Source organism: Eucalyptus grandis, chromosome 6 (assembly GCF_016545825.1).
Source record: "Eucalyptus grandis isolate ANBG69807.140 chromosome 6, ASM1654582v1, whole genome shotgun sequence".
Lineage (NCBI taxonomy): Eukaryota > Viridiplantae > Streptophyta > Magnoliopsida > Myrtales > Myrtaceae > Eucalyptus > Eucalyptus grandis.
In genome coordinates this window covers 38357248-38426269 of record NC_052617.1, presented here as the reverse complement: position 1 = coordinate 38426269, position 69022 = coordinate 38357248, and the positions used below count along the sequence as shown (strand labels likewise).

The window sequence follows — 69022 nt, the reverse complement described above, 5'->3', positions numbered from 1 at the left end:
GTGATATCAGCGACGCGCGGAGGATGTTTGACTTTATGCCCGAGAGAAATGTTGTGACGTGGAACGCTATGCTCGGTGGGTATTTGAGGAATGGAGATACGAAGTCGGCTTCGTGTTTATTTGAACGGATGTCAGCACGAAGCCACGTGACGTGGATCGAGATGATCGATGGGTTTGCCAAGAACGGAGATACGATGACTGCTAGGAGGCTGTTTGATCAGGTTCCCCAGGAGATGAGGAATGTAGTTACATGGACTGTAATGGTGGACGGTTATTCCAGCAATGGAGAGATGGAACTAGCGAGGGAAATGTTTGAAGATATGCCTGAAAGAAATTTCTTCGTGTGGTCATCAATGATTTCTGGGTATTGCAAGAGAGGTGATGTGAAGGAAGCTGAGGCGATTTTTGACAGAATTCCAGTGAAAAACTTGGTGAACTGGAATGCGTTGATTTCTGGATATGCCCAGAATGGATTTTCGGACAAAGCATTGCAAGCATTTAGTGGAATGCAAGCTGAAGGATTAGAGCCTGATGAGGTTACTGTGGTTGGTGCCCTATCAGCCTGTGGTCAGTCTGGATCATTGGATGTTGGTAAGAAAATACATGATATGATAACGAATAAGAGAATTAATCCTAATCAATTTGTCTTGAATGCGCTGGTTGACATGTATGCCAAATGCGGGGATTTAACTAAAGCGAAATTAATTTTTGATGGGATACCCGAGAAAAATTGTGCTTGTTGGAACTCCATGATTTCAGGTTTTGCCATTCATGGACAATGCAAAGAAGCTCTTGAGTTTTTCACGAAAATGGAAGACTCAGGTCAGAAACCGGACGAAGTGACATTTCTCATTGTATTATCGGCATGTGCTCATGGTGGTTTTGTGGATGAAGGTTTGGAAATCTTCTCAAAGATGGATAAATGCAACATCTTAGTCAGGGTCAAGCATTATGGCTGCTTGGTTGATTTATTAGGGAGGACTGGAAGATTGGAAGAAGCTTTTAAGCTAATCAAGGGAATGCCAGTGGAACCAAATGATGCAGTCTGGGGTGCTTTGCTTGGGGCATGCAGAATCCACTCAAATCTGGAGATGGCAGAGGATGTCTTGAAGGATATTAGAACACTTCATCACAATAAAGATTCCCATGATGACTCTCATTATGTGCTACTGTCAAACATTTATGCTGCTTCTGATAAATGGGAGAAGGCTGAGAGGATGAGATTAGTCATGGGATACAAAGGGGTTCAGAAAGTTCCAGGATGCAGTTCCACAATGGCTGCTTGCTGTGAAAGTTGGTGACTGTGAAGGCCAGTTTTCCTCCCATTGAATTTTATTCCATGCTATACCATGTTCAGAGGGCTTAGTGGGGAACCGGCAGTTTTTCATGTTCACAAGGTTTACTCACCTGATTGGCGTGCTTATCGCGGAAAAATATCATGTCATACTGGACAATATGCTGAGACTAAATTTCTATGGTACTGGCCTGTGAAGCCAATTACTACTGTGCTTCCAAGTCAAAGCACCAGCCTCGACTATATGGTAGGAAATATTCATTGGGTTGACACAGAGATGAGAATTGTCGTGTCTTTAGCCATGGGCATGGTGCTAAAGCTATTCTACATCAGCCTTGCAAAAACTTGGAAAAAGGCATGTCTAGTACTAGCATCTTGCTGCCTGATGCTCCTGCAGACGTACATAGGAAAAGAAAAGATCCCCATTGTTCATATGAATGGGGGACATTTACCAAATCTTATATGAAAAGCAATTGAAGCTGGATATTGCTGGAGCTCAAATTAGCCAAGCTCTGGACTATGGAGAAATGAAGTGCAAAGTCTCTAAACATCAGAGTTGTGTTGGTTGATCTGGATATCCTCTAAATTAGAACAGAACTAGTACAGATAACTACTTGAGAGTTTCTTCCTCGAGATGTTTCCGAAAGAAATTTCTATCTCAAATTCATTGGTTTTTTTACCTCTATATAAAAATCACTGTATAGTCACCGCAAGTCTCATACAAAATCATAGAGAAAGGGTAACTTCCACACTATATCCACGAAGAGCACATCCCAGTTATACGACACGAAATGAATCTGCTATCCTTTTCAAATCAGTGTAATGCCTCTTCCACTGAAGACCTGCAAGGGTGAAGATACATTCAAGCAATTAAATTTTTCCCAGTAAAATGCGGCAAGTGATGATATGTGGAATTCCATACCATTTGCAGTCACATTGAACAGGTAAAGGCGATTTCCGGCTGCAGTTGCTGTTATAAGACAATGCGGTGGCTCCAATTCAAATTGGTAATATGTTCTTCCAGAATGTTCTGCCACGCTCATACTCATGACTTTTCCTTCTACGTTCTCTCCAATAACTTCTGGCCCAAATGCACTTATCACTTTGTCTGGAGGTCCAATTAATTCAATTCTCGCATCCTCAGCTATATCTGCGTTGCAAAGATTTTATGTGAGGCCAATTGGTTTAGATACTCTTGGAATAGTCATACGCATCCACAAATCCAGTGTAACGATTCAAGTGGAGTAATCACGTCCTTCCATTGTTCGGGACCCCACGAATACAAGTAAGAAACTACGAGAGGCAGAATGCAACCAGAAACAAGCAAAGTTCTGGGCAACTCACCATCTGCAAATCGGCGAACAGGAGCAACAATAACAAACAGGCGTCCTTCCTTAGGACTGGCAAATCTTAAATCTATCTCTGTGCCACCCAGATCAGCAATTGACACGGGAACCTGTGATATATAGGTTAGTCACTTTCACCAAAGGGAAAGCTTGTTCTTGTTCAGAAAAGCAAATGCATGACAGTAATGTGTTGACTTGAAAAAACAAAGGGAAACTCTAAATTCTCAATGCTAAATCTTGAGTTCGATGGAGAGGTTTTATTCATGTTAATTCTTTCACTCTTTCATTTCTTATCTTCTCTCTCCTGTCCCTCTTTCTCCTCTTTGAGTTTTTTTTTTTTTTTGTTTTGTACCAGAATTATGTTATACAAGCATCTGGAAAGTGAGGATAGTGTTAATTTATGAGCACCTCGTCCCATTCTTCAGGCACTGCAAAGGCATAAGGGATGATAGGACTCCATCCGACACCATGGCCTCCTGATTTGTCCTCTGGTCTGCGGTAGGTCCTCCAACCTGTCTGAGCACAAATTCTCTTATCATAAGTGATTTTCTTGTTCATGTCACAAGAGAAAGTAGAAATTATCAATTGTTAGCGGCACGGGTTGAAGAGTCAAGCCTATAATATTGGCAAGGGTAAGGGACAACAGAGCAGGTAGCATTTCCTTTCTACTTTTAGGAATTCATAGATGGCAATTGTTGGTGACCATCGGAACTATATAGACCTCAAACCCATCTCCAGATATATGTCTTCAATCAATCCATCAAAGATCTGGCTGAAGCAAATCAAAGCTAGTATAATGAGAAAACCAACCTCGTTCATCAGGTTCAGACAATCCCGGTATCCTCCCAGCGAGACTGCCTTGCTTCACCGCCGCCACTCCCTCTCCCGAGAACCCCAACGCACCAGTCGATGAAACCAAACACGCCGCCGAAACTAAAGCCAGCCTCCTTGTCAAACCTCCATTTCCAGCCAACCTATCTTCTTCTTCGCTGGCCAAATCGGTTTCCATCGAATACCCATTAGCTTTTACTCTCGAGCGCCTGTCATCAACCGGAGAATGACAAACAATATGCAGAGGAGTAGTAGTTTGCAGGTTAGATTTCCACGGAAGCCTGCAACTGCTTATCAGGGTCGTTCCCATTTCCTCTGCACAGCTCGAAGAGCGTATAGAGTATGGGAAAATCACTAGCGAGATTACTTGGTTTAAGGTGGATTTGGTGGCTAGAGGCTTGTGAATGTTTGAGTGACAGGTCGAATGTAATGACGAGAGATTGTTCTAGTAATGAAGCTAAGATCTGCCGCTTAAGTGTGGCGCAGAAGGAAGGGACTCGATGCAAGTTTTTCTTTAAGATTTTCTGTGGCCGTGGTCGCAGCTTTCCTGTAAATGCGGATTCTTTACGATTGGTTGTGAGCAGCTGACTTGACACGTGGGTGCTGTCCACTGCCAAATTATTCTTCCATGCATACAATTCCTGTGAGGTCGAAAGTGTTATGGGCCGTCGGATCGTTTGGGTCCATGAAATCCAACGGATCGGTCCATGACGGCTGGGCTTACTCGAGGTTGGCCTAGGGCTGCTATGGCATACACGGTGCCTGCCGTTCAAGAGGGTATCATGTGCATCGGATACATCGTGCGGGAGCGAAATGTGAGGAATAAAGTCCATTGTAAATAAGAATTTTATAAATTTAAACACATGACGATTGGTTATACCACGTAATTTGTATAATCGATAAATTATATGTTTCAGTTAAGCATTTCGGAAGCAAATAAGAAAGGCAACATTTAAAAAGGAAAAGAAACAAAATCAACTTTCACAAGAGAAAATCTGGTTTGCAATTAATATTGCGCTGAACATTAATTTCTATGTTCATCTTTGGTCATCAATTTGAAAAGAAAGGACGATATCTATCTATCCATCTATCTACACATTAAATAAAATATCCCTTTCATCCCTCTTTTATGAGCTTTCAAAATTTTCCTTTGCATTATCTATATATCTATGTTCATTAATTTTGGACAAGAAAATATGAGAAGTGGAGAGGAATGCGAGACTTTGAAGAGCAGTTCACGAGGCAAAGGGCATTTCTTGATGTTCTGCCAGTCGTTTCAAGAGCTCGGAGACATGGTGAGAGGAGGTGTGTGGATTTCGATGAATGTTCCAGTTTGTGGGGATCAAATTTGTATGAGCTCCCCGACCAAAAAAAAATAAATTGTATGAGCTCGATTTTGGATAGGATGAATTAGTGTGGATGAGTGTGGCAAGCAACTCATTGATGAGATTGATTCCCCTTGTAGCATTGGTCGTATTGTAAGAGTTTTTTTAATTGTGGACTACATTAATTGATATTGTAATTTACCGTTTAACGTTTACCGTTTTACGGGATTTGGTCTAAGGTGAGATAGAAGGTTTCTTAATTAATCTAATATGGGCTAGCTAGTGTGGGCCGAGTTTCCAACTAGTCCCCATCATTACGGACCAGGCTCAACTCGGCCCACACTAGTCAGCCCATATTAGACTAATTAAGAAACTTTCTATCTCATCTTAGACTAAACCCCGTAAAACAGTAAACGTTAAATGGTAAATTACAATATCAATTAATGTAGTCCACAATTAGAAAAACTCTTGCATTCTCCCACTTAGACCATATTGATTGAAATCGTACTGTATGTGCGCACATTGATCCAGAGATAATTCTTAATAGTCAATCATATCCCATAAAGTCTTAAACACTGAATCATGGCGGTAACTGCATGTATACACACAGAACCTTCCATAGTCACGAATGTTCTCAACTTTATTAATATGGATTCAATATGGTAGTGTGGCAAATGAATAACATCTCTCATATAGAGAGATCCTATTTGTCAGTCACAATTCTCTTAACTTTAGGCGTCACAAAAACTTGTACTACTAGAGAATACTTTATGGTTCCAATAAACCGACATATGTCTTATCCTTACAGTTAACATTTCTTTATGTATCACAAGACATATGCACAAGGCTAATAACCGGATGCCCGGATGTCCCTAGCTTTCACTCAAGATTTAAGCAATACCTCTGAGACTTTTAACAATATATATATTCAACATAATAACAATCAATTCAAAAATACTTTATTGAATGCAAAAGTTCACACACACACACACATACACACACACATATATATATCAAAGTGTTACTAAATTGTAACAAAACAGATGTAAACTTTATTCAAGGAAAAATAAAACACAGCTCCCACTAAATAACAGCATCCTAAGATGCTCCTAGGCCCATACTAATGACATGTCGATAAAAAACACACGGGCGTAGGCTTTTAGTTAGTGGATCTGCAATCATATCATTTGTAGGAATATAATCTACTGCAACGTCACCATTCTGCACTGATTTCTTTATAGACAAAAACTCGATCTCCATGTGTTTAGACCCATTGAGACTTCTATTGTTATTAATAAACAACACTGCAGAGTTATTGTCACAATATAGCTGTATGAGTCTATCCATAAAATCAAAAACTGGTAACTCCCTAATGAGGTTTCGGAGCCAAATAGCTTGAGTAGCAGTTGAAAAACATGCTACAAACTCCGCTTGCATGGTAGAAGAAGATATGGATTTCTGTTTTTCGCTCTTCCATGATACTGCACCTCCTGCCAACATAAATATGTATCATATCGTTGACTTCTTATCATTTTGACAACCAGCAAAATCTGCATCTGAATAGCCTGCTAGTTGCAAGTCTGGAACATGTTTATACATCGGCATATAACCTTAAAACCTTCTTGACAGCAACCAAGTGATCGTGTCATGAATTTGACTGATATCTGCTTAGAAGCCCTGTTGCAAAAGCAATATCTGACCTAGTGCAAACTTGAGCATACATGATGCTTCCAAGCACATTAGCATAAAGTACATCATTCATTTGAGCTTTCTCAAAATCTGAATTAGGACATTGTGAAAGACTCAATTTATCATCCTTAACAACAGGAGAAATTCCTGATCTGCAATCCTGCATATTGAATCTTTCTAAAACGCGATCAATATACGCCTTCTGAGATAAACCCAATGAACGGCGTGAGCGATCTCTATGGATCTCAATGCCAAGAACAAAAGACGCCTCACCAAGGTCTTTCATATAAAAAAATTTCGATAACATTCGCTTTGTCTCATGTAGTAAACCAATGTCACTACTAGCAAGCAAGATATTATCTACATAAAGTATGAGAAAAATATATTTCTTCCCACTGACCTTGGTGTATATACACTGATCTACTTTGTTCTCAATAAATCCGAATGAAGTAACAACACTATGAAACTTGAAATACCAATGTCTAGAAGCTTGCTTACGGCCATAAATAGACTTTTTCAATCTACAAACAAGCTTACCTTAGTCATCTACTACAAAACCTTCAGGCTGCAACATATAAACCTCCTCATCAAGGTCTCAATTTAGAAAAGCAGTCTTAACATCCATCTGGTGTAACTCCATATCGTAATAAGCTACCAATGCCAAGATCACTCTAAAGGAATCTTTAGAAGAAACTGGAGAAAATGTTGCTTCATAATCTATTCATTTTCTTTGAGTAAAACCCTTAGCTACCAGTCTAGCTTTAAATTTTTCAATCTTTCCTTTGGAATCCCTTTTAGTCTTGAATACCCATTTGCAACCAATAGGTTTACAACCTTCAGGCAATTCAACAAGCTCCCAAACACCATTATGTTTCACGAGATTGCATCTCATCTTTCATCGCATCTAACCACAAATCTGATTGAGGACATGAGATGGCATCAGTATAAGTCACGGGATCAACAACACAGCCTATATCATAATCATGCTCTCCCAGGTAGACTAGATAGTCTGGTGGTATAGCTGAACGTCTTTCTCTAGTTGATCTTCTGAGTGGAGCTACTTCAACCTCATTCTGAATTTGAGGGGCTTGAGGAATTTCATCAGGAACTGTCTCAATAATAGGATCATGTGCTACAACAGGCTCAATTTGTGGCGCAAGAGGCTCCATAATTGTCTGCACAGGATAAGACAGGGATCCAGTAATCCCCACCATACTATCATCTTCGATAGCTTGTGAGCAGCTACCCTTTTCAGCTACATCAAATTCCAGAAATTTTGCAATATGAGATTCCACAATTCTTGTACCTCTATTAGGGTTATAAAATCGATACCCCTTTGAATGATTTAGGTAAGACACGAAGTAACACCGAGTAGTTTTGGAATCCAGCTTACTCAATGTTGAATTATATAACTTCACATCTGCTGGACATCCCCAAACTTTAAGATAATTTAAGTTAGGTTTACGTCCAGTCCACAACTCAAAATGAGTCAATGGAACCACTTTAGTAGGAATGCGATTTAGAATATAAAGAGCTGTTTTCAAAGCTTCTCCCCACAGAAAATTAGGTAAATAAGTTCTACTAATCATACTTCTCATCATGTCTATAAGAGTACGATTCCGCCTTTCAGCTACACCATTTTGTTCAGGACTTCCGGGCATAGTAAACTGACCTATTATTCCAAAATCCTCTAAGTATTTAGCAAACTGCCCTTTAAGTTGGCCAGCATCACCGTGTCTACCAAAATACTCACCACCACGATCAGATCTGATAATCATAATAACTTTTCCCAACTGTTTCTCCACTGCAGTCCGAAAAATCTTGAATTTATCAAGGGACTCGGACTTTTCTTTAATCAAGTATAAGTATCTATATCGGAAATAGTCGTCAATAAATGTGATGAAATAAAAAATTTTGCACAAAGTAGCGGGATAAGTGCACTAATGGTGCCATAAGTTGTGTACGACGCTCACTTTGGTGCCAAAAGTTTCCGCCGAATCACTTAAGTGCCAAATCGAAGAAAAAGTGATCACTTTAGTGCCACCGGCGAGAAATTCCGACCAAAATAATTACGTGGCATTTTTATTTAAAAAAAAAAGTTGCTCGGCTTTTAAACGACGTCATTTTTAATCCTCTTCAAGAAACGACGTCGTTTTTCTCTTATACGTGGACACCCTCGCAAAAATGACGCCATTTAGCTCATACATGGGTTGAAATTAGGGTTAGGGTTTCTCCTCGCCGCTCGGCCACCGTTGTTCGCCCGCCAACACTTGGCCACCGTTGCTTGGCCACCATTGTAGATGCTCGACCAGGTGAATGAGGAGGGAATGAGATTGTTGCTCAAGCAAAAAGTGGCAAAAAGAATAGGAAGCGAGGCGGAGGAGGAGGAGGAAGAAGAGGGGTTGAAGGTGCCACAACCGGTGCCGCCGCCGCGGTCGCTGGTGCCGTTGTTAGTGTTGCTACTGGTGCGCTACAAGTATTGCTGCTGGTGCCGTCCGCTGCTGGTGTCGCTCTTCAAGGAAGAAGATGACGTGCCTCCTCTCTCTCCCTCTCTCTCTCTCTCTCTCTCTCTTTCAATTTGGGGATTTAGAGTTTCGATTTGGGGGAAAGAAGCCAAATGACGTCGTTTTTGTGGTTTAGATGCTGATTGTGCTCTCCGGCAAGCCACGTCAGATTTCTGGCCGATTAGATTGACGTTGGCACCAAAGTGAGCATTTTTCAATTTTTTTGGCACTTAAGTGATCCGACGAAAATTTTTGGCACCAAAGTGAGTGTCGTACACAACTTATGGCACCATTAGTGTACTTATCCCCAAAGTAGTCGTGTGTGGTTCACTAATATCAGTGTGAATAACCTCCAACAAGTCTGAACTTCGTACAACAGATTTCTTCTTTATCTTAGTCATCTTACCTCTGCAACAGTCTACGCAAGTCTCTTGATCATCTTTAAGAGTAAGCAAGATATCGGCCTTTATAAGCCTTTCTACTCTATCTTTAGAGATGTGATCAAGACGTTTATGCCACAATAGGTAGAGGCCTTTTGGAAACAACCTTTTCAGCGGAATAAGCAACGTATATGTCGTTGGGAGATAAGCTCTATCGATATAATCCATCGGATAAATTGCAACATCCAATTTTATTTGAATCATAAAACATGGAAATAGTATTACTCTTTATTTCAAAAGAGTATCCACATATGTCCAAACAAGACACATAAACTAAATTCCGCCTAAAAGAATGTATGTAAAAAAGTGTTTCTTAACACCATTTGAAAACCAGAATCTAAAATCAAAATAACATCTCCTACGAACTCAACGTCAACTCCAACGCTGTTTCCAATAGTGAGCTTTGATTCATTCTGATTTGGCGTCCTTCGGTTTAGGAACCCCTGAATGGTAAATGCAACATGATTAGTTGCACCACTATCTAGCCATCAAGAATTGGTCGGAACTTCAGATAGATTGAATTCATAAACAAAGAATCATTACCTTTAGGCTCTCTCTTATTTTTCTTAGACAACCAAGTCTTAAACTTGCTGCAATGTTTCTTTACATGTCCTATCTCCTTACAAAAGTAGCAAAGAACACCATCCTTCTTGGTGAATGCTTTCTTAGGACCTAGAGTGTTAGAAGGACCTGCACCTTCAGAATTTCCTTTGTTGTTGGAAGGACCAGCAACTTCTGAATTGCCTTTGTGGGTATAGTTCTTCAACTTTTTACCTTTGTCACTAGCAGAACTAGAAGCATAAAGTGCAATATGTCATTTATCTTTCTTCAATTTCTCTTCCTCTGCCACCAACCTTGCAATCAGGTCATTAACAGACTAGGTTTTATCTTGCGAACTATAATTGGTCTTGATAATCCCAAAATCAGGAGAAATAGTATTTAGAACTTGATGGACAATGCAAGCAGTAGGAATTTCAACATTAAGAGCCTGAAACTTTGTCTGTAAATCAATCATTCTTAGAACATAATCTCTAACTCCACTAGAACCATCATACGTCATAGTAAAAAGTGTTTGCATGTGTGTTCTTATCTTAGCATTAGGTGAGACACGGTTTCTAACTATCAAAGCTTCCATCATCCGCCTAGCATGCAGTCTGCAAGCAAACCACTTTTCAAGTGTCCCTGAATGGAACGCTTCATGGACAGCAAGTAAATTCTATTACTCTTTTCCTATGCAACAAAATTTGCTTTTTGAGCCTCTGTACTCTCGGTAGTCAAATCTGCTGATCGATTAGTAGTAAGAGCCATATGAACGTCTGTCAGCTCCATAGCAAACAGAAAATCCTCTCTCATTCTCTTAAAATTCGAACCAGCAAGAACCTCAATGGTGATGGAGTTATCATTTACAGAAAATGTGACTGAAAAACAAGTAGTATATATAATTAACATCATGTGAGCATTGTGTAACTTGACGTATAAGTACACATCCAGAGAGTTACATGCAAAATCACATAATCACATTTGGGCAGAATACATGACATGCAATTGTACACTCCCCACATGATAAGGGTTATGAGAATATATTCTAATTTTCGTGAATTCATCACCTTTGGGCATATGAACCATTATGATCGGTCACTCCTCCACCACACTATCATGTATCCCTCTATGAACTAATACACAATCACCTCCTTTGGGAGTATAACTATACATTAGACCAGGAGACATTCCAATCAATATACGAGATCAAAATTTCTCAAACCCAATCAGGTGTGCCACTTTGACAGTCACAACTCAATTGAATCCTTGAAATTCTCTCATACTAGGGATATAATTTTTACATCTCACATACACCATATACATGTGATTTAACTTTAGTGATAGGGGCATCATATCACTCAAATCACATGCTATGCTAATTACACTACCTTATTTATTAATAAAATACAATAAAATTTAATTTTTATTAATGAATCACACTTTTATAATATTTATGTGATAACATATCAGTAATCTAACACATGTATTTCCAAAAACACAGAGAATACAAGAAAAATACGCAAAAATACACTAAAAATTCACGTATTTAGGGCTTTGCATGTATTTTCACATCCATAAAATCATCAAACATGCAAAATAAATATACCATGATGTAGGGAATAATCATACGAGTCTATCGCCGCCGACCACGCGCGAATCGGAGCCTCCACGCGCCCGCACGCGCTGCCTGAGTGCGCGGCGCGTGTTCGATGTCCAGGCGGCGCATGGGGGCACGTGCGACCTCCTCTGGGACCGCGCCGCCTATGGCTTTCTTCGTCTCGTCGAGCCCAATCCGAATATATAATTTAATTTATTTTTTATTAAACGAAAAATCTCGAAAATCTCAAATTTGGGCAAAATCCTTTGCTTTTGTGTTATAGGGTTATGGAGGCTCTGATACCACATGTTAGACGCAAATTGCGTAACCCCAAGATCTCCATAACTAGAATAAGAACATGTATAATTGAGTAGAAAGATTAACGTACATGTTTTGGGATTCATTGTTCTTGAAGCGGAAGCGGAAACACACGTTCCACGTGTAAGTCCTTCTCCTCTTGCCCCAGTATTCGGCTCAATGGGCGGCCTCCTCATGTGTAGCATTAGGTAAACGCCCCTTAGGTGAGGATACAGGTGAGGAGGCCGCCTCATTGAGCCAGTGATACGGAGGACAATAGAAGAGAATGACTTGTTGTGCGTGGAACATTGTGTTTCCACTTCAAGAACAATGGATCCCAAAATAGGTGCGTTAATCTTTCTACTTAATTATGCATATTATTGTTCTAGTTATGAAGATCTTGGGGTTACACAATTTGCGTCTAACACGTATATCAACATGCTTTATTAGATAATTATTTAAGATAACATATCGATCAAATTACATGTGCAATTTTGAAAGATGCAAAGAATTAATAGAATTTTATATATCTCTAATATAGGAAATTTTCTTAGAGAAATCTTTAATTAACTCCAACATTTTATTTGTAAAATGGTCATTTTATTAGAATGGGGCATACATTTGGAAAAACTCTATTTTGGTTCAACATTTGAAGATAATCATTTAGTTATTGTTTGAGATGGCATAGTCACAGTGTTCGCTAACCTTACCTTTGATCGTAAACACTAGTGTTCTGGATGAAAGGTGCAAAAATTTGACCTAGCGACCCTCTTAATAATTTGATGAAAGGTCGAAAAGAAAGAAACGTAAAATGTTGGTGCACCTGCTTGCCCGATCAATGTACTTGCAAAGACCGCTTTTGTGTTTATTAGAAGGGACTCTTTAACAAAAATCCATCTAATTGCCATTATTATAGACATCTTGAAAAATATCGGCAAGAAATAAGGTGAAAAATTTGTCCATAAAATGAAATGTTTGATAATTCAGAGGTTTAATATTCTAAAAACCCTAAAAAACCATAATTTTTCCATAAGTACCGTGACCTTTAAAATTTATTCAAAGAACCCAACTCCTATATTTAATCACATGTAACCCCCTTTAAAGCATGTTTGTGTACGACTTTAGAAGGAAACAAGAATTCCGTCAAATTTTATAAAAGTTGTCCAATTTAATAAATATACATATACGTATATATAGATTCATGTGTTATTTTTCAGATATTTTGATCGAAAAGTAGAAGTGTGTGAGCCACAATTTTTTTTTTTTTTAAAAGAGAGAGAGAAAGGAAGAAGTCATTCTAGACACACCCGTGAACGACTGACATGACAAAGGCACGACACCTTTTATCATTTGGAAATGGGAAATGAAAGATGGAAATTAATCGTGCCGAAAACCGAAAATGCCCTTCCATGATGTATTACTACTATAAATAGATAAAGCCCAAGACCAAGCCCAAGCCCAAGTGCCTCCTCAGTAAATAGGCCCAATAACAACTCTTCCTAATCGCGAAAAGCCCAGCACCGACTCGATTCCATGATCTTTTCCACCCTTCAACTGAAAACGAAATTACCGATTCTAGGGTTCATAAGAATCCCACAAATCCCCCAACCGAGGGTCACCCCATCTCCTTCAGAGCCTATATATCGATCGAAATCGCTCTCCATTTCTCCCCCTTCCCCCTCGATCGATCGATTCCTTACTTGCTCCGTCGCTAAAATCCGATCCTCCGCCCGGGCCATGGCGCGCCGCAGAGACGAGGAGGAGGACGACATGGAGCCCGACGAGGAGGACGACTACGAGGAGCGGGAGGCCCTGGAGGACGACTACGAGGAGGAGGAGGAGGAGGAAGAGGAGGAGGACTTCGGCAAGACCGGGGCGGCAAGAAGCGGAGGAGATCGGACTTCATAGACGACGTCGCGGAGGAGGACGACGACGACGGAGGAGGACGACGATGACGACGAGGATTTCGGCGGCGGCGGCGGCGGCGGCGGCGGGGGGAAGAGGCAGCGCGTGAAGAGGAGATCGGGGTCGGAGTTCTTCGATCTCGAGGCGCAGGTGGATAGCGATGAGGAAGAGGACGAGGACGACGGCGAGGACGGTAAGTGGAAAAAGCGTTTCTTTTCTTCCTCCGCCAGTGTCTTTGGTGGTATTCTTTTCGTCGTTTGTGCTGGGTATTAGGTTTCCGATGTGTTCAATGGGGAATTTGAGTCGCTCGTTCAATGGGTTAGGGAGACCAGCAGGAAAGTAACGGAATTTCTTGATGCAAATTAGGTTTTTTTTTTTTTTCTTTTATTGAGTCTGAGTAGATTGGGTGCCGATGGTTTTTGTTCGGTTGTTAAACTTGGTGAATGGTGATATTATCCGTGGGGCGTGAGGTGGTAGGTGGTGTTGAGCTTGAAATTTCCCCGCTTCTAGAAAGTTTCAACCTTGCTTACCTGAGCTAAACAATTGCTTATCCAGAATTTTACTTACATCCTATACCTAATGAAGCTATCAGTTGGGGTAATTAAGATTAGTCTTTGCACTACGGCTGTTCCATTTGATGGGGAGACATCTGGCTGACTAATTTGCAGTAGAACGGAGTGTATTAATGTGATCATTAAGTTTGGCTGATTATGAACTGATCAGAATCTGATTTTTAGAATGTGATTATCATGTCCTGTCGCCCACGTTTCTTCTGGGTTAAAAGTGAGCTTCTTCTCAAACTCTATGAACATTGGACATGAAATTAGCTGTTCGGCAATTTAATGTATGTAGATGACTGGAAATACTACTAGGGTTGGAGAAACTTTGTTTTTCTTTACTTGCGCTTTGTCTTGATTCCCTTTCTCAGCACAACTGCTTAAGCATCTTTCCCCTCTCTTGCCCACTGAGGCAATGCATTATTCATGGTGTAAATGACCTTGTAATGCGTGATGGAAGCTGGAACAAGATAACTTAGGGAGGAATATTGGTGAAACTTGTATTAGAGAATTGTGAATGAAGGCACTTTTCAATTAGTGACAGTCAGTAAATTCTTGTCATATAGATTGAGGAGGTTCCTTTTCTTTCAAATGATTTTGATATTGGAGACTTATTTCCAGAACAAATTCTTCATGTAGTCTCAGTTCGGCTTTATTGGTTCTAGAGTACTTCCGGAAAAATATTGGGTCAGTAGGCCATGTTTACCTAAAAGGGCGCTATACTGACTCCTATATTTTCATTTCCAAAATTTGGCTGATAGAAGATAATGGTGCTGAGTGTAGGTCATATGAGGTTGGTTTGTCAACTTACTGCTGCAATGTATGGGGGCTGGATTTTATTGTATGATGGAGGGTGCCTTCTGTGGTCATATTATGCCCCTGTTTGCAGTCAAAGCATTGAAGTAGTGATCTTTTATCAAATGTGTAACAGTTATTTTAAATAAACCTTTTATAGTGGTTTCTGAATTATTCACTTGTGTATGGAAACTCCAAAAGAATTGAGAGTGTTGGGGACACTTCAGATATTTGTCTATCTGTATAATTCTTTTGGAGAGGACATAGTGTTATGCCTATCTATTGTCATTCCCATTTAGTTTTTAAATAAAAGAAGGATAGATAAAGTGTTGAAGACCTTTACGCTATTCTACTACTGAAAATTGATTGTTGCACAAAAGATTTGGGGAACTTATAAAGCTATCACCGCCAAGCTGCTGTTGATCTTGAAGGGGCTTTATTTTTTCCTGTGCAAAACCAAATTCTCATACACCGTCACTATTTGGTGGACCTTTCGTTTGCATTAATGACGGAATTGGCATGAACCTGGCCATGCAGATTTTATCGATAATGGGGCCGACCTACCTGATGATGATGATAATAGACAGATCCATCGGCGACCTTTGCTTCCCCGTGAGGATGATCAGGAGGATGTTGATGATCTTGAAAGAAGGATTCAGGCAAGATATGCTAGGTCTGCTCATACTGAATATGATGAGGAGACAACGGATGTAGACCAGCAGGCTCTCTTGCCTTCTGTCAGGGATCCAAAGCTATGGATGGTGAAATGTGCGGTACGTCCTCTGTTGTTTGTAAATCATAACTAAGCTTTTTTTTTCTCCAATTCCTTATAAGTAGTTGGTATTCTTGATTCTTTGGTGAGCTTGGAATGACATGATTCTTGTGTGGCACTTCATAGATTGGTCGTGAGAGAGAGGCAGCTGTGTGCCTAATGCAGAAAGCCATTGATAGAGGACCTGAATTGCAAATTAGGTCAGTCGTTGCACTTGACCATCTGAAAAATTACATATACATTGAAGCGGACAAAGAGGCCCATGTCAGGGAGGTAAGTTTTCATGAGTATGTTGATTCTGCATGACCAGTTGAATTTCAGATGTGTAGGCCAGTGTCATATGTTGTAAATAACATGGGCACCTTCGTTTTTCCAGGCATGCAAAGGTCTTCGAAATATATTCTCACAAAAAGTAATGCTCGTCCCAATTAGAGAAATGACGGATGTCCTTTCAGTTGAAAGTAAGGCAATCGATCTTTCTAGAGACACATGGGTCCGAATGAAGATAGGGAAGTACAAAGGAGACCTTGCCAAAGTATGTCAGGGTTTCTTTACTAATGTCAATTTACTTATTTTCCTCTATAACTGCCCCTCCTCCTGCACCTCCCCGTCTTCCCCAGCCCTCCCCTCCTTTTGAGGGCAAACAAAGTGTTACAACTGCGTTTTTTGGCTTACTTTACATGCGCCTTTGGAGTCTGCAGGTGGTAGATGTGGATAATGTCCGCCAACGAGTTACAGTGAAATTAATACCAAGGATTGATTTGCAAGCTGTTGCAAATAAGCTGGTAATGGAGTGTTCATTTCTTCTATTACACACTCCAAGTACTATTATATGTGTGTGGATGTAATTGTCCATATCAATTTCAAAATTATAAACAGAGTATTTTGCATCTGTACAAAGTATAGCAATGAAATGGATTGTCTTCTATGAAGGCATTTGCTATTCTCATATCTGTTCTAATTGATTTGTTACTTTCCATGTGAATTTTAATACGTAGCTTCTTTCATCACCAGGAAGGTAGAGAGGTAGTGAAGAAGAAAGCATTTGTTCCTCCTCCACGATTTATGAATGTTGAAGAGGCCAGGTATTCTTTTTTCTGCTTCTCCTTTTTAAGGATAACTTGGGGGTATTTGGCTTACTGACTCTTGGATTGTGCTTTTTTCCAGGGAACTGAATATCCGTGTGGAACGTAGGCGAGATCCAATGACTGGTGATTATTTCGAGAACGTTGCGGGCATGATGTTTAAAGATGGTTTCTTGTTCAAAACTGTATCCATGAAATCAATAAGCTCTAATAATATAAAGCCCACGTTTGATGAACTTGAGAAGTTCAGAAAGCCCGGTGAGAGTGGGGACGGTGATATAGGTAGTCTGTCAACCCTATTTGCGAACAGGAAAAAGGGTCATTTCATGAAGGGTGATGCTGTAATTGTCGTGAAGGGTGATCTTAAAAATTTGAAGGGTTGGGTTGAGAAAGTCGAGGAAGAGAATGTACATATTCGACCAGAAATGAAAGGCCTTCCTGTAAGAAATAACTCGAGGCCTATTGTTTTGAAATCAATTGCTTTTAGCATTATATGCTATCCTGAAGATATCTCTTCACATATATGTTTGCTGATTCATGCAGAAAACACTGGCTGTTAACGAGAAAGAACTTTGCAAGTACTTTGAACCTGGGAATCATGTTAAGGTCGTTTCTGGTACCCAAGAAGGTGCTACTGGTATGGTTGTAAAGGTGGAGCAACATGCGCTGATCATTTTGTCAGATACAACGAAGGAACATGTGAGCCTCACTTCTTCTGTGATTTCTGGGTTCTTATAACACCTCTTTAACTCTACTACTTTGAGTGAAGAAATAACTTCTGCTGTCTTCAGATTACCGTTTTTGCAGATGATGTTGTTGAGAGTTCAGAGGTAACATCTGGAATAACCAGAATTGGAGACTATGAGCTTCACGACCTTGTGCTGCTGGAGTGAGTTCTGCATTTGGTTAAAGACATTCTAGTTTGTAGTTTACTGCTACCATCTGTTGGTCTAACTGCTCTTTTTGCCATCTGCCACAGCAATACCAACTTCGGTGTCATAATTCGTGTTGAAAGTGAAGCTTTTCAGGTAGGTGACATGCACTGAGGCAAGTCTCTTGGACATGCCCTTCAGAAATTTGAGCCTTTGTGGGTTGTTTGATGTAAAAAGTGATTAAATTAGATGATTTTCTCTTTCCATACTGACCGATGTTTCACTTTCTTTCAGGTTCTTAAGGGAGTTCCAGATAGACCTGACGTCATCACTGTTAGATTAAGAGACATAAAGTCCAAGATCGATAAGAAATTTAGTGTCCCAGATCGCAACAAGAACACTATATCCGTGAAGGATGTTGTTAGGATTGTGGAGGGTCCATCCAAAGTGAGATTCAGTTTACTGGATATTTCTTTTTCATAAGCATGAAATCTTGAAATTTGTTAATAACTTTCTCTGCTTTTGGTTCAATAGGGAAAACAAGGACCTGTCGAGCACATATTTAGAGGAGTTGTGTTTATTTATGATCGGCACCATCTTGAGCATGCGGGTTTTATCTGTTGTAAATCTGTTTCATGCACTGTTGTGGGAGGATCACGAACAAATGGTGATAGACATGTAAGTCCTGGTTGTTTCTTGATTTTAGTCAGATGGCAAATGCCCAACTCGTTCTGATTGAAGCTTTGTTTGTTTGTGAGAAACTTTCTAGGGTGATTCATTGTCAAGGTTTTCCAATTTGAGACCATCCCAGATACCCCCATCGCCAAGGAGATTCTCTGGAGGGAGACCTCCAATTAGCTGTATGTTGCTGAGCAGTAAACAATTTATTTTCCTTTGATACCATGCATGGGCTAAGCATTGCTTTTTTGACATCTTCTCTAGCTGGAGGAAGGCATGGTGGTGGGAGGGGCCATGATGCTTTGGCAGGTACTACGGTCAAGATTCGCCAAGGTCCTTATAAGGGATACCGTGGGCGTGTTGTGGAAGTGAAGGGTCAGTCTGTCAGAGTCGAGCTGGAGTCACAAATGAAGGTTGTTACAGGCAAGTTTTGGACAATTGGTGGAACAAACCTTTCTGAGAATTTCTATGGTGTATTTTCTTAATGTAATAGATTGCCTATTTTATGTGCAGTGGACCGCAGTTTGATTTCTGATAATGTTGTTGTTTCAACTCCCTACCGGTAAGGATTGTGTTTGTCGTTCAATGACTTGATCAGTGTAATTCCCTCTTCCCTCCCCCTTGTGAATACCTGAGTTGATAATCTTGGACAATGTATTGCAGAGATTCAAGATATGGTGTGGGTAGTGAGACTCCCATGCATCCTTCTAGAACTCCTTTGCATCCATTTATGACTCCGATGAGAGATCCTGGAGGTTTGATTTTCCTCCATTGATAGCTATTTTTTTTTTTTAATGAACTTTTTCCTGTAATGGAATCATCGCCTTCTTATTTTTGTGACTAATTTTCCTAAGTTCATTACTGATCCAAAAAAAAGGTCTGTTGAATGCCCATTAGACAGCTCTGGACTCGTTCTGTGCTCTGTATCTCTGTCTTTTTTAAGCAATTGATGACAATTTTCTTGCTGCCTTTTGACTTTATATGTGAATAATTTGATGTCAATTTACTTTCAGCAACACCTATTCATGATGGAATGAGAACACCTATGCGTGACAGAGCATGGCTTCCGATGAGTCCACCAAGGTTTGCCTCTGAAACTTGCTTCCTGGACAGCTAGATTTTTAAAGTTATTGAGGACCAAAATGGCCTATCCAGTGTTTATAACTGGAATCTGTATTTCTCAACTTTCAGCTAATACTGCTCCAGCAATGGAGTCTTTTTCTTCTAATTTAGAAGGGTGGATGTTTTGGTGTGCATGCCTCTTTACCTTGTGTTTTTAACTATGAAGTGATCTGATGATATACTGGACATTAGACCACTCGATTCACGGTTCAGATGCTGTTGACATAATCTTTTATGCATTAAGTGTATTATATTACTGAGGATGTACAGCATTATCATGGTTCTAGATGCTGTTTAGTGGTAAGGGATGACAATTTAGTTTGATTTTGAAAGGATTTATAAATTTTAACAGTAGCCACTGATTTTCAAGTTAGAATTCAGTCTGGGGAATATTCTAGTTAAATAGAAATCTGATAACCATTGCAAGTCGTAATGTCGACACTCTGAACATGCAAAATGTTTGGATCTCACGAGTCACATATTCATACGTTTTGCCCCAATTCCTGTTTTCTGCCTTTTGCTCCCAGTGAGTGTATTTCATCCCTGGGATTCGACCAATTGCTCTTCAATTTACCATTTTCTGGTATATAGCTTTGCTAAAGCAGTGTTCCTAATATTTTTCACTCTAAATTAAGGGATGATTATGAAGATGCGAATCCTGCTTCTTGGGGAAGTAGTCCTCGGTATCAGGTGAGGTGGCATCCTTAATTTTGGCTCAAATGGATCTTTTCCTTCATATGGATATTCCCTTACACTTCCTTTTTGGATCCATTATTTCAGCCAGGAAGTCCTCCTTCACGTACATATGATGCACCCACACCAGGTTCAGGTTGGGCAACTACACCTGGTGGCAGTTATAGTGAAGCTGGTACACCAAGGGATAGCAATTCTGCCTACGGTAGTTAACTATATCCAGTGTTGCTTCCGTTTGCTCGTGTTGTTTCCCAAGATTCTAATCTTAATTTTTGTCATCTAATATTTGTCCTTTTTGCAGCAAATGCTCCTAGCCCTTACTTGCCATCCACTCCCGGTCAACCTATGACGCCAAGTTCAGCATCTTATCTGCCTGGCACTCCAGGAGGGCAACCAATGACGCCTGGAACCGGTGGACTAGACGTCATGTCTCCTGTTATAGGTAGGAACTCTCTCTGGTAACATATGATTATGACATGTATGAGAGCTTGAAAGTACTTACGGTCTACTCAGAACTGTCCATCAAAGATTTGGTGCCCGGTGGCCTTTTTCGTATTTAACCCTCTTTTTTTTTATTTTTTTTATTTGGGCATTGAAAGTGGAAAAACGGGAGACTTTACTCTTAGACTCGTGTATTTAAGTATCAGTGGTGTATTGCTGTACGGAAGAGGGTGAAATTTTTTAATATTGTTTTGTTTGTCATACCCCTCATTTAATTACTCCAGTGGTCATCAATTCATTCCTTCTGGAAAGCTGGATGAGCAAGCACAGTTCATCAACGTGTGGTTCTCCGGTTTTGTGGTTGAACAGAGTTGTGGGGATCATCTAAAAATTTAGCTATCTAGTTTTAGGGACCCTTGGGGCAGATTTGCATGCTTTTTATTCATGAAGCTGATCTTAAGATATATTAAAGTTGGATTTTTTATGCTTAAATTTTTTAATGGTCATGATCACTTCCAACATCCTCCTTTTGTTGATGCTTCTAGAGTTCTCATTATTCAGTTATTATCATCACAGGTGGGGAAAATGAAGGACCATGGTTTATGCCCGAAATTCTGGTTAATGTGTCCAGACCAGGAGAAGAGAGTGTTGGAGTTATCAGAGAGGTTCTTCCTGTAAGTTTGTTGCTTTGTTCCCTCTCAATATATGCACTTGTGTGTGTGAACAATGAGATTCATAAAAAGAAACACTGTTGTAGTATGAGCGGAAAAGAAAAGAAAAATCTTGCATACTTCGATGTCTCTCCTTTGCTTTGACCAGTAAGCCAGTATCCAAAAATATGATTCAATGGGCTTTCTTTAGATTACTCGCTAGTTCCTTATCTTGAAACTGTTTCTTCTTTGATCTTTGGGATGTTTGCATGGTTGTCATTTAACGTTGGTGTGCTTGTATGGTGCAACATTTCTGTCTGATCTTTAAGTTTGTTCCGAGTCCTGAAACTCTCAAAACGGTTCTCCAGTTTCGTGTTGTTAACTGTAATTGAAACTGTGCGTGAGGATATACTTGATCAGATGTTTGTAGCAAGCTGGTGCAGTGTGGATTTGTGATTGTATCTTGAATTTTTCATCTGAAGTAATACATCTAAAAGCCTCTGTAATCAAAGCAATTGCAACTCTGTTATTGGAATTATTTGGTCCATTTTGTTAGCGAAGCTTCTCTTTTTAAAACAATGACAGTCGATTTCAGCTTCCCGAAAGCCTATAACAAGTGGGTATGGTGTCAAAACTATTTCGCTTTTTGGAGCATTGACTGACGGTTATACTAATTTCTTTTTCTTGAACCAGGATGGCTCCTGTCGGGTAGCTCTTGGGCCTAGTGGCAACGGGGAGACAGTGACACTTCTTCCTAACGAAATGGAGATGGTGGTACCAAGGAAATCGGATAAGATCAAGATCGTCGGTGGCCAATTACGTGGTCGCAATGGCAAATTGATGGGTGTGGATGGCGATGATGGTATTGTGAAACTGGACAATCTTGATGTCAAGATATTGGATTTGGGAATTCTGGCAAAGTTAGCATAACTGTGATTCCAGTAAGAGTCTAGATCTTTGGGGCTCGCAATGTACATAATTCTTGCTTAATGTTACAGAAATTTTGCAGGAAATTGTTGTTTATGCTTTGTAGAGTTATAGATAAGTCGGGGTCATGGGAGGCGATGCGTGCATCCTGTTAAAGTTTGCGGACCCAATTAGCAAAATGATATGTCCTTGTTCCAAGGTACTTTAATGTTGAAAGGTTGGATGTTCACATTTCTTCCACGACGCAGCTGTGTAGATGTGAAACTTCATCTTCAGATGGATCTTTAGTTTTTGATAAGCCTCATGTTTATTATGGAATGGGCACCTGACTCGGTTTTCGAGTAGAGAAAAATGGAGGACTTCATGCATTTATTATATCAAATTCACGTGAAAGTTACAGGGCAGATGTAATAACGGCGTTATAGATTAAAGAGTTGATTGCGAAGGGTGCCCTTTGGTAACAATTCTATTCCTCTTTGCTAACAATTCTATTTTCGAGAATAATTTTTGAGTATAAGAACGCGCGTGGTAACTGTAAAATTTATATTCTTGGAATAAAAAGATGTTTGGTAGAATTGTATAATTTTATTGCTTATTTTAATTTTTTAATATTTTTATTATATATATTTGTTTTCGTTTCTCTTCTTCTTCCTCCTTTGTGGCCCCGGTGGCAATTGGCGACTAACTAGGCAAGGTTTGATGAGCTTGCCTAGATCTAGCGAGGCCGAGGCCGAGCTCACCAGCCACCGGCGAGGCTCGGCCTCACCGGGCCACCGCTTGGTGACACCGACCTAGTGGTGGCCTAGCAAGGTTGAGCTTCATCGGTGGTTGGGCGAGCTCAACCTTGCCAGAGCTCGCCCAACCACGGTGAGGCTTGGGCTGCCAAGCCTCACCATGGCTTGGCGTCGTTGGGGTCAGCGACGATCTGGTGAGGTCTTCGGTCATGGCCAAAGTCGGTGACCGGCCAAAAGGAAGAAGAAAGAAAGGAGAGAGAAGAGGAGAAAAGAAAAGAAAAGAGAAAAAATTGTTCTCGAGAATAAAAAGTTACTTTTTTTTTTACTTTTTGTTTCTGTTCTAAATTTATTCATCATAATAAAAATTTTACCAAACACGTTTCTATTCTATTTTCGTTCTCCGGAACAAAATAACAGAAATAATTATTTCGGGGAACATAAATAGTTTTTGCCAAACATTAGGAATTTGAGATTAAACATTTTGGTCACTATTGCGTCACAAATCACAATAAATTGCCTTCTGCTTTATAATTTAATTCAGCAAATCTATTATAATATTTTGAATTTCACAATAAATTGTTGTCTGCTCTCTATTTTAATCTAGCATATCTATTATCATATTTCGAATTTCAAGTTGAATGTAGAACATGAAAACTCTATCCTGAGAATCTCATTGATCGCGGTGATGCCATGGAAAAGATTCCTTAATTTGTATATTTTCACGCATTAACCCATACGAATTGCATTTTCAATACTTAATTCTGAGAGAACTCTCTTTGAGAGGGAAAGCGTGCGCATTTATTCGAGGAGGTTTATACCAACTTGGTGAAGGGTTCAACTCTTCATTTAAAGCTATAAAATGAATCACCCTACAGTTTTGGATTCTGAGGATGTTTTGAATCCAATCATCACTTCAGTAAACTGTTGAAGACATCGGATTAAGTCCAAGTATATAATTACGCATTATTTTCAAAGGCTGAAGGATTACAATTTAGATGCAATTATTCCAGGAAATACATGGAAGATAGCAGAAATACAGTCGAATCGAACCGTGAATTGGACCCTCAAGCACGCAATTTCAACGAATCCTCGCACAAGTTGTTTCTCTTTCTCTTCAGTGCTATGGGGTTCTTCATCCGCTTCTTTACTCCTCCATGCGAATGATGCATCGGAGGCCTTCGCCTTTGAGCATGTAGTCAAAGGCCTTGTTGATCTCCGAGAATGGGACCTGATGAGTGATGAACTTCTCCACTTCAAGCTCCTAGAACATTTAAGACAAGGAAATCAATTTCATACCGGACATAAGCAAAGAAGAGAGAGATAAATTGATACTTTTAGTTCAACTGTATTTTACTTTGTTCATGTATTTCTCTACGACGGAGGGAATGTCTGAACGTGGCTTATAGTTTCCGAAGAAGGTGCCCTTCAGAGTCCTCTCGTTCAGCAGATTAATAGGATGAGTCTTGAAGACAGCATCTTTATGGGGCACTCCCACAAGAACAGCAACGCCCCAACCCTGTTAAAGAGTTTCGCACTTCATCAGAATCCGTAATACATAATTAGGTCAGAGTCTGTAGATTTCTCGCGCACGAATTGAATGCACAGCCAAAAGAAAAATGCATACGTCATGTACACATTCGAATGCGGAGATCATGGCGTCGACATTTCCAGTGCACTCGACACTCCTATCAACTCCTCCATTTGTCATCTCAGCAATCACCTGGTTAGCAATCAAATTTTAAGGGGAATCTTAAGAATGAGATAGACCAGAGGAATGGCTTCTATTTCCTTAAAACAGTTCAGTACAAACCTCCTGAACAGGTTTGTTGTGGTCTTTCGGATTCACAAATTCAGTCACACCGAACTTCTTTGCTGTTGAGAGACAATTGAGTAGGAGTCATTGTGAGAGTGCAACACAGGCCCCATTTTTAGCAAATAAGAAAATGAATTCAGCAAGGACTTTGATCACTGATTGAAAGCTGTGACAATTAGACCAATCTCTATTATCTTTGCTCGAAAGCCGTGGGTCAAGTTTCTAGATTCATGGCTTTCCTCATTTTCTGGAAATATTATCTTTGACAAATTTTATGACTGCACTGTCGCTATCCTCGCAAGACTCGTTGATTTGGACTAGAGTTTGTGTCGAATAAGGACTTCAGTATAATGTTGGGAAAGATCTGTAAAAATGATCAGTATAGTCTCAAGCAGTGAGAGGTCGTGTATTGTGGGATTGAGTAATAACCTTCTTGAAATCTATTTGGATTCAAATCAACACCGATAATTCTTGAAGCCCCTGCAATCCTTGCACCTTCAGCAGCCTATCCATTATCAAGAGATGCGTAAGTTTTTGCTTGTCAAATTCTCGAAGATCAAAGTCTACATTAGCGCAGGAGGACTTACAGATAACCCAACAGCTCCCAATCCGAAAACAGCCACCGTCGAACCCTTGGGTGGTTTCGCTACGTTTACCATTGCCCCCAGGCCTAAAAGCCACAACCTTTGTCGTTATTAAATTTTTAATTGAGATGGTAAAATGTCGATATAGATTATTTCTCTGGGATGCACTGAGCATCAACATACCTGTTGAGATCCCACAACTGATGACACAAACTTTGTCCAGAGGAGCGAGCGGGTTGATCTTGGCAACACAGCCAACATGAACAACGGTGTACTCGCTGAATGTTGAAGTCCCTAGAAAGTGGTATATGGGCTGTCCTTTGATGGAGAATCTCGACTTCCCATCACTGAGCATGACTCCTCTGTCAGTGTTGATCCGGAGGAGGTCACACATGTTGCTCTCTTCTGATTTGCAGTGGGCACATTCCTTGCATTCCCCAGTGAAAATTGGGAGGACATGATCCCCTGGTTCCAGATCAGTCACTCCCTCACCCACGCTCTCCACAATCCTAACTCACGCAAATTCACAGATTCATCAAATGCTATCAGTTCCATGAATTTTTAATAATTCGACAGTCTTACTGAGATTCACTCACCCTCCAGCTTCATGACCATAGATTCTGGGAAATAGGGGGTTTTGTCCCTGCAGGAAGGAGACTCATTATCCGACATAGATAGATTCTATGAGTGTAAACAGTTTCTAGTTTTCTTGTTTGCTTTCAAGTTGTGATCATTTTGAGCAGGGGCTTTGTTGTTGTGTACCTTGGCTTCCCAAAAGTAGACGTCAGTGTGGCAGAGAGAGGTATAAAGGATCTTCAAGCGAACCTCCATGGCTTGTGGAGGTGCTACCTCCACTTGTTCAATTACCAAGGGCTTACCTGCTTCCCATGCAACAGCAGCTAGAAACCCAAAGAGAACCCACTTGAATTAGGCCATCAAAATATGACAAAACTCCAGCAGATTAGTTTTTGTTTCCATTTAAATGAAGAAAAAGCTTCTCGTTAAAGAAGAAAAGTGCGTACCTCTGCAATGTATCACCTGACCAGCAGTGCCTGACATCTTGTTTTCTCAAAGAAGAAAGGAATATGTTTTATCTGATACCTAAAAACAATCAAACTGAAGCCTTTAGCTTTTGCTTAGATGGGCAGTGTCATTTTGGTGGATATATATACACGAAACTAAAGGAGAGGCAACCTTCCTTCTTAGCCCAAAAAAAAAAAAAAAAAAAAAAAAAAAAAGAAAGAAAGGGGGAATGATTGCGAAAGTTCCTTTTATTAGGAACAGTTATTTAGACCTGTTCAATGAGCCTTATCACGAGAAGGAAGAATACTTCAATGAGTCTTGTCACGAGAAGGAAAAATACAACGGGCGATGTTGAAACCAGTTCGAGATATCAAATTCCCTGGTTTTACTGTAGATTTACTTCAGCATGACAGATCAAAATGTTGAAATTGCCAAGTGGGTCTTCTCTCTCCATTTGCGATAAAGATGATGGACAATGAAACTTCAGATAAAGTCAAGATGCTGCTGGCTGAGAACAAACAAAGCGCGCACGATAATCCACTCGGTGACGATCATGATGATATTTTTGCATCTGTCTATTTCTTTCTTTTGTCACGACAGTATCCTCGGCTCTCTCGGATCAGACCCCTTTAAGTCTACTATGCAATCAGATCACTTGGGGGCCACTCTTTAGCGAACGGTCCGCCTGAGTGATTTGAATGTCTAGAATAAATTTGTCGCTAACAGTAAGCTTTCTTAATCTTTTTTTTTTTTTTTTTTTTTTTAATTTAGAACTTCGTAATTTTTCCAGAAAGGGGGAAAATGCAGTGTCAGTTTTATGAAGCTATTTTGCTGATCAACCTATTTTTCACCCTCACCGCAATAGCTGTACCGGATAAATGGAAAATGCTCTTATCCTGTTTCAGTCATCGGACACAGTATATTCGCTTGTGCTAAAAGTAGCTATGACTATCGGATTTATGTCTTCTATGAGTGTTCTCTTATCCACTGCCGCAACCCTCAATAGATTTGAATGATCTGTAAATTGTCAAAGAAGCACTGCCTCCTCTCTCTCTCCTCTTGATTTTTCTTCAAGCTGTCACCTCTAGATTTTTCCGAAGGAAAATCTGGCCACAAGTTGTCAAGCAACTTGTCAACTTGTGCGCCACCTCTAGAATTCCTTGGGGGAAAATTGGCCATAGCGACTAGGCAACTTGTCAATGTCCTCAATAGGTGCTCCCCTTCGTATTTGTCGATTTGTCGTAACATAGAGAGATGAGAGAAACATAGAGAGACCGAAAGAGGAAGGCTAGAGAGAGCCTTAAATTGGGAGAGCTTCACAAATAGAGAAAAAGAGAGTAGTCCGTCCACGAGGGAGAGTAAAATAAAAAAAAGTTGTATGAAAAGTTAGTAGGAATTAGTTTGCTCTGAGTATGGTAGGAGCTAGTTTGTTCTGAGTAATGTTAAAGTGAGATTTTTGGGTGTTATAATTGTATCGCATTTCCACAAACTCCACAAGTCGTATCAAAGCTGCGTGTCTAAAATTTAACAAGTGGTATTAGAGCTCAAGGGCCAAGAATCGTATCAAAGTAGGAGGTCATGAACCCTAAACCCAGTGATCAAGATCGTGGTATGCGAATAAGATGGTCAGGATTGCAAGGGTACTTAGGGACCGGAGTATGCTGAAATTTTGCCTGTATATAGTTAGGCACTATGATCAATTGGTCTAGGACCCTGCTTACTTGGTGTAATGCCGAGCATTATATCCAAGTCAAATGGCGGATATTTTTAGTTCGGTGAACAACGTCGAGAAGTTCAACTAATTGGGGTTCTCGTATGCAGTTTTATTGGCTGGGTTAAGACTTGTGGGATATCTTTGGCAAAGATAACACTACACCACTCTTTGGATCGATTTGTCTTTCTAAGAAGCCTCATGTTTATAATGGAATGGGCACCTGACTCGCTTTTGCAGTAGAGAAGAATGGAGGACTATGTATTCATGTAAAAGTTACAGGGCAGATGTTATAGATTAAAGAGTTGATAATTAGCATATGCCAGTAAGTCAATAAGGAATTTGAAGATCGAGCACTTTATTCTCTATTGCGTCTCATGTCACTCTAAATTACCATCTGCTCTCTAATTTAATCCAGCATATCATTTATAATATTTTGAATTTCAAATCAATTGCAGAATATGAAAACTCTATCCTAACAATCTCATTGAGTGTGGTGATGCCATGGAAAAGGTTCCTTAATTTGGAAATTCAGCTCATGCATTAACTCATGGAAATTCTATATTCAATACTTGATTATGAGAGAACTCTCTAAGAGGTAAAGTGTGACGACTATTGTAGAAGGTTTATATCAACTTGATGAAGGCTTCGACTCTTCATTTATAATTGCAAGATGAATCACGCTACAGTTTTTGATTCCGAGAATGTTTTGAATCCAATCGTCACTTCAATTAACCGTTGATAAACATCGAATTAAGTCCAAGTTGATAATTTTGCACATTCAAGGAATTTTACGGATTATAAGTCGAGTCAAGTTTCAAAGGCTAAAAGATCACAAACCAGATGCAATTATTCTCAAAAGTACATGGATGACAGCAGAAGAACATTCCAAAAGAACCTTGAATTGGACCCTTAAGCACGCTCGTTCAGCGAATTCTCTCACGCATTACTTCTATTTCTTTTCAGTGCTATCGGGTTCTTTATCCGCTTCTTTACTCCTCCATGCGAATGATGCATCGAAGGCTTTCGCCTTCAAGCATGTAGTCGAATGCCTTGTTGATCTCCGAGAATGGGACCTGATGAGTGATGAACTTCTCCACTTCAAGCTCCTGGAACATTTAAGACTAGGAAATCAATTTCATACAGGACATAAGTAAAAAACAGAGAGATAAATTGATGCTTTCGATTGCTATAGTTCAGAGTTTGTTTTACTTTGTTGATGTATTTCTCTACGACGGAGGGAATGTCTGAACGTGGTTTGTAGTTTCCGAAGAACGTGCCCTTCAGAGACCTCTAATTCAATAGATTTATAGGATGAGTCTTGAAGACAGCATCTTTATGGGGCACTCCCACAAGAACAGCAACTCCCCAACCTTGTTAGGAGTTTCTCAATTCATTAGAATCCGTAATATATAATTAGGACAGTCTGTAAGTTTCTCGCTCGCAAATTGCTTGCATAGCCAAAAGAAAAGTGCATACATCGTGTACACATTCGAACGCAGAAATCACGGCGTTGACATTTCCAGTGCACTCGACACTCCTATCAACTCCTCCATTTGTCATCTCAACAATCACCTGGTAAGCAATCAATATTTGAGGGAAACTTAAGAATGATATAGACCGGAGGAATGGATTCTATTTCCTTAGACAGTTCACTAAAAACCTCCTGAACAGGTTTGTTGTGGTCTTTCGGGTTCACGAATTCAGTCACACCAAACTTCTTTGCTGTTGAGAGACAATTGAGAAAGAGTCATTATTAGAGAGTAATATAGGCCCCATTTTTAGCAAATAAGAAAATGAATTCAGCAAGGACTTTGATCACTGATTGAAAGTCGCGACAATTAGCTAGATCTATTGTCTTTGCTTGAAAGCCGCGAGTCAAGTTTCTAGTTTTATGGCTTCTTCATTTTTCTCAATATTATCTATGACAAATTTTACGACTGCAATGTCGCTATCCTTGCAAGACTTTTTGATTTGGATTATAGTTTGTGTCGAGTAAGGACTTCAGTATAATATTGGGAAAGATCTATAAAAATGATCAGTATAGTCTCGAGCAGTGAGAGGTCATGCATCATGGGATTGAGTAATAACCTCCTTGAAATTTATTTGGATTCAAATCAACTCCGATAATTCTCGAAGCCCCTGCAATCCTTGCACCTTCAGCAGCCTATCCATCATCAAGAGATGCGTAAGTTTTTGCTTGTCAAATTCTCAAAGATCAAAGTCTATATTACCGCAGGACTTACAGCTAACCCAACAGCTCCCAATCCGAAAACAGCCACCGTCGAACCCTTGGGTGGTTTCGCTACGTTCACCATTGCTCCCAGGCCTAAAAGCCACAATCTTTGTCGTTATTAATTTTTTAATAGAGATGGTCAATTGTTATTTCTCTGGGATGCATTGAGCATTAACATACCAGTTGAGATCCCGCAACTGATGACACAAACTTTGTCCAGAGGAGCGAGTGGATTGATCTTGGCAACACAGCCGACATGAACCACGGTGTACTCGCTGAATGTTGAAGTCCCTAGAAAGTGGTATATGGGCTGTCCTCTGATGGAGAATCTCGACTTCCCATCACTAAGCATGACTCCCCTGTCAGTGTTGATCCGGAGGAGGTCACACATGTTGCTCTCTTCTGATTTGCAGTGGGCACATTCCTTGCATTCCCCAGTGAAAATTGGGAGGACATGATCCCCTGGTTTCAGATCAGTCACTCCCTCACCCACGCTCTCAACAATCCTAACTCACCCAAATTCAAAGATTCATCAAATGCTATCAGTTCCATGAATTTTTAATAATTAGACAGTCTTACTGAGATTCACTCACCCTCCAGCTTCATGACCATAGATTCTAGGAAATAGAGGGTTTTGTCCCTGCCAGAAGGAGATTCATTAACCGACATAGATTCTAAGGGTGTAAACCGTTTCTAGTTTCCATGTTCCTTTTCAAGTTGCGATCGTTCTAAGCAGGCGTCTTGTTGTTGTTTACCTTAGCTTCCCAAAAGTAGACATCAGTGTGGCACAGAGAGGTATAAAGGATCTTCAAGCGAACCTCCATGGCTTGTGGAGGTGCTACCTCCACTCGTTCAATCACCAAAGGCTTCCCTGCTTCCCATGCAACAGCAGCTAAAAATCCAAAGAGAACCCACTTGAATTAAGCCATCAAAATATTACAAAATTAACAGATTAGTTTTTAATTCCAGTAAAGGAGAAAAAAAAAGCTTTGTGTTAAAAAAAGAAAAGCGCGATACCTCTGCAATGTATAGCCTGACCAACAGTGCTTGACATCTTGCTTTCTGACATAAAGAAAATATGCTGACTTGTGTTATACCTAAAGAACGATTAAACTGAAGTTTTTAGCTTTTGCTTTGATGGGCAGTGCCATTTTGGTGGGTACAGATACACCAAAGTAGAGAAGCAACTTTCCCTCACAGCAAACAAAATGTAGGAAGATTGCCCAAAGTCCTATTATTAGGAACAGTAATTTAGACTGTTCAATGAGCCTTATCATGAGAAGGAAAAAATTCAACGGGCGATGGCTAAGCCAGCCCCAGATATTCCCTCGTTTTGCTGCAGTTCTACTTCAACATGGCAAATGTACATGTTCAAGTTGCCAAGTGAGTCTTCTTTCTCTTCTCGTGATATAGATGGACAGTAAATGTCCATTTAAAGCCAAGATGCTGCTAGCTGTTCCAATCAAAGCATGAATGATTAATCCACGCTGTTCCAATCAAAGCATGAATGATTAATCCACTTGGTGGGGATTATTCAAAGGCACCCAGGTTACCTTTTTGCATCTGTCTATTTCTTTCTTTTGTCACCACAATGTCCTCGCTCTCTTTTGGATCAGACACCATTAATTCTACTATGTAGTCAGATCACTTGATGTCCACTGTTTAGGAAGTCAAACAAATTTGTTGCCAACAGTAAGCTATTTGTGCAGTTCTGCAATTTGTCGAAGCCCATTTTGCTGATCAACCTATTTTTCTCCCTCACTTCAATAGCTGTACTGGACAAATGAAAAATGCTCTTATCGGGTTTCGATCATTGGACACGATACATTAGCCTATATGTCAACAACCAGCTGAGAAAAATAAAGACTAAATCAGATTCATGTATTTTCTGAGTTTTCTCTCATGCACAGTTAAGAATAATGCATCAGGATGACGCATTGGTAACAGACACAGTGCAGCGAATGATGTCAGGATGCCGCAGTAGTGACATCAGCAATACATGGCCGGCCTTCGATCGCGTATAACGCACATGAGAGCGTGGATCTCTCATGCAGAATCTGTAGGTGGCGGGTGCGACGTCCTTTGATAGCGAGTTTTGGCTAGTTGAAATTAAAATTGACTTACAGTTGACTGTTGTAGTGACTTCAAGATGGCCGGCTAGCGTCCCAAAAAACTTCTTGGGCTCGTACCAAGTTAATGTGGAAGAAATTTCGATGGATAACAATGAGAAGCCCATGAACCTATTTATAGGCTTTACAGGTGGGCTATTTCCAGTAACAAAATATTACATAATAAATTGCAATTAATCACAAAGATATCAAGAATATTGCAAAGATATTTAGAATATCGTGAAGATATCCAGAATATCATAAATAATCTAAATATATCTACATGTTAACCGGAATCCTTAATAGATTTGTATGCTACGATCCTAAGTGCAATGATATGTGGAATTGAAGTAAAGCTTTTTAACCGGCCGATCGCGCATGGTAAACTTAGAGCGGGATGAGTTGGGAAGTTCTTTCGGGGATTCATTTGTTAAATCTTGCAACTTCTGAAACCCAAAGGGCACAATACATGTTGGTCGGGAGGCATATATATATCGGTTATTCAAGCCTCAAAATACGCAGAAGTTGAAAGGAAAGTCAGTGCAATATGAGAAGTTGACGTAAGAATCCTCGAATTCTAGCCCTCGAAAAATTCTACAGCAGCTTTTGGGCTTATTTTCTCCATTCGAGAAATGAGACTTCTCGGTTGTGATTCATAACTTGAGGAATGATCCTAACTTATAAATATCAATGGTTCGGTCGGGTTCTCACTGCTCCCTGAATCAAATCGAATATGAAAGAGACATAGTCATTGTGATCAGAACTGTGAAGAACCCGAAAAGAAAACATAATTCGGTTTGAATTTTCGGTTTTCCAATGTCCTTTTTAGTTTTTTGGCCGGTCCCTCCTGCTGCTTCTTCCGGTCACCACCTTTCCTCTAGGGGACTCCATTCAAGATAGACCACCACAAAAATCCCAATTATCCTCCAACGTTTGTTAGATCCTTCGGTGGCATGCTAAGGCCAGAACAATACTTCTAAGTCATTGAAGGAACATATACATATCTTGTGTGGAGCTAGATTTGGGAGTGGAGGAGTGGATAAGAGTGTTAGAATAATTAAATATTAAACTACGTTTTCAACTAATAGTTTAAGCTTTTAGAATAGTGGGTGGTAGTTTCACAAAAATTTCACATGGTATCATGGTATCAGAGTAGGAGGTTTTGAGTTCAAATCTTTCTAAGCTCCATTTGCTTCCCCAGTTAAATGTGTCCAATCATAGTCCTAGTCAAAAAGACTAAATTAAATATGAGGGGAGCATAAAAATTAAATATTAAATCACATCTTTGTCTAATAACTTAAATTTTTAGAATAGTTGATAATGGTCTCATCAAAATCTCACAAAAAGGGGATGATGCCCGTGGGTGGGATTTGTGGTGGAGTGAGTGGGGCCTAGAGACACGTGACAGCTTAAGTTTTTTTTTTATACAAATTCGTAATGATCTCGCTAAAATTTCACAAGGAGGGGATGGTGCCAGTGGGTGGGGTTTGTGGTGGAGTGAGTGGGGCTAGAGGCATGTGACGTGATTGATGGTGGCGCGTATGTCGTGGAGCCGATGAAGGAGTGGTGTAGTTAAGGACAATAATTTTGGCTTCTCTAATTATAATATTTGACTTTTCAACTAAGTGGTGGGACCCACTTTTGTTAAAAAAACATAAAAAAGAGGGAAAAATAAGTAAAATGGGGGAACACTCGTCCTTTTGTGCTCAAGCCCCCCTTCGTCCAATTGAAGTATTTTCTAAGTTCAGGACTCAAATTCGGAATCTTGGGAAAATTGAGCGATGAAATCCGATTTTTGAGTCGTTGAGCCCCGTATTTTTACAGAAATAATAATTTAGGGTGATGTGGATTTATGGATCTTGAATTGAGCTTACGGTTTGCCCGAAACAGAATTTCGAAATTTCCTACGCGTAGCGAACAGTGCACATCCAGCAACTTTGGGCCCTTATTTGTCAATTTTCGGCTTGATTTTGAGATGATCAAGTTGAGATTAATGTAGTATTTTTGAAGGGCTTTCTATTGACTATAAGTATATTTGAGGGGGATTCGAAAGCAAAAGTTATAGCATAACAAAGTTTTACGTTCAAGTGCCATGTTACGAATAACTTGAATAATTGCTTTGAATATGCAATTTATTAGCCCATATGAATCGTTTCGTTAACGTTTAGGTGTAATATAGCTGTTTTGTAGTTGAGATAGTGTGTTACCCAAATTTAATGTTGTTTCTCACTTATGTGATAAGATTGTGAGACAGCTTAAATAATGTGTTATTTGATTTTAGAACATCCCCAGGTGAGTAATACTACTATTTTCTTTGGTTTTGTGAAACTCATACACTAAGGTCAGAGTAATCGACATATACTTGTGTAGGGAAGTGATGACTCATTTATTTTATAAAGATGGATAGAGTGCTCGGTACTTTTGAGTAATTGTGGGATGATTCAACAAACCTTTCTAAAAGGGTTATGCATGCTATTTTGGTACATTTGAATGATGTGATTATGTGATGACTATTGAAAGATGATATGTGTTGTGTTGAGGAAATCAAGTGTGATGTGAACAGGTAAAGGATTAAGTGCTACACGATAACGAAATTTAGTGTGAGTCACCTCTAGGCCTTATAGTCAAGGACTAAGTGCTACTGGCAACTTGAGTCACCTAGGAGCTACCTCTAGGGCCTTACACTACTAACATGTTTGGTAAAGGGCTAAGTGTTACACAAAAATATAATTTCATGAGAGCCACCTCTAGGGTCGTTTGGATATTGAGTTTGGAATGAATCATTAATATGAGATAGGATGAGTCCGATTATTGAACTAAACTAAGGAGAAGTACACTATTGGTGTCATAAGTTGTATACGGTGCTCACTTTGGTGCCAAAAGTTTTCGTCGGATCACTTAAGTGCCAAAAAATTTGAAAAACCTCACTTTGGTACCAATGCCGATCTGATCGGCCGAAAATTCGACGTTACCTTTTTTTATTAATTTCTTATACTGATGTGGCTTGCCGAAGGGTCTAGTTAGCATCTAAAGCAAGAAACGACGTCATCTAATTGCATTTCCCCCTAAATAAGAACCCTAATTTGCCAAATTGAAGAAAATCCCAAATTTCAAACCCTAATTATTCTTGACAAAACCTAGAACTCCTTGGACTTGCGCCAGGTGGACGTCTTGACCTCCTCCTCCGTAATCGAAGGACAAGATGATGATGCCACCTCCCCGGTGGCTTTCCAATGGATAGATCCAGTGGTGAACACAGGGCTGAGGAGCCTGAGGGGGACGCTCGCGATGTCTCCCCATGACCTCGAGCCCCGATCGAGGACCTCTTCCCTTATCGCACAATCTTCTACCGTAGGTTAGGCGGTTGACTCGATTCCGATTCTATGCCCGGCACCACCACTTGTGCGATGGCTCGACGCTTGACAGCGAGAAGATGTCTTGGGTCAGAGGGTTGAGGAGATAGGTCATGCCGTAGAGGTCCTGGAAGCAACGCGACCTGTGACTCGAAGCTCCAGCTCCGTGGAGCCATAACCTCCCGACCGAGTTGGGGGAACAGGGCTCTGAGCTGTGGCTCGGGTCTAAGTCAAGGACTTCGAACGCCGCTCACCGCACATGTATGATGGCAGAGGGTGGATTGTCAATGATGTGAGGCCATCCTCTGTAGACAGACCTGAGCTTTGTGGAGGAGCTCTAGTAGAAGGGAGCGACAACGACCTCGTCCTCCCCCTCAGCGTTTCACGTCGAGAAGATAAAAAAAGCAAGGAAGAACGATAGTTGTGAACATTGAAGAAGAAGAAGAAGAGGATGGATTGATTTTCTTTCTTCTTCGTTCGACAGCAGCCAAGAAAGTTTCCTCTTCTTCTTCTTCATTCGATAGCAACCAAGAAAGTCCACATGGACTGATTTTCTATAATAAAAAAAAATGCCTAGTCATATTAAATTTTTAATTAAAAAAGCCACGTCATTTTTTTGCCTGAATTTTTTGTTGGAGGCACTTAAGTGATCGTTTTTTCACCGGTTTGGCACTTAAGTGATTCGACAAAACTTTTGACATCAAAGTGAGCGTTGTACACAACCAATAGTGTACTTCTTCCAACAAAACTAGTAATGTATGTTTTGTTATTATGGATGAATGAGAAATTCTGCTATTTGATATAGCTAGGCTGAGGTAATATATAACGCATTTTATTCATGCAACTTATTATATTTTTGTTTGGCAATAATGAGCCATATCTTGAGTTCTAAATGTGTAATGTGGAAGTTTAATATGTTTTTATGATATGTACTACTCACTAAGTTGTAGTTGCTCATTTCACTCATTTTCATTGTTTTTAGATCCCAGGATTAGCAACAAGTAGGACGAGAGTGCTATTGAAAAACCTTTGAGAGTTTATTTTGGGGTATGGCTTAAGGAGTTGGTTATATAATTGTTATAAGTTTGTTGGGTTGGCTGAGTTTTGAATGTACATATTCTTTTGTTTGGACTATAGAAACTATAATGTTATAATCAATGGGTTGCTTTATTTGTTATGTATATATATATTTGGAGATATAGATTTTGATATTATATATATTTGGAGATATAGATTTTGATATTAGGTAGTTGGTTATATTTGAGATTGCGTCCTTCATGAGGAAGGACGGTTGCGTCATCACCCTTTTTTTGTAGTTTCGAGATGTGACACTAAAGCAAGAGTGAAGGACCTAAAGGAAGAGGGAAAACTAAAGGGCTTTTGCTCTTTGTTTCTGTTTGATTTGGAATCGAACCGTCATGATGTCCACTCTTTTAAAAAAAAATTATTTGAACTGCAAAGATAACCAAACTAAAAGATCCAAATTTTTCGATTCAATTTGAGTTGGTCTGATTTCGATCAGGATTGGGATCGGTTCGGGTATTTTTGATACCCTTAAATTCGCTTTGCTCTCTCGCTATTTTAATGTTTGTTTCCCATGTAAAATCTGATCTTTTGAATCTAGATTTCAATGTTTGCTTTCTCTTTTAGACGTGCTAACCGAAATAATTCTTTGTCATCATGTTTGTGTTTCGTAATGAATTCCCTTCTACTGGACCAACTATTACTTTGCAAATGTCCAATTTATCTCTATTTGAATAATAAATTAGACATTCTCGGATGCATTGGGTATATGTGGATCCGATGCACATCAACCCTTAGATCATGTGAGTTGCATGTGGGATTTAGTAAAATCAAAGCTGCGACGCATTGGTTTCACGTGTTCCCGGTGCACTTAAGATATTTATCAACAAATTAGGCTTGTTCTATGAGATCAGTATAATAATTTGTTCAAATCAGTAGTACCACCGATCCTGATGGGATGAACCTTCGTTCAACTAGTTTTCTGATCGATAAATTACAAACCCGAGAAATTTTTACTGTTTTCACTCCAATTTTTTGCCGCCTTATGTTGTTTCGCCGTAATCTTAAATTATTTCCCCACAAAATGGGGAAAAGAGAAAAAGAGATGAGCTGGTCGATGTCAAATAAACATGATCTGGCAGTATAATGTTATAATATCCGAAAAACAGCAGGCCAGCTATGGAGTTTCAATGCTCTCTATTCCAGTAGCAGCTCGCAGTTTCCTTCATCTGCGCTTGCGATGCTGCTGTCATAAGACTAAATGGGCACTAGCTCTTGTGAATTCGCATTTGGTCATCATTTATTTGGGGATCCTGCTGTTGTGGCCGCGGTGGCGTGGGAGGCAGGGAAGCCGTCGTCAGTAGAGAAGGTTGAGGTGGCGCCGCCGCAGGCTAAGGAAGTCCGTTTGAAGATCCTCTTCACTGCCCTTTCTGGGTGGCCAAGGAATTCAGTTTAAGCCTCACATGATTATTCTTTGTTGGCTGGGTCCACCTTCATGTGGGGCCCAGCCAGCATTAAATTTAAAAAAAAAAAAAACAGAAAAGAACAAAAGGAAGTGGAAGTTGTCGTGCGTGGGGTGTCCGAAAAGTGAAGAGAGGAGAGAGAAAAAGAAAACAAAAACTGCACAAGGAAGGAAGAAGAAAGAAGAGGGCTGCAACTTTGCGGCTTTGATTCGAAGGCCAAATATTGACGGAATCGGCTTAAATTTCAGTATGTTGTTCGTGAGACCGAGGGCTACGAGTTGATGGTTTTTGTTCGTCGAGAACCGTCTCCGAATTCTTCACCAATTCTTTAAGGTTTCTTACTCCAAACTTGTTTGTCTACCCGTGTGGTGAAAGAAGATGATTGCAATATTGATGTTGGCCCTAATGTGTGACTGAAGAATACTTTGTATATCCTGCTATTCTTGGTGATTAGTGGAAGTTTTTGGGCGGTCCGTGGTTTTTTCCGTATTGGGTTTTTCACGTTAAATCCTTGGTGTCGTTATTTGCTTTATCTACTTATCATTTCGGCGTTATATTTGCATTTTGTGAGGCTATACATTGTTGGTTGTTGCTAGGGGTTAAGAAATTTTTAGTTGATTTAGCTTCGGGGGAGAAATTAATCTGGATTGTGTTTGGCTGTGGTGAATTGTTGTACCCAAGTTCACCCCAACATTCTTGACAGTGGGCTGCCTTAATGTAATCCATCGGTCGACATCAGCTTCGTTACCTGCTTATCGGGATGAAATTCAGGGAGTGCCGCACTTACGCGACAAGGCATCTGCTAATGTGGTGTGCCACGGCCGAAAACTCCCATGCCGCTTGAATTTAAATAACCGATTCTCTCGGCTTTCCTCGTATTCTTGAATGTGTCATGGTCCTGACATATTCAAGGATGCTGATGTGTGATGCTCAGGGGATTTTTCCGCACATTTGACCTCGGTTGATCTGCATGGATGCTACCCGAAACGTGTGAAATTACGGCTGTTGAGCAATGGCGTTCAATGCCAGATAGACCTGAAGTCAGTGATGCATATTATTCTCTAGAAAGCCTGGAATTGGAGCTGGAGAAGTTCATCACTGACTTGGTTCTCTTCTCCGAGATCAACGAGGCATTCAAGAAAAAAAAAAACAAGAACAGGGCGGCGACCGCTTACTGGCAAAGATCAGCTCGATCGATCCAGATGGAGGAGGTGCTTGTGATATTCTCCATTTATGAGTGACACTCGTTAATGGGAAGAACAAATTTTGCTCAAGCGGTCATGGTGCAGTTTTAAAATTTCTTTAGTTGGTCGATAAGATCCACATTGATTCCGATAAATGTCCACATAGAAAAAAAGATTTCAGGTTTCCTTAAATACCCAATGAGAAACATCTAGGTAAATATATGAAGTAAGGATGAAACAAGAAAAACAATAATTGCCTTCCTACAATAACATATAACTAGTGTTCCTAAATTAAAGTAATTTGAGTGCAATAATAGTAATAATCAACTAAGGGATATAATATAAAAGAGGCGTAGCTTGCTTTCTTCATTTCCATATTTGTAATTCGCAAATTGCCATTAAAATTGAGCACGGTCGATTGCTCACTTGATATATAACTCGAATCATATACGGGAGAGTTTTCATCGACGAATCAATCCATGGCCTCTCGAAAACTCAAGGACTTGCCCCACCCAAAAATTACACTGCGTTACCGGCCCGGGCAGCCGTGTGTTCCTTACCCATCTCCACCACCCCATGAACCACATGCGCCGGTCTGGCTGCCGCCGCCTCCTCTACATGTGCTTGCTCTGCCGCCGCCGCCCCCATACGTGCAATACGTATTCCCTGTGCCGCCACCCCCGCCACCGCCGGCTCCGTCCAATCATATGTCCCCGTGGGTGGTGCTCATCATCGTTTTGGTGGCCCTCCTCGTTATCGTAGTAGCCTTGGCCGTCCTGATACGTTGTTGCTTGAGAGCGAAGAGAGAGCGGGATGCAGCAGCCGATGAAGGAGCAATGCAGGTAAGTGAAACTCGAGGACAAGATATGTAAAATCAATTCAAGTTTAGAAGATCATACAAGCAATTCTTCTGCCCTCTAAACTGCCGAGGCATTTGATTTATGCAACGCGATCGGTGACTGGTCATCTTGAATGAATTTCTTTTCCGTGATGCAGCCACCGGCCAATTTTCTGAGCGACCTCCCGCGGTCCGAGCTAAGATCAGCTCCCCTGTCGGTTTCAAGGCAATCCATCCGTGCCGGGACTCCGGTTTCGAGGCAATCCACCCGCGCCGGGACTAGGGAATCCATAAAGAAGTACATATTCGTAGTCTTGTCGCTAAGAGATTAGATACGGTAGAAACCTAATTGGACAATGTGTAAGCAATTGAAGGTCAATTTTACAATGCAGTAATAGAATTCCTTTTTACTTTCCACATTTATTGTTGATGTATCGTCGGGATCATGGAGAGCAAGTGATTTTTTTTAGTACACTACACTTATCAAACGGATATAAGTTGAGTTTTTAACTTATATATGATGAGTTAAGCAATCGTATGAATTAATTATATTCAATAAATTAATTATAGATGAGTTTAAGTATAATACGAGAGTTAAATGGGTTGTAAGTGAGTTATATATGAGTTAACAACTTATTTAGATTCAACTTGCCATTTTCTTCAAGATCTTGTTCACATCCTATATTTTCACCTTAGTTTGTATAGGATTTTTAAATTGAGTTAAAAATAAAAGTATTTTAAAAATATCAATCGAGTAATATATAGATTATGTATGAATCGCTAAATAAGTCAAAACATATTAAATATGCATATTGATTCTACTTAATATGACCCGACTCACTTGGCGGATCCGGAGAAAAGGGGGTTATGCTAAAAATTTTCAAAAGGCCATTTGTCGTTTATTCTTTTCTTTTTTTTTTTTTGAAATTTTTTCGAACAAACGGACCATTAGTCAAGGAAGTAACAAGGACTCCAAGCTACAATGCCACGTTGTCAAAGCTCGAGAGAAATCGCCATTGTAGTTGGAGCAATCATGACTAACTTTTCGATTAAAGAATAATAATCATAGCTAACTCGGCCCGAAGTCCTAGGGTGGGTCAATCAGATTTGACCGAATTCCATCTCATATCAGACACTCAGGCAGACGTTCCAGTGGATTTTGGTTCCTGTGGGGGAAAAAGGCCATAAAAAAAATCGTAAGATGTGTCCATCATTACATATTTATTTTAAATTTTTTTGTGATATAAAATTATCCCGACTTAAAATCCGTTCACATATATCTTGAAAGCACTAGGTCGGCAACTAATGAACTTTTAATTTCTGATATAAGTCGTTCTAGTACAGTGTATGGTCGGAATATGAAAATCGAAATTCGCTAATATAATATACATAAGTCTCAAGAGGCATTTTCTTAATAATAGCCTGTTGATTATTTATTACTTATACAATATACATAATAGGAGTCTCGGAAGGCATTTAATAATAAGAGCCCATTAATTATTCATTGTAATATTATAAATATAAGAAAGAGCTTTTGGACACACAGACATTAATGGATTTTGGTTCCCATATTTAATAAAGAAAAAAAGTCCCAAAGAAATTCCGACGTAAGTTGTTCTGGTAGAGCGAATGATTGGGAAATGGAAAATCGAAATTTGCTTATACAGCACTTGTAATTAGAGCCTCAAGAGGCATTTATTAATGAGAGCCTCTTAATTATTTATGGCAACATTATAAAATTAAAAAAGAGATCTCAGAAATTTTGGGGCCACTCGTCTAATTGCGTCAGGGAAATTAATTAAAACCCCATCGATCAGCAGCACCGGGAAAGGATTCGATGGTGACGCGACGCGGTCAATGTGCTGACAACTAGACTAGAGAGCGAGATTTAGTAAAAATTTTAAACCCACTGTTTCTCTCTCTAGAAAACAACTGCACCCCTGGTTTTGTCCCACACTTCAACGTTCCCCGGAAAAGTCTTTGCCATATTTTGCGTTTTATCCAATGACCATTATACCCCTCCCCCCGGAAATCTGGCTTTTTCCACCGACTTCGCTAATAAAGGAATCAAAATATAATTAGTATTATGATCCAAATTGCTTTAGAATCTTTTCTTATTTCGTTTGTAAATTTAAAGATGTTATTTTGATGGAAAATTCGAAATGCGACTTGTCGAGCGACGAGCAATTATCATTAAGATTCAATGAGTAATATGATAAATGACTTAGGTCTTGCAATATTAAGAGAGAGAAATTCACCGTTGATTTTATGAAAATGTCCTCTTTTCTTGTGGAAATAAGTTTATCTAATGTTGGACGAGCAAAACAATTGAGTCCTATTTTTACTAAATGATGAGCCTAAATCCAAACAACCAAGGTTGCTTACAAGCAAAAACAAGAAAAACACCAAAAAAAGAAAGGCGAGCAATTTCCAAAACCACGTGCTAATGGCATACGTGTAATTGATGCGGACGTTGAGGTCAATTTGTTGCCCTAGCTACTTATAAATAAACATCAAAGCTCCTCTTCCTCATTGCCATCCACCTCGCCCGCTCCAGACATCCCCACGCCCGCACGCACGCACGCAGGACAGCCATGCAAGCCTCCTTCTCCTCAGCAAGGCACTTCGCCTGGGCCCCACGTGGCGCCTCCGTCGCCGGCCGCCGCCGCGTCCCTCCATCGACGGCCGCCGTGCCCTTCCGCCGCCCTCCGCCCATCTCTGCGGTGGCTGCTCCGCCGCCGCCGGCTGTCCTGAAGCATCAGGGAACCACCCACTCGATGCCGCCGGAGAAGGTGGAGGTGTTCAAGTCCCTCGAGGGCTGGGCCTCCCGGGAGGTGCTCCCCCTGCTGAAGCCGGTCGACCAGTGCTGGCAGCCCCATGACTTCGTGCCGGACTCGGCGCTGCCCACGGACGAGTTCACGGACCGCGTGGCGCAGCTCCGGGAGCGGACCGCCGATCTCCCGGACGAGTACTTCGTGGTGCTCGTGGGGGACATGATCACGGAGGACGCGCTGCCCACGTACCAGACCATGATCAACACGCTCGACGGGGTCCGCGACGAGACCGGGGCCAGCCAGTGCCCGTGGGCCATGTGGACCCGCGCCTGGACGGCCGAGGAGAACCGGCACGGGGACCTGCTCCGTACGTACCTCTACCTGTCCGGCCGGGTCGACATGCTCATGATCGAGAGGACGGTCCAGTACTTGATCGGAGCCGGAATGGTACGATTCCGATTTTTTTTCTAATTTTGATACAACCGAGGGATATCGAATGATGAAACGGTTCTTGCATCGAGTAGAATAATGGGTAACTCAGATTTTGCAGATTTGACAATGTGATGATGGTATTTTTATCGTACATTGTCGCTTACTTGTCAATTTCAGATGAGGGGACTCACCAGGTAATCGGCGGAATTGCCATTAAAAAAACTCCAGCATTCGTTAGATAGCTAATAAATTATTCTTGAAAAAGATATTTTAATTGCCAATTTGAAAGCGTAAAGAGGAACTCGGTAGAAAAATTTATAAAAAAATTTCGTTCTGATGTATTTTGTTGTCTTCTGTTTTTCGATACACAGTGATGTTTCATTGTCTGTCGTTAGACGCTTGTTGAATAGAAAATATTTCCGGATTCTTGCAAACAGGACCCTGGAACAGAAAACAACCCGTACCTGGGATTCGTCTACACGTCGTTCCAGGAGCGAGCCACGTTCGTCTCCCATGGCAACACGGCCCGGCTGGCCAAGGAGGGCGGCGACCCGGTGCTCGCGCGCATATGCGGGACCATTGCGGCCGACGAGAGGCGCCACGAGAATGCCTACGCAAGAATCGTCGAGAAGCTCCTCGAGGTGGACCCGACGAGCGCAATGGTCGCGATTGCCGACATGATGCGCAAGAAGATCACGATGCCCGCGCACCTGATGTATGATGGGCAGGACCCGAAGCTGTTCGAGCATTTCTCGGCTGTGGCGCAGCGGCTCGGCGTGTACACCGCCGACGACTACGCGGACATACTGGAGTTCCTAGTCGGGCGGTGGAGGCTGGAGAAGCTGGAGGGGTTGACAGCCGAGGGGAGGCGAGCGCAGGACTTCGTGTGCGGGCTCGCGCCCCGGATCAGGAGGCTCCAGGAGCGGGCGGAGGAGCGAGCCCGGATGATGGGTCCGCATGGTGCGAGGTTCAGCTGGATCTTCAACAAGGAGATCAAGCTGTAATCCTAGAATCTACATGGAACAAAAAAATGGAGAGTGTGAAGCTTCGTTTTGAGGTTTTAAGGCAGTTGGGCTTTGAGAACAGCATATGCATGAAAGACGACTGACGTTTCATTTTCATTTCAAAGTGTATCATAAACTTAGAAGTGTGGCTAGTAGAATTACAATATGGGTCATGTTCTTGTTCATTGATTCAATTTCCAATCAGGACCTTTGTTTTTAGCAAGGACAGTGCGAGTTCTGCAACCACAAGCTGAATCATGATGTTCTTGTCGATTCGATTTATCAGGCCAAGTGATTAATTGACTCAAATGCAGAATGTTAATGTCCAATTGCATATCAAATCTGTTCATAATATCTCCTTTCCTTGCTGATGATCAGCAGTACATAGCAATCTAGAGGAAACATAATCCCAGAAAGAACTAATATTTTCCCAGCCAACAATCAGACAGCTCACACTACCAACACTAGAGATCATAACAAGTGCTGCTTCCTATATTCCTCGAATTCTCAATCTGGGTAATAAGGAAACAGTTCGTTTGCAACCGAGTTTAAGCCGCAAGTTGCAGCAGTTGTTATTCATTGGAACAGTTCGCCATTCTTGGACAGCATATAGGAGAAGAGGATTTCGTTCCACATATCGGGAACTCCTGGTAGGCACCAATGGCTGCAATCAGGCACCGATGGATTATCGCTCCAAGTACCGACGTGCGCGTCGCTCCTGAATGCCCCCATCGGAGTAACATGAAGCACACGTATTGGAAATGCCATTTGCTTCGTGACCTTCATTATTATGTCCGAGATTGAGCTCTTGTCCCTCCCTTTGGTCTTCAAGGAGGGCCTTCGAGTAACTTTGCATGAATTGCGATTTCGACCACTGAAACAAGTGAAATCACTGGTTGGAGGTCTTACATTCCCAGACTGGCAAAAACACATATTTAAACAAGCAAAAGAGACTCAACCCTATTGTTCTTTTCTTTGTCTACACTAACATTAGTCACAGCACATGGCATCGCACTTTATACTTCATATGTAATTCGCAAGCACAAGATTGACGAACTTATGCAAATTGTCAGATAAAAGAAGACTAAAAGGTAACTTTCTCCTGGACCAACAGCTAAAGACATAATTCATTTCACCGTTAAATGGAGTACATCAAAAATAAATTCTCGGTGTAGCACTCCAACCCACCAAAAGAGGCCAACGCTGCCATTACAATTGCCGCGAAAGGATCTGAAATTACAATGCTGCTTACGTACCTCCAGTGAGAAGACTCGAATGTCCGGAAGAACACAGACGTCCGATTGGGGTTGACATTGCTCTCAGCCCAAGATGCCCAAGTTTTTAAAGCAGTTTTGAAGGCTGATGCAATTGGCATCCCGAGCTTCAGGGACTTACCGAGCTGAAAATAACAACCCCTGTCTGCAAAAGCATGTTAGAATTCTGTTCCAGGTCAACAGCAATCACTTCTAAGCCTTATCCCACAAAGTGAGGTCATCCATGTTGAATTTTACTCACCGTGTAGAATCTCTAGCAGGAAACTATACAGCCACAAATGATGCAACAGCTCATTCAACAAATTTACGAACAAGTAGCATTGAAAGACGTTACTGAAGAGAGAACATTTTTTTAAATGCCAAGAGTCCCAGAAAAACTTAAGTTATCACCACCAGGTTTAACATTTCAACGTGCTTCCACCAAATAAATTTCCTGGTATACCAAAATGGATCACATTTTTGTAGGCTTCTCCCAGATATCTGTTTTGACAGAGTATGGAATGATCATCTACCACAGACTAAGATTTCCTCCAACTTATCCAAGCACAGAGAAACAGAAATGACCCACAGGGTCAGGTGCTGATAATCAAGGAAAACGTTGGCTCAAGCTCATTTATTGAGTGAAATTTACATCTAGCCAAGCCCATCTAAATGAAATTAAGGCCTTTTTTTTTTTGGAAATGGGGAAGAAGCTTTTTTTTTTTTGGGGGGTTCAGTGAAATGGGGAAGAAGATCAGAGTTTCATAGAAGGAAACTAGATTATGATTTCATATAGTTGCTTCAATTTATCATATTGCTTCCACAACTTCTAGCTTACAATTTAGCATTTCGCCTGTCCTAGCATCAGCATCATGCTGACTGCTAGGATGCCCAACTATTTATTTTTATAGAGCAAAAGGTGCACCCCTTGAGAAAAGCATGTCACAGAATGGTCAATTAGTGAAATTGGAGATCTGTGAAGAAATAGATCTTGCCGGTAGGCATTGCATATAATTTTTGAGCAGATAAACCCTCTTCAAGACTATTGAAACAGACTAAACAAAAAAACGATAGGTAAAGGTTATGGAAAAGAAGTCATACTTCCAGTCACACATATCTGACTTAAAATGTACTCACGGATGACTTACATCTCAAAGAGCTTTGTAGGTGTCCACCAATGCCCTGAGTTGAAGATCAGAAAGTCAGAATCAATCCACTCTTGGCTAATATCATCCAACTTGTCCAGTCTAATGGTCGATTTGACCCTTTTGGGTGCACGCTTGGGCACTGGACCAGGCTGTGCCAAGAATACTGACCGATAGAAGTCGACCCTGAGATTATAAGAGCTAAACCCTATGCTGAGAAACCTGATCTGTTTAGTGATTTGATTCCCATTTATTTCATATACACTCCTCTTATCTTCCACTCCCGTCATGAGCATGCATATGAAAGACTCCCACTGTGTCCTACCCAACGAATCACCAACAAAGACAACACGCTTGCCACGAAGATACTCAAGAATCGTGCGAACATCAAACTGTGGGATATCACAATGCTTAGGCTTCCACCTCCATTTTGTATATCCTCTATCTCTGCGGCCATTAGCCAAGCAATTAAAACCACGCTCAGCAAATGGACATTGCGAGGCATTATACAGGGGGTAACTTTCATCAGGTATCCAACTCCCTTCAAACACATTGCAAGTGCGCATCAAATTTGAACCGCTAGATTTGGGAATCCCGGATGTGTATATGGCCGGTTCAAAAATGGGTAAGACGAACAGACATGCACAGGTTATTACTACAAGGAAAGAGAACAACGAACCGATCATGGCGAATCCATTGAATGGACCAAAGACCCGGACTTTATAGTGGTCTGTGACCATTTGGTTGGCAAAACTCACACCCCTCTTGAACAAAGGCCTCATTTTGACAAACGAATTCCTGCTAAAAACCACTCACAATCCGTGCGTCCGCCACGTCCATTTCCATCACGAGTCATTATCGCCTCAAAATGGGATTAACGTATATAACAGACATCATCCCTCCCCACAACACTAAAACCAGCTGGTAACCTCTAAAACGAGGAAACCCACTAAAGCAAGAGCAGATGAGAGACGGTACAAATGCAATTCAAGAACAAGAAGAGTCTCTGAGCATTCAAAGAACCAACAAATCTTGCGGTTTCCAAGGACCCATTTCCATTCACTGAGCTAAAATCCAAGAAGATACCGACATTTATTTGCTGGTCAAGCTACCAGATGGGAAAGTTTCTGCCCCTGATGCCAAACTTCAAGCTGACAGCTCCATCAAAAAGGAAATTCGCCTCGCTGGGCAATCCACCTCGAGGCTGAAGCTGTAGTTAGGAAGCTTCCTCGGTCTTCCTTCCTGGAGTAAAACTTCGCTTCTGGTGAAGGGTTCGGTGATGTGGGGCTTTGACACAAAACCAAGAAAGCTGGGTCTAACAGCAGTTAGCTCATGGTTAAAATTTGTCGGTGACATTAATGAAAGCCTGTCAGTTCAAATGAAAGCGTGCAAGCAATTAGAAAACACGGGATGGGGCACTCCTTTGGCAGCTGGCAAAGATAAGACAGAATCCTAGAATGAGGCTGCTTCTCAAGCATTTCCTGTTTTGATTTTTTAAATGCAAATAAAAAGATTTCAAGTTGGTGTTATTAGCTCAAAAACCTTAGCTGCTTAGTAGTAAATAACTAAATATGGGTTAACTCCTCTTATTTTTAATAATTTAGACTCCGTTTATTTTACAAAAAAATAAATAATACGAAATATATTTTTCTGAAAATGATTATTTATATCGCTTATAAAAATGAAAAACGAAAGATAATTTTATCATCTACGAAAATATTAATAGACAAATTGCATTCGTGTCATTCTCCTTTCAAATATCCTATTATAGAATTGCATTTAAGGAGAATGATTTCATTGTTATGCATTACATGACATTTCACTTTAGGTCAATGATATATTTTGGTTGCTATTAGAATCGTAATTTAGGAAAGTAGAGTATCTTTGGGATGAATTTCTAAGCACACCGTAATTTATTCACATGGTTGCACTTTTAAGAAATATCATCTCATGTAAATTTGATTTTTCACTTTAGAATATTCGTTTTCAATCTTTTGGACATTTTCCTTTATCGCTCGCACGTTCCTGTTCTGAGACTTAATAATAAGGCATTATTTAATTATGGCCCGAGATGGCTTGTGCGCCTTTACGTGCTATTTCTTTGCAATTTATGATTTATTTATTGTCTTATTTTCCTTTCAACCAAAAACAAAAAAAAAAAATTGCCCTATTTGCCGGTACTTTGACTATTGCATGGGCTGTTATTCATCACCTTTATTGCATAAACAAGCTAGAATTAGATATTAAAAAAAAGTGAAATAAGATCATACGAAAAGCTTTTTCCTTAAAAAAAAGGAGGAATCAATTTACAAAAAGATTAATCTATCGTAACAAAGCCTCATACTCAACTTTCTAATTTACAGAAATAAGATGATCTCCCGAGTAAAACAAGCTCCTAACCAACTAAAATAGGTTCATGGCACCTCTAGCGCAATAATCACTTTTAAAAAAAAATGATAAATCAAGTCATGATCAATAAAATTTGGAGAATCCAAGTGAAGTATGAGCGGCACTTGGAAAAAGAATATCTGCGCCCATCTAGCGTTTTGTGAGCATCTTGCGGCAACTTTTTTCTTTTTCTTAGCAGTCCGCCTCCAAAGGGTTATTAGCACTTGAGGATAAGATCCTCATCGGCACGCACGGATGTAAACTCAATGAACTGCCAAGCCATTGGAGGCTGTGATGTTGAGCAGCACTTTTGCACGTCGCATATGCCAATTATGACTCCCATGGACTCAGTTGCCGCCATGCCGCCAACCTAGCACACGTCTATCCCTGTTGAATCACCAAAAAAACAAGAGTGATGATACTTTTCTGGGGAAATTTCAGAGCACTGTCTCACTGCAATTTGAAGACTCATCAAAAGAACCCTCCAGGAATGAAATTCACCGTGATTTGCGATGCATACTAAAAAGATTGCCTTTTCAACTTTGGAAGATGACTTAACATGTCTGGATATGTTTACTGTCTTGACAGAGCGTCGAGAACCCCCTTCTACGTCTATTATTTGTGGGAATATACATGGCGATTCGGGATTCCAAGCTTGAGATTTTTACCTGGTTGCATGGATAAGCAAGCACTTGTCCATCGCGGTTGACCAAGCACAAGGCGATTTAGTGCAATGTATGAAGCTCCTTATGGACCTCCGGATGATTTGAGGAGAGGTGGCTTCAATAGGTCATGAATACATCATTCCCATGCCTAAACTGGTGGCCTGCCAAAAAGATTTTGTATCAGATTAAAGTGTTTTTCTTTTTTCTTTTTTACAAAAAAGGACTTTCCTTCAAGTGATGAATTACAGAAAAGAGGTAACACTACATACCACTTTTTAATGGCTGAAGCTCCGGTTCATCATAGCACCTGTCAAAGATAACATCATAATATTCTGGATATGCCACCCCATCCAATAATTACAGTTGACAACTGATCTTCTAGGTCTTCTTTCCTGCATATGAAGGTGATCAAGAAGACTCATTTAGGGAGTCTCGTTGGCAAGGATATGAATGAGTTTTCGGATTTCCCTTATTTGTACTCTTACTTGGATGCAAATGCTTAAAAGTCCTGAGGTCCAGAGTAAGCAAAGCTATATCTCATCCACCAGGGAAAGCAAAGCAGGAAATAAGCTGCAAATCAGACCTTTGAGTATGAGAAAGTCACTTTCTCTATGCGCATTTCATTCAGCAGTCTACAGTACCTTCCAGTTATCTCTCCTCACCTTTCGCATCCACTTTGATAGATCCAAATCTTGGCAAATAAGAACAATTACAACCTATACTCCATAGAGAAGATTCTCTGCTTTGATATAACTGTCTTTTTTAATAATAGATGTTAAATTCTTTAGAAGTGCACGAACTTCGCCAGCACGAGGGAGGGACTCGTCTCCAGCTACAAACAAATTAGTCTTATTGCCCACTGTAATCCAGCTACACCCTGGCAACTTCTTCACTCCCTTCTCCTTCATTTGCCTCCTCAATTGATTCACCTCCTGCCAGTTTCCTGACGCAGCATGTATATTAGACAACAAAACATAAGGTGCAGAATTTTGCGGTTCTGACTCAATGAGCTTCTCAGCGGCCAACTTTCCCCTTATTTCATCTCCATGCAATCTACAAGCACCAAGTAATGTGGTCCAAATCATAGCATCGGGTTCAGAATTTAATTTATCAATGAAGGCCACTGCTTCTTCAAGAAATCCCCAACGCCCAAGAAGATCAACCATACAAGCATTATGATCTACTCTCGGCTGAATCCTATAGCGATTCACCATTTCGTCATAGATATTACGGCCTTCCACTACCATCCCCGCATGACTACAGGCCGTAAGAACACCCAGAAAAGTAATGTCATCAGGTACAACATTCGATTGCTTCATTGCATTGTATGTTTGTAGTGCATTTTCTGCAAAGCCATTTTTAGCAAAACCAACGATCATCGAGTTCCATGAAATCACACCAGTTTTACTAGTCATCTCGTTAAATACTTGAACAGAACTTTTCACATCTCCACATTTAGCATACATGTCCACTAGAGCAACACTACTTAACTCATCTAAGTCAAAACCAGAGTGAAACATGAGAGGATGTACTTGTCTACCATCTCGTAGTGAAGATAGGATGGAACAAGCCTTTAGGATACTAACAAATGTAGCCTGGTCTGGTGGTGCATTGTGTTTTCTCATTTCCCGAAAAGCCTTCAAAGCCTCTCCATTGCAATCATTTTTAGTATACCCTGAAATTAGAGCAGTCCATAATACAGCACTCTTTGGATTTGGAAATTCCGAGAAGAGAATACATGCATCTGATGTACTCTCAGAGTTCATATACATGCACAGGAGGGAGATTCCCAAGAAGTCCTCATAGTACCAGATACCACTTTTTAATACACGACAATGGATTTGCGCTCCTAAAATAAATCCTTGTACTCCATTGCATGCATCTAAAATGCTTGAATAAGTGATCTCATTTGGATTCATTCCCATGTCATGAATCTCTCCTAGCATGTTTATAGCTTGATCCAAGTTATCTTTAGCATAACCAGCAATCATAGCATTCATAGAAGCAACACTTCTCTCTGGCATGTGCGAGAGAATGATGAGAGCTGCTCCAATGTCCCCACACTTTGCATACATGTCAATAAGAGAGCTTCCAGCATAGAGACTCGTCTCTAGACCAGATTTCACAGCAAGACAGTGTACTTGCTTGCCTTGATCCAGAGCTTGAATATTAGCACAAGCACTCAATATGCTGGCCACAGCCGCTTCATCAGCCACTATACCAGTTAAATTCATCTGTTGAAACATCCTGAAGGCCTCATTCTCTTCTTCCCCCTGCACATAACCAACAATGATTGCATTCCAGGAAACTTTGTCTCGGCTCTTTAAGCATTCAAATTGTTTTCTTGACTCATCCAGATCCCCGGATTTGGCATACATATCCACCAGTGCATTTCCAACAAACAAATTTGATGCCAACCTGTTCTTGATGATAGTGCAGTGCAATTGTCGACCCACTTCTACATATTCCAAACATGCGCATGCACTCAAAATGCTAGTATAGGTATATTCGTCAGGCTGAAAGCCATATCTCTTCATCTGGGTAAACAGTTGCACGACTTCACTGGCATAACCATTTTGTGCAAATCCTCCAAGCATAGCATTCCACAAAACCACATTTTTCTCCTCCAAAGCATCAAAAACGTTCATTGCAGCTTCCATTCTCCCACACTTTGCATACATGCTTATCAAAGAACTTCCAACATAAACATTAGAGCTCAAACCCTGTTTAATTGCTTCAGCATGAACTAACAAGCCACACTCAATGGCGCCTAGAGCACCAATGGCACTCAATATGCTGCCTAAGGTGGATCTTGTTGATTTAATGCCAGCCCTCCTCATTTGTTCGAAAAAGTGGAGTGCTTCCACCTCATATCCTCTTTGAGCATGACCTGAAATCATTACATTCCATGCCACGACATTTGGGTTTGGCATCTGGGAAAACAACTCACGTCCCCCCTCAAGATTTCCTGCACCAACATAAGCGCTAATGACAGTAACAAATGCCACCTGGTCTGGTTCACGGCCGGCCTTCTTCACCTTCTCGAAAACATTGAGTGCCTCCTCTGGCAAATTTCCTCGAATATACCCTGCAATCATCGCTGTCCAAGAAACTGTATCAGGTTCTAGCACTCCATCAAAAATCTGCCTTGCGTCCACAAGACGATCACACCTGGCATACATATCAATAATTGAACCTTCACAAAACGAACTGAGCTCCAATCCCACTTTAACAAGATCACAATGTACTTGTTTCCCAAAGTCAATATCCGTAGCCCTCGCGCAAGCAGAGAAGACAATCGAATAAGAGAACTCATTTGGCACCAATCCGTTACGCTTAAGTAGCCGAAAGTGCCACTTAACCAGTTGAACGGAAACCCGCCTCGAATACATCGAAAGAAGCGAGTTCCAAGCCAGGATATCTCTCCCCTCGAGCCGATTAAACGCCTTCTCCGCGGAATCCACATCCCCACATTTGGCATAAAGATCAAGAATCGCATTCCCTAGTGACCCTTTTGACCCAATTCCACATTTCACGCCCTGGCCATGGATCAACTTGCATATAGTTAAACCCCGCGCTGCTCTCTGCAGCATTTCGTCGAATAGGTGATGGGATGTGAATTGCCTGCATTCTCGAAGGCATAGACGCAGTAGACTAGCGTGGATATCAAATCCTCGTATTGGGTCAGGCACAGGAGTCGAAGGGGGATGTTCCGGATGGCGGGCAACAGCAACGGTCGATAAGTAATGCTGACTCGGGAAGTTCTTGCGTGACCTCGGGGCAGGCAATGTCCTGCTTAAGTACTGGAGGCGCATCTGACTCGGGACATCTAATGCAGTATGCACTGTCAACGAGTGTGCAGATTCGCAGTCTCCGAACCGGGAAATTGGTCTCCAGTTGCGCATCAAACCGTGGGTTAAATTCGAATTGGCAGTTGCTTCTCCAGTGGGCTGTACTCAACTGGAACTTGGCCTCTACTTTTAGCGGGCTGTATATAAGGCCCCCGAAAAAATTCTGTCTTTTTCGGCCTACCCACACAAATGGCCACCATCCCTTTTATTTGACCATTGAATAAAGAGGTTTTCCATTTGAAGAATGTTATGATAGAACTTTATTCTCAAATTAATTTCATAATAAAAATGGAACATTATTGTTTTAGATTATTTCAAAAAGAAAAAAACACAGAGATACTTTTGGTATACGTAATTCTTTTTCTTTTTTTTTTTTTGGTAAAGGTTGGTACACGTAATTCTTTAATTTTAGTTTAGAGTCGATTATTTAATACACGATAAAGGTACAAAGACCTTAGTAACAACGTCGAGAATGATGTACGAAAGCATGTCATATTAGTCATCTATTATGGTACATTTCTCAATTTGAGAAGTCGCTTGATATTTTGAATTGAATTCCTCAGTTATGTATCCCAATGTGATTCATCCATGCGTACAGCATTGAATCAACTTCCTCCCCAATGCCCACCTTGGTTATCAAAAGTCTGCTTTGGTTTGAGCTCTTTTGTAGGTGGACTCCTCTAATGATGCACTTGGCCCACCTACCCACCAACATGGATGTAAAATAACAATTTCTTTGGCAGGAGAAAGGATGGGTCTTGATTAGAAAGTGGGAAGAGTTCTGCTAGTGGGATTTCTCTGCTTTAGTTACTCTCGTGATCAACAGACATGGATTGGAGATCAAACTCTAGATATCTAGCTGGGAAAAAAAGAAAAGAAAACGAAAAAAAGAATAAGGAAGAGCTCTAAATAGAGCTGTACAGCACACAGCAGTCGGCAGTTGCTGAAAGTAAAGGCTGTCTATGTTTCGGCCGTAGTAGCCCTAGCGCCATATGTGTGTCTGAGGATGATTTAAAATTCAGCCCCCTTCTTATTTAAATCAACTGCGTCTCCAGCGGCCGTCGATTTTGAGCTTCCGGGTTTAGGTGTAACCTAACAAAGAGTTCACGCATTCCTCGAGCAGAACCAAGGGTCATAATGAACGAGGCATTCATTGCGCGCCTTCTTGACTAGTTAGTTTCCGTTGCTTTCTTTTGTGCCTCAGCTAAGGATCTGTTTTTGCTTTTCTTTTTCCATTCTATTTTCGTGCATTGAGCATATATGCTCTCATTCGCCACATAACCACAAGAATCGTCCAAGGAAATCTTATAAGTTGTATAGAACGATTGGCTCACATATACATGCGGCTAATCTCACTATTTAGCTCCTTGTGTTACTCAGCCAAAGTTTTAACGATAATTGGCAATGCATGGTCATAGCATAGATCCCACAACTTGTCATGCTCAAGCACTTGAATTCTAAAACACACTCTCCATACATTTAAGTCCTAAAACTTGTAACTTACATACACTTAAGTCCTTCTAATAGGTCTCAACAATTTCTTTTGGATTGAGTTATCCTTATCCCCATTTCTGTCTTCATCTATCTGGCATAGACTTTGCTTGGTAAAGAAAATATAGCATAATATGACCAAAATTTGTCTCTTTTAAATAAGATAACAAGTAAAAGATATAGGCTTTAAGCAATCTTGACCTTATAAGTTGGAAGATAACAAAGCATCGAAAAGAAAAGAAAGGAAAAAAAAAGTTGCAGAAAATTGAAGATGACGAAGGAAGAGAGAACGGAAAAGAATGCAAGTGGGTCAAATTGAGGAGTACTTGGGTCACTCCACTATTAAAAGTGCACGTTCAGCTATATTAGAGGGAAATAGCTTCATCCATATATATTTTAAACTATGAAAGATTTACAAAATGAGTTACATGAAACGACATTATTATCTGCACGGGAAGATTTGACATTTTTGGCCACATCAAAAACCCCGGAAAAGGCAATCAAAGTATCATCATTATCTATAATACCATAGTTGATTGCGCAAAGGAGAGCGATTTGCGCATTAGAAGAAAGGAGGATCACTCATGTCAACATCCACGCGTGGGCACCGACATCTTCTGGAATGCTAATTGAAGACCCCCACCCTTCCCAACCTCTGTAAAACCTATCTTGTGGCTTACATGGCTTCTCTTGAACACCGTCCCAGTACAAGATAAAGCAAAGAACAAACGCCACCAAACTGTTCCCAATTGAATTAATCAAAGATGCTTTGCAACCAAACGATAGAATTGGATTTTCTTGTGCCCCCTTCTCTTACTGATTACAAGTACCAAAGCAAACGAAACATGGGGGACATCAAGCCAACCGATCTCTTGTCTGCTTGCTGTACACGGGAAAATCCCCTTATATGGACCAAATGAATTGCACCACGTTTTGATTTAGATAATTTTTGTTTTTTATAGTCAAATCATTTAGATGAATGCGATGTTTTTAACTTATAAAATGACCCGTTCTTTGAATCCAATAGGGTGTTGATTTCACGAATTATCCAATCTCAATTTAGGATTTTTTGTGATATTAACTTCCACATAAATTCCATTTTATATATAGTTGAATTGCTTAGTTGAGTTTTATGTTTGTGAACTGGATAAGTAAATGACTTGTTCCTTTGTTTGAATCCAATAGGGTTTCTATTTGAAGAGCATGGTTGGGACTTCGAAAGATGCGAATGATGTGGACATTTGTCGAATATTATATGATCCTATAAAGCGGCTGGAGCACGCCTACAGATAAGAAAAAGAAGGCTCCTTTGTTTTCCTCTCCTTCTTTTGTTGCCTCTTTGACCAATTGACTGTCGCTGCCCACTTAAAATTTTTAAAAATTCATTACAGCTTTTGATATCACTACAGCCAAGCGAAACGGAATTAATTTATAAAGAAAGGTTAGTTAATAGTTTTTTATATCTCACGGGCTATGCTAGACAAATGGGATCTACTTTTTGATTTCAAAAATGCTTCTTTTCAGATCTTTTTTAAAATACAGGGTACCCAAATATTTGCACTCGACTTGAATCTCATGCATGCAGATCGCGTCGTTGATGCGTATTAGTTTAAGCTCTCCGTCTTTTATGCAGTTTGATTTAAATACGAGATTCGGCACATCCAAATCAAATATTTTACTGCTAACTCAATTCTTTAAGAGTTCATTTAAACCCAATTGATCATATGCTTCGGCGAAAAGGGAATTGTATATTCGTGAAGCGTGCAAATCGTTGGGACTTTGAACTATGAAGTGCATATAAAGCGATCATTCAAAATATTCATCCGTAAAAAGTATTAATGCACTTTAAATATCGATGGAAAGAAGCAGTTGGGAGCTAAATTTGCCATTACATAATAAAGCAATTACTCTCGTCAATTATTTTTTAAACTAAACTCTCGTCGTCTATTGATCAATTTACTTTTCTAATGAGCTTGAACGAGTAAGAAAAAGGATCAATATACCAACCACTTATTTTGAATGGGATATCACATATTTTGAAAAGGGAATCAGCATGGTTTGTTTTTTTTTTTTTTTTTTTAACTGTTTCATAAAAATGGGACAGCGTGAGATGGCGAGATAAGAGAATGGCGCTTTGGCCATACGAAAGTGAGTTCGAAAATTGCTTTGGTAGGTGGGAAGTACGCCGAAGAAGCAGCCATCCATCGCAAGTGGATCCGCCTGGACAACGTTTAATCCAAGCGTGCGACTTCCAACGTCTCTCTATCCCCAGCATTAATTGGATAAAAGGCCCCACAAGAACGACCTCCCTGCTTAAAGCGTGAATCTGGCGACACCCAAATATTGCTCCCCTAGCCAGAGGCCTGCAAAAGTCTGCAACTTCTCCCAACGTCTCTCTCTCTCTCTCTCTCACGCAGACACACAGGCAGAGGCAGAGGCAGATGCAGAGGCTGCTGCTATATATTTACATTGGCAGAACACTCTCTCGTCTATATAAATATTAACTTTAAAAATCCGATCTTTTCTGCTGTGGGTGGGCGCAAGGCTTTTTGGCTAAATCCGGCCAGGATTCACGTGCCGCTTTCCTAACAGAATTTATAAGTTCTAGTGGAGATACAGAGATACCCTCCCTCCCCATCGACATCATCACTCATCGCTCTCTCGCTCCACCTCCCCCCCACCACGACCCTTACCAACCCCACCTCCTTTTCTTTCCCTTTTTTTTTAACGCTGAATTTGCTTCCGCGAGTGAGCGTGCGATTCTCTTTTTTATGTAGAGAGAGGAGGAGCAAGAATTGGATAAAGGGTTGGTTTGTTTGTTGAGACTAGAGAGAGAAAGAGAGGGAGGGAATATTAGGAGTGGTGGTGAATCTTGGTGAGAAGGGAATGACGGGCAGAGAGTGGGCGTGTTGGGTGTTGATTGTTTTGGGGGGTGTTTGGTCGGTGGTGGTGGTGGTGGAAGGATATCCAGCACAAGATCTGGTTGTGAATTTGCCTGGTCAGCCCAAGGTTGGGTTCAGGCAATTCGCTGGTTATGTTGACGTGGATGTGAAGCATGGGAGGAGCTTGTTTTACTACTTCGTTGAGGCTGACAAGGACCCTGAGAGCAAGCCCCTCGCTCTCTGGCTCAATGGAGGTCGGTCGGTCTTCTTTTTTCCTTTTTGGCTATTTCTGTTCTTGCTGTTTTGTGCTTTCTGATTTTTGTTCTCTGGAATTTTCATCGTTCAGCTAGAGTGCACTATCGTTCAAGCTGTTAAAAAGTGTATCTCCAGCATGCATTGAGCCCTTTTGGTTTTCGTTTTGCAGAGATTCCTGTTTTTATTTGCTTGTCTTCTGATGGTGTTTCTGTGATTTTTGTATGTTCTCCACTGCATGAATGTAGTTTTCTCTGACCTTTTTGCTGTTGAAAGTATTAGCTATGCTGTTCATTCTCATCCATTCTATTCAATACTCCCAGAGATTCAAATTGTTTTTCTTTCGCCAAGTAAAATCTAGAGTTGCCCATATCCAAAAAAAGAAAAATAGAAAAATAGAGTTGCCATAATCACATGCTCTATAACTTGAGGAAGAAGCGACGAGAACTCCTATTTTCACTTCTCCTGTAGATTGCTGGAGTCCATCTTGCTGCAAAATTTATATATTCATCTGAAGTGAACCATGTTCTGATCTTTCCACAATTGTATGAATTGTGAAATTTTAACGTACCCTGACTAATTCTGAGTGGATGATTAGGCCCAGGTTGTTCGTCTATTGGTGGCGGAGCATTCACGGAGTTGGGGCCATTTTATCCGAGAGGAGATGGCCGAGGCCTTCGAAGAAATTCAATGTCATGGAATAGAGGTAGTATTCAAAATATGACCCCATTCGCTGTTAATTCAACCTGAGCAGTTTGGGATTTCGCTAATTCTGAACTTTTTTCGGTAGCTTCGAACCTCCTCTTTGTTGAATCTCCTGCTGGAGTGGGATGGTCATACTCAAACACAACTTCGGACTATAATTGCGGAGATGAATCCAGCGGTATGATTATACTCGACCTCCCGTACTGGCCTTTTCATTTTGATTTTGCAGATGTAAATGGCAGAATTGTCAATGTACTTTTTGGTTTTATACAAGTGGAACTCTGGAAGTCTTCTTTGAATAACCTTAATTTGCTCCTTTTCTGCCTCAAAGCTAAGGATCTGCACACATTCTTCTTGAAATGGTTTGAGAAGTTTCCCACGTACAAGTCAAGAGATTTGTTTCTCACTGGAGAAAGCTATGCAGGTGAGGGAAATAAAATCATTGCTTTAATTATCCCATGATATCTCTCCACGATATAATATTTTTAGCAAAAATGCCACTTCTGTAGTTACAGTAACAGTTCACATCTTAATTTGAATCAGTGTTGCTTATATCTTAAGAAGGAAAAATCTCCTCTTTTCAATTTGTTATTTTTGCCACTTCGAAAAGGAGACTCAAGCAGAAGAAAAGTAGTCACCAAAGAAGATATTGTACTAGTCAAAAAAATTTCCCATGGGTTTCACTCTGTTTCTCCTGCACTGTAGAGGATGCTCATTTTGGCTATGATCTGACGTGCCATTTTTTGACCTCATTCCCAATCCTTATTCTTTCCACAGGGCATTACATACCGCAGTTGGCTGTTGCTCTGCTGGACCATAACGCACACTCGACTGGTTTCAAGTTCAATCTTAAAGGAATTGCAGTAAGAAAACTTTCCTTTGGCATTGCTTCTTCATCGAGATCTTTCTTCTTAATCCTTTCACTTCAAGAATTTCATCTGACATTTGGCTTGGCTCTTCTCCCCTCTAGATAGGAAATCCACTTCTCAAACTTGATAGAGATGCCCCAGCAACGTATGAATTTTTCTGGTCCCATGGAATGATCTCCGATGAACTCGGCCTTACCATTATGAATGAGTGTGATTTTGATGACTATCTCTTTGCAAGTCCTCACAACGTAACTCAAACTTGCAACGACGCCTTGAGTAAAGCAAACGTCATCGTTGGTGACTACATAAATAATTATGATGTCATCCTTGACATGTGTTACCCATCAATAGTGGAACAAGAACTTCGGCTGCGAAAAACGGTACGTACTTCTTTCTCTTACTCCACTTTCTTGCTTGAAAAAAAAAAAAAAAGACTTCTTTCTTCGAAATTTGCAACATTCTGTTTTTGTTGCAGGCCACCAAGTTAAGTGTGGGGGTTGATGTATGTATGACCTATGAGCGTCGCTTCTACCTCAACCTACCCGAGGTTCAGAAGGCACTTCATGCAAATCGGACAAATTTGCCTTATCCATGGTCGATGTGCAGCGGGTAGGTTCCCGCTATATGCAAAGAATTATGTAAACCATTTCTGCCTTCGAACTTTCTTCTCATAATATTGTCCTCTGGCCAGTGTTGTGAATTACAGCGACACAGATGGTAACATCGACATGCTTCCCTTACTCAAGCGGATAGTTCAGAACCATATCCCCGTCTGGGTTTTCAGGTAGGCTTCTCAGAATCACTCAAAAGCTGATAAGAACTCTCGCTGTCCTATAGTGTGATAAACGAACTTGCACCCAAATTGCAGCGGTGACCAGGACTCTGTCGTGCCACTGCTTGGATCACGGACGCTTATCCGCGAGCTAGCTCATAATCTGAATTTTAAGGTTACAGTTCCATATGGAGCTTGGTTTCACAAAGGCCAGGTATTACTCTGCCACAAGCAAATTCCTCGATACCTTGTGATTATTGCATCAATTTGCTGAAAGAGATCTTAAATTGTATCCCCGGCACACCAATTAAGATAGAAGAAAAATAGAAATCATGCATACCAAAACAAAACACCATGACAACCTTTGAAACTTGAAAATTACCATGCTGAAATGTATTGCAGAATCAGAGTATTCATTCAAACAATGTTATATAGATGAGTCTGTGCACAAGACACCCTATAACCTTCCATATTAATGGCTTGCTCTTTCTGTTTAACTGTGCTGGATAAAGGTGGGAGGTTGGGCGACAGAGTATGGGAATTTATTGACATTTGCGACGGTCAGAGGTGCTGCACATATGGTGCCTTATGCACAGCCATCAAGAGCTTTGCATCTGTTCAGTTCATTCGTGCGTGGGCGGAGATTGCCAAACACAACACGCCCTTCCATCGACGATTGAAGTCTGTAGTAGCAGTTTCGGATTTTGGTGTCTCAAAGACATTTCTTTCTTTCTTTTGTTTTTTTTTTTTTTTTTTTTTTGCAACTTGCTTTCCATAGTGACAATAAGCAGAAATAGAAGATAAAAAGGGCAATTTCTTTGGTTTGATTATTTCCTTCGTCACAATGGCGGGCGTGGAATATTAGATTCAGGGCAGTTTTCAACACGAGCAAGGAGGAGGAGCCCGACTTTGCCTCCAACATGCAAAGCCACGACCGCATCTCTATTGTGGCGACCAGGCAATGTCGAAAGGCAGGATGCTAGACACAAAGTAACTAGAAACCGAAGTAGAACTGGAGGTAATTCAGCATGGTTCGTGTTGATGAAACCTTTAATGCTACAATGCGGAATCTAGCGTCGAGTGGTCCACACCAGAACAAGCTCAGTGGTCCTTGGCTTTTTCAAATCGTCTGCAACTTTTCCTAAAGTTTTCCCAACGTCCTCAATTTCATCGGCGTGCTCTTTGTTTGGTCCACATCTCGTGCAGAGGGAGATGCTTCAAATCTAATTGCCAATGATTCGCATTTTGTATGTTGACTTTCCTCATAAAGCATTTCGACTGCATATCGAATACAACGCAAGCCTATCCGGCCGCTGATGTGACATACAGGGGCAACTAATTTCTCTTATTTTCTTTGCCAAGAAACGAAAGTTTGAAACTTTTGGTGGATAGCGATGGGACGGTTTGAATTTACAGTTAATTTCCGTACCTAGTTACGACTCACGAGAGTCTCTCAAACGCTCTTTTCTCACATTCAAAATAGTATCAAATGCTTAAAATAGAAGATAATCAGTCAACTTCATGACAATCTGTCAGTAGAACAAGAGGGTGAAGAAATCATACGTGGATTCGTATCTCTTCCTCGTTTGCTAAACTTACAAGAAAAAATTTCATGAATAAAACATTTAAACCTGCGTAACACACATGTCATACTAAACTCAAGTAAAGATACTTTAAATATTTTTTACTTATTTGACATTTTCTCATTAGTAAATTGCTCATATAACATGTCAATTATTATTGCTCTAAAAGTTTAAATTGTTAAGTGAAAGTGTAATTTATCATTTTAAATATTCTAACGTTCTCCCCCATGGTCAGTTTGGCCTTTTTACCTAGTGTTAAATGTGAAAATATTTAATTGGGAAGACTGATAAGACTTACCCAACCTAGGGCAACTGCATTGGTATGAGTTCTCTCCCTTACGACCGAGGTCGAGAGTCCGAATCTTCGCGTTGTTAACATGACTTAAGTGGGGGGCCCTGGGTATTGGGGTCTTGGGCCAGCCTCCCCCGAGGTACTGACGTCTAAATAGTGCTTAGCATGACGTCCGACGGTGCTCCTGGACCTTCTACTTTAGTACAATATGAGATTTTATTAGAGCACTGTTATCTATCTTAAAAGCTTAAGCTATTAAATGAAAACGTAAATTACAATCACATAGGCCTACCTGCATTTGCGTTAGCAATGTTTGACCAAAATTAGTCGAACTAATTGAATTTGTATTAGGTCAAAAGATTTATGACTAAATTGATAAAAATACGATAGGTCAAAGACTTTTCTGATACTTTTCTCCATGTATGCATGTAGCAAAAAACAAAGGAAAATAAAGAGAAAAAAGTTAAATGTGTTTGAAGAGAGATAAATGATAAAAAAAAATGCAAACTAGTTTGACAAAGAAATTTAAATGAACGTACGATGAGAGAGATTACACATCAACTTTGGAAAGGTAAGATAGTTGGGACTAGTGAGATTAGTTGATAACTTTCCTGGATATTTTTAATTCCAATTTAGCTTAGGAGAGAAGTCTAAGGGTGCATTTGAGAAGGCTTTTGGGAAAAGCTTTTGGAAAAATACAAAGACTTTTGAGTTAAAGAGGTTTTCCAAAATGCATAGTGTGTTTGGTAAATTGTACTTTGGAAATCTATTGTGAAGTACCTTTGAGTAAAATAATGTTTGGAAAGATTACATTTACAAATGACTTTGGTGATTAATAAAAAAAGAAAAAAATTATAAATAAAAAAATGAAAGAGTTCGCCGGCGAGGCAGGCGGCCGGCGACGGCCTCAAGCAGCCCCTGGAGACAATCGACGAGGGCCACCTAGGGTCAAGCGACCTCCGGCGAGGGTCGCTTGGGGTCAGACGACCCCCAGTGGCCCTTCGCCAAAAGTCGTACAACCTTGCGGCGACCGATGCAACCCATTTGGTCTTTAGAGGTCGCGCGACCTCACGGCGATTGGCGCGATCCGGATCTGGTCGCCGGAGGTCGCTCGACCTCGTGGCCACCCGATCTAGGTCGCTCCTAAGGTCGCACGACCTCTGCGCGACTAGATCTGGTCGTCAGAGGTCGCGCGACCTCACGGCGACTAGATTTGGGTCGCGCCTAAGGTCGTGCGACCTCGCGGCGACCAAATTTGGGTCGCGCCGGTTGCCGCGAGGTCGCACGACCTTCGGCGACCCATATCCGAGTCACGTGACCTCCGGCAACTCAGATCTAGGTTGCGCCTGAGGTCGTGCGACCCAAAGCTGGGTTGCGGCGACACGACTCGCAGGCAGTCGCCATGACTCGCGAGCGGTTGCCGCGACTCGTCGGGGTCCCGTGACTAACCGATGACGGTTGCTGACCTCAGCCGTGAGCTCGCCTTTGATCAGCCACACCGCTGGAGAAGGAAGATGAACAATGGCATGAACAATGACACAAGGCATTCCGAGAATGCTAAAAGTCTAAGGCAGCCTAGGACAGATTTTCAATCTTGCAAATGCCAACTTTGCCTCAATGCCCCCTTGGAAAGTAGTTCCCAAACAGCTTTGCCTCAATGCCCTTTACAAATGATTGTAAGATGAGAGAGACTCACATTCAATTTTGAAAAGTGAGATTGAAATGAGATTAACTTAAAATTATTGCGAATATTTTAATTTACAATTTTATCCCTTGTTCAATCAATCTTCAAAGAAATCTTTGCTGTTAAGAATGGAATCAATCAATTTGAATTCCATCTTATTCATCATCATTTCTTCGAGGAAATGAAAAGAGATAGGAATGTCCCTGCAGACCTTCCATCTTAATCTTGAGAAGCCCCTCCATTGTACATGTTCGCATCAACTGCAGCATACCGAGGAGCTGGTGGTTCATCCTTTGATCCCTCAAGTCTCAAAGGTGATGTACCTCTAGATATTCTCCAGCTTTTCTTCACAGGACAGACCGAACCTCTCCTCCAACTCGAGATTTTCGGGCAGTATGGAGGATCGAACCCAAAGCCTGTTTTTTACCTTTGATCTCGTGAACTTCCCAAAGGAACTCAAATGGCTACCGCGAGAGTTTACAGGATCATCAAAACATCTCTCACAGAGGGATTTCATCAGCACTATCTGAAGCACTTTGCAGAAGTTCTTCGAGTGGTTCTGTACATTAGCTTATCAAGAAAAAGTAGTTCACCACTGAACTTATGTGTCAAGCTCCAACTCTTCTATAGGCCATCAAAAGTGTATTCTCAGGATCAGTACAGCAGCTCAATCGTGCTTATTTGTATCTTTTTCTATTTTTCGAATTCATTTGGACGCAGCTTTGCAGAGCTCCCTGATAAGATCTCGAGAAGTTCAATAGCTTAATTATATGAAAATCAGACTATTCCCAAGTTCATATGGCCAAACGCAGCATCGGAGGAGCAGTAAAAACATCATCGTTGACCATCAACTTTCTACCGCTGCTAATGATTCTTATCGACGATTGCCCTTACTCAATTCACGGCTCCATGCATCATTCAGCAGCCGGGGTAGATTGATAGCACCAGCCAAAGCTTATTTTAAGAAAAAGTATGAGGATAATAAGGAGAAAAGAAATTAAACAAACGTGTCAGTGTCGCACGTAGGAGGAAACAAAGATTTGACAAGGTAGCAAACCAATGACTCAGAAAATGGATAGTTCTCGTATCTGGCTCGACAGTCCTTAAGTTGAACTTGGGCGCTAGCGCTTTGGCCACGATCACTCGTCGCACATGTACGATAAATCACGACCTGGGCATTGAATATGCATTGAGTGCAATTTCACCTGAAATTCCCCCATCGCAAGCTCGGTGGGTGTAACATATGTCGCTCCTGCTAGGAGATGTGGTGTAATAATCAAAGCCGCTTATTCCGTTTCTTCCCAAATTCGTTTGAGAGCGGAAAATATATTTTCGCAGTAATTGCTGCCGTACTGAGTAAAATCCCTATTACAGAAGGAATTCACCAATGTGAAATTCGGTGATCGCATACATGCCACGAGACTATTGTAACAGTAGAAGAGTTTTAGGACTAGTTTAGAAAGTTTAGAGCTCAATTGACATTATTAAAATGTGTATGACTAAATTGGCACGAATTCAAAAGATTTAGGACTAAATTGACACTATTAAAATGTTTATGACTAAGTGGCATCTATACAATACGTTTAGGACTTTTATTACATTTTTCCCGTTAAAATTGCATTGTTAATATGATAATTATAATCGATATAGTATTGGAAGTTTTATGAGTATTTTATTTTATTATATCTGGATGGGGTGCTCCATAATTCATTACATGCATTGTCATCGGAAGATGGATATTGAGTTCCGGCAAATGAATTCCCTCCTATATGAGATGGCCGCAACTGAACAAAGGCAAAGAGACGAAGACAACCTCTTATTCGGCAATCAAAGAATACGTTCAACATAACATCTGAAAACTCGATGGAAGAATCCAAGCGTTTCCTAGTCATCTTAGTCACGCATTGTTAGAATATATTACAATCTCTAGCCAAAGTACGAGGATGAATTTGACCCAATACTGATCAGGAGGAGGAAACAAGGCGTGATTTTTGCGAGGGCAAACTCTATACATAGACAGCATGGTGGCGAAGTTCGTGAGTAACCACAGTAAAGAAAGAGGAAGAGAGGACGCAAAGCTCAGAAGGTTGCAATGACCACTCTCCAGCGACTTGCAATTACGGCGTTCTGCTTGGTCTGTTGTCGCAGCAATCTCGCAAGAAGCGACCCAGATGTTTCAGGGGTGAATTACATCTGTAACCCGGATACATACTCGGACGACTCCCTTTACGCTTTCAACGTAGAAGAAGCTCTTTATGCCATACCGTATAACACGGCAACCCAAGGTTTCAACTATTACACAGTCTCTTCAAATGATCTCGCTAAATGCTACGCCCACGGAGCTTGCAACGGCGAAATCTCATACAATGATTGCTACATATGCTTAGAAACTGCCGTTTATCAAATAATGAACCAATATTGTCCCTTGAGGATTGGCGGTCACCTGCAACTTGTGGACTGTAGAATCAGATACGAAAATTACCCTTTCAAGGAGTAACTGTGCTACTTCAAGGAGTAACTGTGCTGCTTTCTTTCAATAATGGAAGCGAATGTGCACTCATGTAAGTAAATAATTCACATGGATCTGCCAATTTCCTATGAAATTATATGTAACGGTTACTATCGTTAGAAAACCCTAAATAAGGGATTTAATTGGTTTCATATGAATGTAAATGATCGCTGAACCAGTCAAAGGTTTTGAGTATCCATCTAATTTGAGAATGGGAAATTCTTGCTCTAAGAAATAATTAGTGACAGTTGCTGTAGGACGAGAGATTGGAGATTGAAGAACAAGAGGGACGGCGAAGTACACGAGAATGATGAAAACAAACTTTGGGAAGATCAGAAAGAAATTCATAAGTAGGAAGTAAACTCAGAAAGATATTCAATACTGACAGAAAAGAACACCTAGTAAGATAATAAAAAACTCTGAAGCCAGCATCAACATTGTTACTAGCGACCAAAGCAAAAAACAGGTAGCTCGATGTGAACTCAGTCATTTTTTCTTTCGAATTTAACATGTACATGCCACAATTCGGAGAAAGACATAGCAACTCAATTATTCAAAGAACCGATTGTTTTCATATCTGATTATATGGTCTTTAAGTTGAAGTTGAGCGCCCACAATTCGTTTACATTGGTCCAGAATGAGGCCATTAGTGGCGAACACACATTGAGTATAATCATCACCCGAAAGTTTCCGGTTTCATGGGCATAACACACATCGCTAGAGACGTGGTGTAATGGTCAAAATCGTTATCTGCTATCTCCATCGCCACCCTATATATAGCGTAATCTATGTTATAGTAATAATTGGTGTTGTATACGCTCTCGTTTCTCCATCACATGGGAAATACTCCAGTATAAGATCTGGCTGCTCGGGTCTCATGAGATTGCTGTAACTAAAGAATGCCCAAATGGCAATAACTATTCGAATTCGTCTACAGATAGCCATTACAGTCTCAATCTTCTAGTTCTCTCTTCCCTCCTTTCGATGCCGGGTGCTCACAAAGTCCCTTTGATGTTGGCTATATAAAGGGGTTGACACGATAGATTTTCATCACTACTTTTCTTATATAGATCTCGGTCGCGCAATAGTATCTTACAAGTTCTTTGGCATATGTTTTGGTACTGATCGACAGAGTCTAGTATGTGATCCATTGTCAGCACACGAAGCAACACAGCTAAATTAGAGATATTCATGGCACGCATACCGCACATACTACAGAAAACAGCATTGACGTGCTTACAGCATGAGTTATGCCTGTTTATGCCAAAGATGTATGCATGTTCATATGTTAGATTGCATCGTTAGCACGACAAGAAGTCCATAAAGTAATGCAAGTATGGTGAATGTTTAATTTTGTCAAATCTGGCTGGGGTGCTTAGCAATTCATGATGTGCATTGTCACCAGATCATGGATATCAAGTTCCGGCCAAAGAAATTCCCTCCTGTGGAAGTTTGCCCCATTCGAACAAATGCAACTCGAGAAAGAGAAGCTCTCAGTCAGCCATCCATGAACAAGTTAACCGTAACATCCGAAAACTCGATGGAAGAACTCAAGCGTTTCACCAACGTCTTAGTCAAGGAGTGTCAGAATTTATATCAGCCTCTAGCAAAAGTACGAGGATCAATTCGACCCAGTGCTGCTGATCAAGAGGAGGAAACTAGGCGTGATTTCTTGTAAGAAGATACAGGATAATGGAGATGATAAAACACGAAGGAGAGCTCTATATATAGGTAAGATGGCAGCGCAGTTCGTGAGCATCCAACATGAAGAAAGAGGAAGAGAGAACTGAAAAGCTCAGGAGATTCCACTTACTCCTTTACGACGGCTTGCGATTGCAGCATTCTGCCTGGTCTGTTGTTGCTACAGTGATCCTGCGAGAGGCGGCGTGGATGTTACTGTGGACTATATCACATCTGCAACACGGAAATGACCACGGCTGCAGAGTACTACTATAGCAGCATACGTTACGTTCTTGGAGATTTGCCCATTGGAACGCCGTATCAAAATTTCAATTACTACACCTCTGATGATACCTTCGAG

General features: G+C 40.7%; 9 protein-coding genes across 15 annotated transcripts in view; 5 read left to right on the top strand and 4 right to left on the bottom strand.

Annotated features, from left to right (window-relative positions):
• Nucleotides 1-1714, top strand: part of LOC104449637 (pentatricopeptide repeat-containing protein At3g21470) — a 2229-nt gene extending 515 nt beyond the window's left edge. Inside the window, exons 1-2 of one of the 2 annotated variants that reach the window (XM_010063866.3) lie at nucleotides 1-822; nucleotides 895-1714. The exon at nucleotides 1-822 is cut by the window's left edge and continues 515 nt beyond it. In XM_010063866.3, coding sequence (XP_010062168.2) covers nucleotides 1-822; nucleotides 895-1301 — 1229 coding nt within the window. In that variant the 3' untranslated portion in view covers nucleotides 1302-1714. The other variant, XM_018876770.2, reaches the window with a different exon arrangement.
• A 263-nt stretch (nucleotides 1715-1977) lies between these two features.
• Nucleotides 1978-3848, bottom strand: LOC104449639 (psbP domain-containing protein 4, chloroplastic). Of its 2 annotated transcripts, none has more exons than XM_010063867.3 (5): nucleotides 3451-3848; nucleotides 3049-3152; nucleotides 2639-2750; nucleotides 2217-2444; nucleotides 1978-2136 (listed from the first exon to the last, which is right to left on the bottom strand). In XM_010063867.3, the coding sequence occupies exons 1-5, from the start codon at nucleotides 3779-3781 to the stop codon at nucleotides 2072-2074; spliced, it is 840 nt and encodes a 279-aa protein (XP_010062169.1). In that variant the 5' UTR covers nucleotides 3782-3848; the 3' UTR covers nucleotides 1978-2071. The 2 variants fall into 2 exon arrangements, with proteins under 2 accessions (XP_010062169.1, XP_010062170.1); XM_010063868.3 differs by having other exon boundaries at nucleotides 3049-3156; nucleotides 3451-3593.
• A 9581-nt stretch (nucleotides 3849-13429) lies between these two features.
• LOC104449636 (putative transcription elongation factor SPT5 homolog 1) lies at nucleotides 13430-22712 on the top strand. Its single transcript, XM_010063865.3, is given in 24 exon segments — nucleotides 13430-13739; nucleotides 13742-13797; nucleotides 13799-13961; nucleotides 15658-15893; nucleotides 16019-16165; nucleotides 16269-16427; nucleotides 16594-16677; nucleotides 16907-16977; nucleotides 17060-17417; nucleotides 17521-17676; nucleotides 17769-17866; nucleotides 17957-18005; nucleotides 18144-18296; nucleotides 18384-18527; nucleotides 18619-18709; nucleotides 18792-18950; nucleotides 19041-19089; nucleotides 19191-19282; nucleotides 19541-19610; nucleotides 20285-20339; nucleotides 20430-20547; nucleotides 20644-20784; nucleotides 21360-21457; nucleotides 22127-22712. Coding segments are annotated over 24 exon segments (3123 nt in total). The 5' UTR covers nucleotides 13430-13600; the 3' UTR covers nucleotides 22364-22712.
• A 1306-nt stretch (nucleotides 22713-24018) lies between these two features.
• LOC104449633 (alcohol dehydrogenase) lies at nucleotides 24019-31530 on the bottom strand. Its single transcript, XM_010063864.3, has 20 exons — nucleotides 31479-31530; nucleotides 31217-31353; nucleotides 31055-31101; nucleotides 30642-30967; nucleotides 30472-30554; nucleotides 30317-30392; nucleotides 29889-29950; nucleotides 29649-29800; nucleotides 29438-29516; nucleotides 29256-29334; nucleotides 26514-26558; nucleotides 26254-26390; nucleotides 26088-26134; nucleotides 25675-26000; nucleotides 25495-25577; nucleotides 25337-25412; nucleotides 24905-24966; nucleotides 24719-24814; nucleotides 24449-24610; nucleotides 24019-24355 (listed from the first exon to the last, which is right to left on the bottom strand). Exons 1-20 carry the CDS (start codon nucleotides 31528-31530, stop codon nucleotides 24239-24241), a joined length of 2244 nt encoding a protein of 747 aa, XP_010062166.3. The 3' UTR covers nucleotides 24019-24238.
• Nucleotides 31531-42977: 11447 nt separating this feature from the next.
• Nucleotides 42978-44866, top strand: LOC104449632 (stearoyl-[acyl-carrier-protein] 9-desaturase 6, chloroplastic). The gene is made up of 2 exons (XM_010063863.3): nucleotides 42978-43651; nucleotides 44074-44866. Exons 1-2 carry the CDS (start codon nucleotides 43025-43027, stop codon nucleotides 44638-44640), a joined length of 1194 nt encoding a protein of 397 aa, XP_010062165.2. The 5' UTR covers nucleotides 42978-43024; the 3' UTR covers nucleotides 44641-44866.
• An 87-nt stretch (nucleotides 44867-44953) lies between these two features.
• On the bottom strand, nucleotides 44954-48417 carry LOC104449631 (protein trichome berefringence-like 7). Its single transcript, XM_010063862.3, has 3 exons — nucleotides 47042-48417; nucleotides 45897-46055; nucleotides 44954-45514 (listed from the first exon to the last, which is right to left on the bottom strand). The coding sequence occupies exons 1-3, from the start codon at nucleotides 47818-47820 to the stop codon at nucleotides 45217-45219; spliced, it is 1236 nt and encodes a 411-aa protein (XP_010062164.1). The 5' UTR covers nucleotides 47821-48417; the 3' UTR covers nucleotides 44954-45216.
• An 891-nt stretch (nucleotides 48418-49308) lies between these two features.
• On the bottom strand, nucleotides 49309-53986 carry LOC104449630 (pentatricopeptide repeat-containing protein At3g09040, mitochondrial). Of its 5 annotated transcripts, XM_039314898.1 has the most exons (6): nucleotides 50812-53986; nucleotides 50733-50743; nucleotides 50577-50661; nucleotides 50361-50483; nucleotides 50095-50252; nucleotides 49309-49813 (listed from the first exon to the last, which is right to left on the bottom strand). In XM_039314898.1, the coding sequence occupies exons 1-2, from the start codon at nucleotides 53904-53906 to the stop codon at nucleotides 50740-50742; spliced, it is 3099 nt and encodes a 1032-aa protein (XP_039170832.1). In that variant the 5' UTR covers nucleotides 53907-53986; the 3' UTR covers nucleotides 49309-49813; nucleotides 50095-50252; nucleotides 50361-50483; nucleotides 50577-50661; nucleotides 50733-50739. The 5 variants fall into 5 exon arrangements, with proteins under 5 accessions (XP_039170832.1, XP_039170830.1, XP_039170831.1 ...); XM_039314896.1 differs by having other exon boundaries at nucleotides 50733-53986; XM_039314897.1 differs by lacking the exon at nucleotides 50733-50743 and having other exon boundaries at nucleotides 50754-53986.
• Nucleotides 53987-57860: 3874 nt separating this feature from the next.
• LOC104449629 (serine carboxypeptidase-like 42) lies at nucleotides 57861-62235 on the top strand. The gene is made up of 10 exons (XM_010063858.3): nucleotides 57861-58569; nucleotides 59166-59273; nucleotides 59358-59450; nucleotides 59604-59696; nucleotides 60050-60135; nucleotides 60243-60521; nucleotides 60617-60750; nucleotides 60833-60925; nucleotides 61010-61127; nucleotides 61426-62235. Exons 1-10 carry the CDS (start codon nucleotides 58320-58322, stop codon nucleotides 61591-61593), a joined length of 1422 nt encoding a protein of 473 aa, XP_010062160.2. The 5' UTR covers nucleotides 57861-58319; the 3' UTR covers nucleotides 61594-62235.
• Nucleotides 62236-66564: 4329 nt separating this feature from the next.
• On the top strand, nucleotides 66565-66969 carry LOC120294452 (antifungal protein ginkbilobin-like protein). The gene has a single exon (XM_039314544.1). It carries the CDS (start codon nucleotides 66565-66567, stop codon nucleotides 66967-66969), a length of 405 nt encoding a protein of 134 aa, XP_039170478.1.
• Nucleotides 66970-69022: the final 2053 nt, after the last annotated feature.

Coding starts and splice junctions, on each gene's coding strand:
- LOC104449633 (XM_010063864.3), bottom strand. CDS start 31,530: ATGTCAGAAAGCAAGATGTCAAGCACTGTTGGTCAGGCTATACATTGC. Junction 25,578..25,674: donor CAGTTGTGGGATCTCAACAG/GTATGTTGATGC, acceptor TGTGGCTTTTAG/GCCTGGGGGCAATGGTAAAC. Junction 24,611..24,718: donor CATTCGAATGTGTACATGAC/GTATGCATTTTT, acceptor ACTCTTTAACAG/GGTTGGGGCGTTGCTGTTCT.
- LOC104449630 (XM_010063859.3), bottom strand. CDS start 53,906: ATGCGCCTCCAGTACTTAAGCAGGACATTGCCTGCCCCGAGGTCACGC.
- LOC104449631 (XM_010063862.3), bottom strand. CDS start 47,820: ATGAGGCCTTTGTTCAAGAGGGGTGTGAGTTTTGCCAACCAAATGGTC. Junction 46,056..47,041: donor CCTACAAAGCTCTTTGAGAT/GTAAGTCATCCG, acceptor TTTTGCAGACAG/GGGTTGTTATTTTCAGCTCG. Junction 45,515..45,896: donor TTCGAGTCTTCTCACTGGAG/GTACGTAAGCAG, acceptor CACTTGTTTCAG/TGGTCGAAATCGCAATTCAT.
- LOC120294452 (XM_039314544.1), top strand. CDS start 66,565: ATGACCACTCTCCAGCGACTTGCAATTACGGCGTTCTGCTTGGTCTGT.
- LOC104449629 (XM_010063858.3), top strand. CDS start 58,320: ATGACGGGCAGAGAGTGGGCGTGTTGGGTGTTGATTGTTTTGGGGGGT. Junction 59,451..59,603: donor TTGCGGAGATGAATCCAGCG/GTATGATTATAC, acceptor TCTGCCTCAAAG/CTAAGGATCTGCACACATTC. Junction 59,697..60,049: donor CACTGGAGAAAGCTATGCAG/GTGAGGGAAATA, acceptor TTCTTTCCACAG/GGCATTACATACCGCAGTTG.
- LOC104449639 (XM_010063867.3), bottom strand. CDS start 3,781: ATGGGAACGACCCTGATAAGCAGTTGCAGGCTTCCGTGGAAATCTAAC. Junction 3,153..3,450: donor GTCTGAACCTGATGAACGAG/GTTGGTTTTCTC, acceptor GTGCTCAGACAG/GTTGGAGGACCTACCGCAGA. Junction 2,751..3,048: donor TGCCTGAAGAATGGGACGAG/GTGCTCATAAAT, acceptor TATATATCACAG/GTTCCCGTGTCAATTGCTGA.
- LOC104449632 (XM_010063863.3), top strand. CDS start 43,025: ATGCAAGCCTCCTTCTCCTCAGCAAGGCACTTCGCCTGGGCCCCACGT. Junction 43,652..44,073: donor ACTTGATCGGAGCCGGAATG/GTACGATTCCGA, acceptor TCTTGCAAACAG/GACCCTGGAACAGAAAACAA.